At 42.6% G+C, this 72,089-nt stretch overlaps 3 protein-coding genes and 2 long non-coding RNA genes across 5 annotated transcripts; 3 read left to right on the top strand and 2 right to left on the bottom strand.

Moving 5' to 3' along the window:
- Positions 1-3,761: 3,761 nt before the first annotated feature.
- OR5AZ2 (olfactory receptor family 5 subfamily AZ member 2) lies at positions 3,762-4,709 on the top strand. The gene has a single exon (NM_001391286.1). It carries the CDS (start codon positions 3,762-3,764, stop codon positions 4,707-4,709), a length of 948 nt encoding a protein of 315 aa, NP_001378215.1.
- A 21,325-nt stretch (positions 4,710-26,034) lies between these two features.
- OR5AZ3 (olfactory receptor family 5 subfamily AZ member 3) lies at positions 26,035-26,904 on the top strand. The gene is given in 1 exon segment (NM_001391283.1): positions 26,035-26,904. A coding segment is annotated over 1 exon segment (870 nt).
- A 23,181-nt stretch (positions 26,905-50,085) lies between these two features.
- Positions 50,086-53,700, bottom strand: LOC138916410 (uncharacterized). The gene is made up of 2 exons (XR_011423650.1): positions 53,553-53,700; positions 50,086-52,622 (listed from the first exon to the last, which is right to left on the bottom strand). It is a non-coding gene; the product is annotated as an uncharacterized lncRNA (long non-coding RNA).
- Positions 53,701-57,135: 3,435 nt separating this feature from the next.
- OR5BA1 (olfactory receptor family 5 subfamily BA member 1) lies at positions 57,136-58,296 on the top strand. Its single transcript, XM_070228729.1, has one exon. The coding sequence runs from the start codon at positions 57,256-57,258 to the stop codon at positions 58,213-58,215; it is 960 nt and encodes a 319-aa protein (XP_070084830.1). The 5' UTR covers positions 57,136-57,255; the 3' UTR covers positions 58,216-58,296.
- A 1,722-nt stretch (positions 58,297-60,018) lies between these two features.
- LOC138916409 (uncharacterized) lies at positions 60,019-71,858 on the bottom strand. The gene is made up of 3 exons (XR_011423649.1): positions 71,744-71,858; positions 61,068-61,178; positions 60,019-60,268 (listed from the first exon to the last, which is right to left on the bottom strand). It is a non-coding gene; the product is annotated as an uncharacterized lncRNA (long non-coding RNA).
- Between the last annotated feature and the right edge of the window lie 231 nt (positions 71,859-72,089).

Here is a 72,089-nt window from a genome sequence, read left to right as displayed (position 1 = left end):
CTTTCAAAGAGCTTCATAAGCATTTAAATAATTTCTGAAAATTACTGAATAAAAATGTGTACATTTAATAAATCCAATGTTGTTCAGTATTCTAGCAAAGTCAATCAAACATACATTTAGTTAATTCAGTTTAGCTAATCATCCTCAATCCTGATCATCCTCAAATTAAGCAGATACTCTTAAATGTTTCAAACACCTTAAATAGAATACATACTCAGTATGTGTATATTCAAAGATGTATTGAAATTCATATTGAATAATTGTTACACAAACTTATTGTCTTGTAAATAGATCTTACAGAAAATTATCAATATAGGTAATGGTACATTCATCTGAAAAGAATCATCCTAAGACTTCCACAGAAACTGGAATTACATATTTATGGTTGTCAGTGATTTAAGATGAGTGTTATGGATTCAGGAGTTTGGGTCAAAACCTCAAGATTGGAAGAAGGGAAATGGGTGCTCTTCCCCAGAGGGTTCAACCCACCTTGCATGTTACCAGCCGAGCCCTCTCCTACAGTCAGGTTCTGCTGCTATGACAACAAGGCCCTACAGGCCCCAGCTTTCAGCTGGGATTGAGTTTCACAACATAGTGAATCATCCTTCAATTCTTGTTATTAGTGCTGTTGAGTCGATTCCAACTCCTAGCAACCCTCTGCACAGCAAAGCAGAATCCTGCCCAGTCTTTCTGTGCCATTCTCTACTTTCTAACTCTATATCAGACAATTTTCCACTGCTATTCATAGGGTTTTTATAGCCAATTTTTTCAGAATTGTGTGGCCAGGTCCTCCTTCCTAGTCTCTCTGGTCTAGAAGCTCCACTGAAACCATGGGTGACACTGCTGGCATTAGAAATACCAGTGGCATAGCTTTCAGCCTCCCGGCAACATGCGGCCACAACAGTATGACAACCAACAGACAGGTGGTGTTGTTTTCTGACCAGGAAATGACCCTGGGCTGCAGCGGTGAGAGTACTGAATCTTCACCATTAGACTACCAGCTTTCAATCCTACCCTTACCCCATTCTTATCATAATCCTTCTCCAATTTTTATCACCTGATTTGGGTAACCGGAATTCTGCACTCACTCATCTGGGTAGTCACTATCCTCTTGGCAGCCTGATTTGTCCTGAAGCATCTGTATCTTCCTTGTAGCTTTCATTTACCCATTCAACAACTGTTTACTGAGAGCTTACTATGTGCCAGGCACTGGAGATACAGCAATGAACAAAACTGACAAAAATGGCTAGTTTCACGGCTCTTGCATCCTAATATCAAGACAAAGATCATAAACACAATTAATAAGGCATGTGGATATAGCATGTTAGAGAAGAATAAATACTATGAGGAAAAAATTAAATAGAGAAAAGGGTAGTGAGTGCTAGAGTAAGAGAGGGTTTAGTTTTCCTTTTGCTGTTCCTCCCCAAAGTCCCCAGTACATGGCTGTATATCCTAGTTGTAAGTCGTTCTAGTTCTATGTGAGCAGCCACCACAGCATGGCAACTGACAAGCGGTGTGGTTCCATGACCAGGAAACGAACCCCAGGTCACCAAGGCAGTGAGAGCGCCAAACTTTAACCACAAGACCATCAGGGTTGGCTCAGGATTTAGTTTTAAATAGCACGCTTAGGGAAAGCTTCAGGAGAAGGCAACATTTGAGCCTGAACATAAAGGAGGAGAGGGAAGAGCCATGTGGCTAACTGGATGGAGCAGGAGTGTTCTGAACAGAGAGGACAGTTAGCACACAGGTCCTGAATCACACGTGGCGTGTCCTAAGAGGGTCAAGGAGGCAGACTTAGCTAGAGCAGAGTAGACAAGTGTGAGAGGAGGAGAAAAAGAGGACAGAGAGGGAAAGGGAGTTACAGAGAAGTGACCAACCTCACAGAGGGAGGCTTCGAGGGCCATGGTGGGTTCTGACTTTCTCTTGTGTGTTAACAGAATCATCCGACTGCTCTTCATGAAGGGAAGCAGGACACCAGTTAAGAAGAATTGCAATAATCCAAGCAAGATATGATGGTATTGTGGAACACTGGAATTGGCCACCCCAAGATATATCTCTTTGGCATGAGGATTATTTTGGGCTGGTTACTTTAAAAATTGCAGACAGGAAAGAAACTCTGAAAAGTAGAATTTACTTACCCTTTGTAAAAGATACTTACATTTGTAAAGGAAATCTCTGTCTGTAAAGGTGTCTCCCTGTCTGTACCAGGAAGAAGGGGGGATGACCTTATCTCTAGAAACTCTTATCAATGCAGGCAAGGACTTAAATCTGCATAATAACCTTACTCTTGTTTACTGTACTTTTCTCGTAATCTCCCATAACTGACTCCCCTGGACCCCCAACATCCTCCTTTGTCTTTAGCACAAAGATGATATTTAAGGTGGTGGCTTCAGCCATTTTGGTGAGTTGCTCAGTTTGCCTGAGCCTCTCCCATGTACACGTGTTATAAATCTTTTTTAATTTTCTCCTGTTATTCTGTCTCATGTGAATTTGATTTGTTTTCCTCCCAGAAGGACCCAGAGCAGGTAGAGGAAATGTCTTCCTCCCCTACAGTGTCTTGCAAAGAAAGGGTAGGAAGTTGGCGTATATTTTGAAGGTAGAGCCAATACGACTTGCTGAGGGATTCTATCAGGGGTGGGAGAAAAAAGGGTCAAAAATGGCTAAAAGGTTTAGGCCAAAACAACTGAAAGGATCAAGTTATCATTACCTGATGAGGAAGATTTTCTTGTCTAACTGATAATTAATATTCATTCATTGACAGCAGGCATGGTAATAGGTAGCCAGCCCTGGTGGTCTGGTGGTTAAGATTTTGTGCTCTCACCACTGTGGCCTGGGTTCATTTCCCAGTCAGGGAATCACACCACCTGTCATCAGCTGTCATACTGTGGCAGCTGCATGTTGCTGTGATGCTGAAAGCTACACCATGGGTATTTCAAATGCCAGCAGGATCACCCGTGTGAACAGGTTTCAGCAGAGCTTCCAGACTAAGACAGACCAGGAAGAAGGACCTGGCCACCCACTTGCAAAAATACTGGCCATGAAAACCCTGTGAATAGCAGCAGAGCATTGTCTGATATAACATAGGAAGGTGAGAGGATGGTGCACAAAGATCGGTCAGGGTTTTTTGCTCTGCTGTACACAGGGGCACCAGAAGCTAGAATCAACTTGACAGCACTAATGACAAACTGTGATAGATATCAGAGAACAGATTATTTGAGATATTGAGCAACTCTCCTCCTACCAGGAGTAAGAAAACCCAATAGGAAAGATGCATGGACATTTTTTATCATTAAATAGTGCCATTGATTCAACTACAGGAACATCTATGAAATTCAAGGGAGAGAGGAAGGGGACAGACCTCTAAGCTGGGTTTGGAGAGACCAAAGGACATTCCAAGACGAAAATACAGACTATGGAAAGGCAAAGACATTTGCAACAACGTGATGTGTTTGCAGAAATAAATTGTTCAGAATTGCTGAGGGTAAAGTGAGAGCAGGGTAGCCTGGAGGTGTTTCATAGAGGACATCTGGCGGGCTAAAGAACTTAGACATTATCTTGGGGAGACAGGGGTAAACTTTAACACTTTAGCGTGAGTGTGACATGATGGGATTGATGTGGGATTTGGAGAGCAGTCTGCCACTCAGAGACAGATGCAGGTTTTCAGCTTTAGAAGATGAGAAAGGCTAGCTCTTTGATGAGAATGTTAACGTTCTTGTTTCTCCTCCTCTTGTTCACTGTCATGTGGGAAACACACCAGTGAGATGGAATTGGGGCAGAATCACACCACAGTGACGAGATTCATCCTGCTGGGCCTCACAGACCAGGCAGACGAAAAACAACTCCTCTTTGCCATCTTCTTGCTGATCTACTCCATGACTCTGGTGGGCAACCTAGGCATGATAGACGTGATCCGTGCCAGCTCCACACTGCACACCCCCATGTACTTCCTCCTGAGTGTGCTTTCCTTCCTTGACATCTGTAATTCCTCTGTGTTTACTCCCAGGTTGCTGATCAGCTTCCTCACCACTGACCAGTCCATCTCCTTTGCAGGCTGTGTGGCCCAGATGGCCCTCATGATCCTCCACGGCACAGGGGAGTGTCTGCTCCTGGCCATCATGGCATATGACCGATTTGTGGCCATCTGCCACCCTCTCCTCTACCACACCATCATGTCCAAGCGCTTGTGTGTCCAGCTAGTGGTTGTCACCTATGCTATGGGGGTGTTTATTTCAGCTCTGCAGACAGGGAATGCCTTCATCTTGCCCTATTGTGGTCCCAATGTCATTGATCACTACTTCTGTGACATCCCCCCCGTGCTCCAACTGGCCTGCTCAGACACCACGGTGGCCAATATCATCCTGCTCTTCTTTTCTGCCTTGGTCACTGTCCCCACAATCTCAGTGATCTTGGTCTCTTATGCCTACATCCTGGTCACAATCTATAAGATGAGGTCCTTGGAGGCCCAGCGCAAGGCCTTCTCCACCTGTGCCTCCCACCTCACTGCCCTCTCCCTCTTCTATGGGTCTGTGTTCCTTGTATATTTCCAACCCAACCCTGAAAGTGCTTCAGCCTATAACAAGATCTTGTCTGTGTTCTACACCATTGTGATTCCCATGCTGAACCCCCTGGTCTACAGCCTAAGGAATAAAGATGTCAAGGCTGCTGTTCAAATTAGGGTTCTTAACCTGAGCAGAAAAAGAATTTGTTAGAAAGGTGTCTGGCAGCCAATAAAATACAAGACTAGAGAACCAGCCAGGACAGGAACCAAGAGAGGCAAGCCACAGCTAAGAGCCTGCCACAACAATGGTCTGTACAGGCTGCCACCATAGGGGGCATCACCTGTGGGCATTTTCCATTGCTATGGCTGGCGCTGCTGCCCCTGAGCATTCACCACTGCTCAGCTTTTGGACAAAGCCACCTACATTAGCCACCACACCACTCTCTATTGTATCCAACCACGTATCATCTCTAACAGATCCTAAACCTTTTCATCATTCCCTGAAGTTCAAGTCCCAGGCAGGAGCATCCACCTGTTTGGTAGCACAAATATTCTACGTCCGTTAGCATACTACATCCAGCATGGATAACCTACAAACACTGATATCCTACATCCACACTTCTTTCAGAGCCCTGGGAGGTGGAAATGGGACCTCCTTTCACTTCAGAAATGGGAGCTAGATTCTACCTTCCTTCTATCTTGAGAATTCCAAGATATAGAAAGGACCATTGAGCCAACAGACACATGAAAAGATGTTCAGTATCACTAAGTATTAGGGAAATGCAAATCAAAACTACAACGAGATATCACCTCACACCCATCAGCATGGCTATTATTAAAAAGGCAAGAAATAACGAGTGTTGGAGAGGATGTGGAGAAAAAGGAACATCATACACTGCTGGTGGGAATGCAAACTGGCGCAGCCCCTATGGAAAACAGTACAGAGATGTCGCAGAAAATTAAAAATAGAAATACCATATGATCCAGCTATTCCATTTCTGGGTATTTATCCAAAGAATATGAAAACACTAATTCAAAAATACATATAAACCTGTATATTCATCACAGCTTTATTCACAATAGCCAAGTCTTGGAAGCAACCTAAGTGCCAGTCACTGGGTGAAATGATAAAGATGTGGCATATATATACAATGGAATCCTACTGAGCCATAAAAAAGATGAAATCATACCATTTGCAACAACATGGATGGACCATGAGGGTATTATGCTAAGCAAAATAAGTCAGAGAAAAACAAATACTGTATGATTTCACTCATATGTGAAAGATAAACAAACAAAAAAATACATAGATAAGGAGTACAGATGGGTGGTTACCAGAGGGGAAGGGTGTGGGAGAGGGTAAAAGGGGTGAAGGGGCACATACATATGGTGACAGATGGAAACTAGACTTTTGGTGGTGAACACAATGCAGTCTACATAGAAGGCAAAATATAATGATGTACACGTGAAATTTACATAATGTCATAAACCAATGTAACCTCAATAAAATAATAAAAGAAAGAGTTATTGAATACCAAACAGTGAAAATGATACATTTCAACCAGAGCAACCTTCCCTGAAAGGTTCCATAGGGAATGTTGCCCTTCTGAATACATGATTTTGCAGAAACGGTCCATATGGTGTTTGAGTATAGGAGAGAAATAGTAGCCACTTGACTGTAGGAGAGAATGGAGCCCCAGTACAGAGACCTCCACTGTAATCAGCTGGGGACCAGAATGTGCTCTACAGCAATAGTGAGCTATCATTTCTATAAAAATGGCCAATTTAAACAAAATTAAAAGCTGACAGACCATACAATTTTTTTGAGTCAAAATCAAATTACCTTTATGTCTTTAGACAAAATGCTCCCTTATTGTAACAGAAATCATCCTTACTAATTTAAGAGGGGAAAAAGGAGGTGGAACTTATTATGAAGCCCAGATGTCAATTACGTTCTATATCTTTTTTTTTAATATTTTTTTTTATTTTAAGATTTTATTTTTTTTCCTTTTTCTCCCCAAAGCCCCCCAGTACATAGTTATATATTCTTAGTTGTGGGTCCTTCTAGTTGTGGCGTGTGGGACACTGCCTCAGCGTGGCTTGATGAGCAGTGCCATGTCCGTGCCCAGGATTCGAACCAACAAAACACTGGGCCGCCTGCAGCGGAGCACGCGAGCTTAACCACTCGGCCACGGGGCCAGCCCCTCTTTTTTTTTTTTTTTTTTTTAAGATTTTGTTTTTTTTCCTATATCTTTTTGAGATTCAAATAAAATTGGCTTGAGCCCTGTTCCATGTGTAGTAGAATCCCCACATCCCTACCAAATTGTCTGGGGAATCTGAGGTACAGGGTGTGGGGCTAAATGGCTTCTCTTTTACCTGATCACTTCTAGCTTTGAGTTCCTAAATCCACTGAATTACTCCAGCTTACAAATTGCCAGGGGAGGGGAGAAAGCACAGGGCTAGGAATGTGGGTTGTATAAATGGGGAAGAGAGAAAAATAAAACCTATCATAGGTCCTGTTGGGGAGGAAAAAAGAAAAAGTTTAGGCAGACTGGGTTGAGCCATCACAACTGGTCTTGAGCCCAGTGAAGAAGAGAAGAAGACAATTGCATCTCTACCAGGTAAAACCTCCGTGTTCACCTGGAACTCCACAGATGTCAGAGTAATAACACTTTCTCAGAAAATTAAATAATCCATGGTGAACCTGTTGATCAACACTTAATGATGATATCAGAATCACTCCTGGTTTTGTTTATGGTTTGGGGGTAATTTATCTTAACATACTGTATTGTCAGTATTCGCCAGAGAAACAGAAGCAATGGGATATAGAGAGAGAGATAATACATGAGGAGATTCACTATAGGAATTGGCCCATGCATTTATGGAGGCCAACAAGCCCCACAATCTGCCATCTGCAAGCTAGAGAACCAGCAAAGTCAGTGATGTAATTCAGCCTGAATCCAAAGGTCTGAAAACTGGAGGGCCAATCGTGTAAATCTTGGCCGGGATCTGAAGGCCTGAGAACCAGAAGCACTGATGTCCAAGGGCAGGAGACGATGGATGCCTCAGCCAAAGCAAAATGAGCAAATTTACCCTTCCTCTGCCTTTTTTGTCCTATTCAGGCCCTCAGTAGATTGGATGGTGCCTGCCCACACTGGTGAAGATGATCTCCTTTACTCAGTCTACTGATTCAAACACTAATATCTCTGGAAACCTCTCGTAGGCTCACCCACAAATAAGGTTTTACTAGCTATCTGGGCATCCTTTAGCTCAGTCTAACTGACACATAAAATTCACCAATACACACTAAGAATATAGCAGGCTCCAGCCAGTGCCCTACCACCATCACTACCCCCACACCCTATTCTAGACTCAGAAGTTTAGGGACTGCAATCTTTTCATGAAAATAAGCCATATGCAAAACAGAAAGCTTTCCTTTGAAAAATAATTTCCTTTAGGACCAACAAGACACAGAGAACCGGGGAACAGAGAAAGGAATGCCAACTCCTCCTTCATCGCCCTGGTAAACTCAGTCTCTGCTTCCTAACTTCACCAATTCCTGAGCACGTGTTGCCCCAGAACCCCAGGCAACCTAGTCACAGACTAAGAAGTAAATAAGCCTCCCACAAATTGACTAGTGAGTGACCTAAGAGGAATGGAGGGAAGACAAGGCAGATGAGTGAGTGCAGAAGCAGCTGACGACATGGCAAAGTTTGCCCAAAGAGACAAGGCATTCAGCTCTGTTGGCCACCCCACAGCACTGCCCTCTTCAGATGGAGCCCAGTCCTTTCCTTCTGTCTCCCTTCATCTAAAACCACATGGCACAGAATCTGATAGAAGTCCTTGGGATGTTGGTTGGAAATTAACTCAAAGTGTTACCTCTCTCAAGAGCACTTGAATTAAATTTTTATTTACGCTATATCTTAAGACCACTCAGATCCCACCCAATGCCTGAAGATCTGGAACTTTCTATTGAGTGAAAGTGAAGCCGAAGGTAAGGTAGAGGGGCAGATCCAGGCACAGGCGGGGTCCACAACTTTGTGGTCCTTGTCAGGCCACCAAAGCACTGGGCTACAACAGACCGCCATCCTAGTGAACAGTCAATGTTGAATGAACGAATGTTGTTACCAGTGACAGGCTCCATCATCTGAGAAAAGTTAGTTAGCCTTGCTGGGCCTCAATTCTGTCCTATGTGGAATAAAGATGTGGTCCTTAAAATCTCCTGTTTACAAATGGAAAGGAGGGTAAATCACTTTGAATCTCCTGGATGTGAGCCTTGTTTTCAAGAGTCTCAAACTCATTTAAATTAATCCTAAAGGTCCTCGGCGGAGGGACATTGTAATGAAGCGGGGAGTCAGCCCTTGGCATTGGGATCTTTAGTGGAAAACTCAAGCTCTCCAGCAGCTGACAGCTTCACTCACCAAGCAGGATGTCTTTTCAGGCATCATTTCAACAGACAGTTTGGGCCAGATGGAAGAAGCAAAATGTAGGTCAAATCGGGGCCTTCCCTTGGAAAAAGAATACAAGACAGTCTACACACATTTCTAGCTAGAGCTGGTCAAAGGCAAGAGTATCACAGGGAGGGGCAGATGGGCAGATACCCTCCAGAATAGGGTCCTGGATCCTGCTTGGGAGTAATCCTGCCTTCTGCACAGGTCAGGATACCAAACACTGTTTCCCCTCTCCACAGTGTCACAGGCCCAGTTTCATCCCTACCCTCTCCAGGACCTCACAGACACTGGCCACCAGCCCCAAGAAGCTGAGTTAGACAGCAAGCAAGCCTGGCTCACAGGCATTATGTGGATAGGCTGTGGACAGATGGATTTGCTCAATGGAGGGTACCAGTTGATCTCAGAGCCCCGTTCTTCTACTCTAAGATGTTTATAAAGATGATCTTTGTCATCATTCTGAGAAACTGGAGTTTCAAGGCCAGCCCTCCAGAGTCATTATCACCTGGAAAACTCTATGCCCACAAATCTGTGAAGTGCTGCCTGATGAACAACGTGTCTGAAGTAGCCCTTCAGGGTCTGAGGAGTGTGGCTTCCCTTGGGTGTTATTATTGCATTCAACAGTGCAGCTTGTTGTTCTATTCATTTGTGCTTTTAAGGTCAAAACTGCAATTCTTTATATAAATGACCCAATCACTCAATTTACAAAGTACCAGTAAACGAGTGATGTGAGCAAGACTAGAGGGCTCTCAAATTGTGCCCTAGGAAGACCAAAGCAGGAAGCAAGACCAGAGAAGAACTCTAGGATCTGTGGGCAGGATGAGATCCTTCCAATTTTCTTAGGGGTTCCCAAATGACATCTCTGCCTTCATGACTCTCCCTCTTCTGACTTCCCCAGTCACAAGAGTTCTGCTCAGACATTCTGCCCACATGTGGGTCCCTGCCCTGGCAGCCCCGGCAGCCCCAGCAGTGAAGTCCCCATGGGGACCGGCTCCTTGGAGAAGCCATCTCCCAGCGCCTCTTTCTGGCAACCAGAGTTTTCAATCTGTGTGACCATTACAACCCATGATTAAATACATCTCACCTACTAGCTAAATGCTCTCAATCTACCAGAGATCAGTGTCTCCAGCTCCCAGATTGCCCATCCGCCATGGGGCTGACAACTGCTCACACATGTGGAGAAAGCAAAAGAAGCCATTTCAGGGATGCAGTCGAGCTGCTTTCTCATTCTTTCTCACTGCTTTCTCATTCTTTCTCACTGCTCAAGCTGTTTCTGCATTTCAAGAAGCCTGACAGTGTCTTCATTTTACAAGAGGCACAGGCTGGAAGGATCTGGCTAGCATTTTTCCTAAAAGCCCTTATTTCTCCACTTTAACTTCTTCAACCCAATATGGGCTTCATGGTAAACTCTACAATTTCTCCTTTGTGTTTCTTCCTGAGGGCCCATCCTCTGTGTTCCATAAAGCTCAGATTATAGGGTCCCAGCATGATTAAAACCCCAGAGGGCCGGCCCTGTGGCTGGGTGGTTAGGTTCGTGCACTCCGCTGCGGTGGCCCAGGGTTTCGCCGGTTTGAATCCTGGGCACAGACATGGCACTGCTCATCAGGCCATGCTGAGGCGGCGTCCCACATGCCACAACTAGAAGGACCCACAACTAAAAATACACAACTATGTACTGGGGGGCTTTAGGAGAAAAAGGAAAAATAAAATCTTAAAAAAAAAAATACCTTGGGAGAGTAATAAAGCTGCAATATTTTGTTATTTGGGGGGATTTTCTAACGTGTCCATGTCAAACATGTGTGTGTTGGCTTGTTTCCAGAGAAAGCTTCAGGAAAGTACCAGGTACAACTGGCCTTTCTGCCGATACAAAGGGAGTGTTAGACATGGTGCTCACCTTAGATGTGATCCTCTGAGGGACCCCAAAGACTGGAAGTAGTGGGCTCTTTGCCCTTTACTCTCTGATGAGGTAGGACTGGAACGTTGGCCAAATCTTCACTTGAAATCCTGCCTTAACATTAGCTAACATTTATCAAACACCTACTAGATCTCAGACACTTTATTTTCATCTCCCAAAAAATCCTCCTAACTACCCCCATGAAGCACAAACTACTAATAGTCCCTTTTTTAAGATAAGGAACTGAGTCACAGAAGAGTCAAGTAACTTGCCTGAGATTACATAATTAACAAGCGGCAGAACCAGGATTGAAACCCAGACTCTGGAGTGCACAGGCTAACCACCATGCTATATTGTCTCCACTATTTAGGAAGTATTTCACGGACCCCTGAGATAGTCTCCAAGGATGGCCACCATTAAATCCTTCCTTTTCTGAATGCACATGCCACTCTTCCCATCAAGGTGGTAAGGGAGGGAGTCTGTTTCCCCTTCCTGCGAATCTAGACTGGTCTTGTGACTAGGGTTGCCAGATTTAGCAGATAAAAACACAGGATGCCCAGTTAAAATTGAATTTCAGATAAACAATGGATAATTTTTAGCATAAGTATGTCCCAATAGTACACGTGATGTACTTATACCAAAAACTATTCATTGTTTATCTGAAATTCAAATTTAACTGGGCACCACGAGTTTTATCTGGCAACTCTACTTGTGACTTGCTTTGACCAATAGCATACAACAGAAGTGACAATGTGCCAGTTCCAGGCCTAGCCTTGAACAGGACTGTTGGCTTCCACTTCCTCCGTCTTGGAACCATCATGAGACCACCATACTGGGAGGAAGCACAGCCTGCCATGTGGAAAGACCGCATAGAAAAGCACTAAGCACCAGCTATCGAGTAAAGCCGTGTTTGCCTTCCAGGACAGCCCAATTGTGAGCTGCATGCAGCTGACTGAATGACCCTTGTCTACACCATGTAGAGGAGAAGAAAAATTTACCTCCAGCTCTGCCCAAACTCCTAACCTACAGAATTGTGAGAAACAACAAATGGTTGTAGTTTTAACACACTTCATGTTAGGGAGTTTTCTTATATAGCAACGGATAACTGAAATAACCCCTAATGGATCGTCCCTGAATTATTCTGAATTTAGTCCCCAAACCTTGTGGGCTCCTCTGTGGTGACCCCATCAAGCCTGGTTTCTGTGCCTGTGCAGTCCTATCCAGTCTCACTATTATTTTTCCTTAGTGAGGCAGTACATCCTTGAGGTTCAGAGCATGGGCTTTGGATCCAGTCAGACCTAGGACTGGATTCCAGATATGTCACACAAAGCTGTATGACCTTGCTCTCTTTCTCTGAAAAATGAGTATGTCAATATTAATGACCTCATAAGGTGGTTTGTGAGGATTAGAAGAGATTTAATGTCTGTAAAGCTCTCAGAACAGCGCCACGTTCTTAATTAGCATTCAGCACATATTAGCTATAGTTATTAGTCGTCCTTATACTGACTAATTTCTCTAACCTATATCAGTCTATTATTTTATCTCCCTTGTTATTTCTACCCAGCAGAGAAAGTGTAGTAAGCCACAAACCATATACCAATGAGGGTGGCAGGGTCTACCATCAAAGAACCATAGTTCTCCATGAGGAGAGACTCCCAGGCCTGGAGAAACATGGTGAGGTGTGTGGCCTTTCTAAGTCCCTCATTATTCCATGCTAGTCCCTCATTTCCTTTTCCCCAGGCCTAGTAGTCACTGAGAAATCACATGCCCCTATATGCAGCCAAGACTTATTAGGTAATGAAGCTACCTCCTGGACCACCCAACCATGCCCCCAAATTTCCTTATTTTTCTTTCTCCATGAACCAGAAATGCCGGGGCAGAAAGATGTAGAGTCATGAGAACATACGAGGAAACAGAAGTTACATGGGTTATGGAATCAGACAGGACTGACTTCTAAATCTGGTTTTGCAACACATAGTCTGGTGTAATTTATAAACAAGAAAATTGTGTGAAGATTATATGTCTTTATGGCAAAAAGCCTAGCATATAGCATGGCTCAGAGTAGATGCTCATTTGATACCAGTTTCCCCACCTCCTCTATTATGATCCATCTGGGCGTTGGCTGCTGGTATCAGTGATGCAGTCACGCAGAATGATATCATTTTGCCCTTCTGTGGCCCCAGCATCATTAATCACTACTTCTGCGACCTCTGACCCTCTGCCCAAGCTCCAACTCACCTGTGCTGACATTGCCAAGGCTGAGGCCATCCTCTCCCTTTATTCTAATTACCTTCTTGCCCATGACTGTCATCCTGGTCACCTTTTGAAGGATGAATTCCCTGAAAGCCCAAAGCAAAGCTTTCTCCATCTATGCCTTTCATCCGCCAATCATCTCCCTCTTCTGTGGCACCATCATGTTCATATATGCTCAGCCAAGCACTCACAGTGTCAAGGTGATGGGCTAAACTCTGCAGTCCTATAGGAGGGCAGAGCTAGGACAAGTTATCAGATCCTGGAGAGCAGACTGATGACTCTAAACCAAGGATGAGCCAAGGGCCAAAGACTAGAAGAAGAAGGATAAGCTTTCGAAACCCAGGTCAAGATAAGGAAAGCATTATATTTTGACTTCTCTATAGACTGCACCATGTTCACCGCCAAAAGTCTAGTTTCCATCCATCACCATACATATAATGATGTATACCTAAAACGTACACAGTGTTATAAACAAACGTAACCTCAATAAAATTTTAAAATGTAAATAAATAAGAAAAGCAGCATCACAAAGAAGTCAGGGTCAGACATGAAGCTAGACCACAGGTGGTGCCCTTAGGGGCAAGACAAATATTGGATTCTTGCCCTTGAGGCCATTGGAAGTCAAAACTGGCTCATGAAGAGCCAGACTCAGAGTAAAGGGGTATTTCCGGATCCCTTCAGACTCCTGCTTATACGCAAGCTTGTTTGGAGTTAAGCTTCTATGAAGACTCCTCCTCTCTTATCCTGGTACCTGACATTGACCTCTCTTTGACATTTCTTTTGCCCCAGATAAGAGCCAATGGCCAAACACAGCACTTTGGACGCTGCTGTGAAGTAATCTCTTTTCCACCACCTGTTTCCTCACCAGTGCTTGTTTTTTCATGAGCTCTCTACTACCGAACAGCATACAGACACAAGCACATTTGTCGCTGGGACAGTTCTGAATTATTCCTACAGAGTTACATTCCTGCAGACTCTGCTCACCATTGTATCTGGCTGTGTATCTTGCCTCTCCAAACAAACTGTAGGCTGGAGGCGGGAACCAAACCTCATTCATTTCATTCCCCACTGAACCTAGCACAGTGCTGGGTACTTAATCAGAGGTTAAGCCATATTTATTTTTACATATTTCACCTCTTCCTCTTAGGATTTTAGCCAGCACATGATAAAAAGAACATCAGTTGTCATTACTCTACAAGTCTCAGGACTTTAATCAAACACTACTGCTCCCTGAAGAAGGTGTTTTCCCAGTTATGATAATTAGCAACTAATATTATTCAACATATATTATGTGCTGGGCATTCTGGGAAGCATGTTGTATACACTATTTCATTTAACTCTCGTAACAATTCTATGAGTAGGTTATGCCTATTCTGCATATGAGGAAACTGAAAGTCCAAGGTCATCTACAGTGCATAACTGATAGAGCCAGGTCCAGCTCATTCCAAAGCCTATGCTCTACTCTAGTGCCTAAAACCACTTGGGTTTTTGCACAAAATTATGCAACGAGTTTATATTTCTACTATTTCCCAAAAATCTGAAGAGCTGTTCCCATAATTTCCACCAGGGCCCACCTTTCTATTAATCCCATAGAGTCTTGAACCCAACCAGGAGTTTTCAGTTTCTTCAGAGCACCTGAAGAGCAGCTTGGAACAGGAAAAATAAAATGGGATAGACGGGGCAGAAAGAATTAGGAAATGAAAAGCTCCTGGTGCCCCTGCCTTGGCACCTCCCCCCTCCCCGATCTTGCCACAAGAGAAAGACCCCAATTCCCTAAGCCAATTACCTCTTCCTCTATCCCTTCCTGCATTGCATGTTAATGCTAACATGGAGTTTTCTTTGTGAGTCACAACAAATAATTAAGCCACTTTTTCTTCTAAGGCAAGTCCAGGCTGGTTTCGAGAATGGACAAGCAGTGATTCATTGATTGAATCAAAAATTGGGGACTTGGAAAAGAAGTGATGTTGCTTAAAGTAGCCAACTTTATTTATTTATTTTTTTTTTTGAGGAAGACTAGCCCTGAGCTAACTACTGCCAAACCTCCTCTTTTAGCTGAGGAAGTCTGGCCCTGAGCTAACATCCATACCCACCTTCCTCTACTTTATACATGGGACGCCTACCACAGCATGGCTTTTGCCAAGCAGTGCCCATGTCCACACCCTAAATCCAAACCAGTGAACGCCTGGCAGAGAAGTGGAACGTGTGAAGTTAACCGCGCGCCACTGGGCCAGCCCCTAAAGTAGCCAACTTTAGCATCTCTCCCTAAAGTCAAAGAAGGGTCGATTGTCCCAGAACCTCAATTTTTCCTTGTGAAAAAGGAAGTATTTAGAAAAGATGGCCTATGTAAGATGTCTTCCAGTCCTGACATTCACATGAAATCTGAACCCTCTTGGCAGCACCATTGAGCTTATATACTGATAGAAGATAGACTGATGAGGCAAACTCCATTAGAGTTACAATACAGGCAATATAACTCCGCTTTTCTTTTTGATGATCATCATTAGAGAAATAAAAATGGCCAAAACAAAAAGCAAAATGTCCTTAAAAAAAACAGGAAGCAAAATGCCCTCAAATAACCCTGGGTATAGAATAGATTGTCAACTGATAACTCTTCAAAAGACTACCAGAAAACCTGTTCATCAACCCAAGCTAAGTTTACTAGACCTACTGTAGTAGCGCAATAAGAGAAAATACAGAATCTCAGTACTGTCTAAAAAGGAGGAAACCAGTGGAAGATATTTACAGGGTTTGGGAGTCTGGACTCAAGTAGTTTTAGGTGGATCTTTCAAGCCAGGGAGCAGATCAGGATTGGACAAAGTTTGGGTCATTATGGTTTGGGATTGGCAGATGCAGAGAGAGAAGGGCCTGAAAATAAATCTTGATAAATAACCTATTGCTTGTTGAGAAAATTGTTTGCCCAGGTGAATAATCTATTGTCTTGATAGGAAAGCTGTTTGCCTAAAGGAGCAAACTATTTGTTCCGATAAATTGGCTTGCAGGAATTTCATGAAGCAAACAGTGAAGTTATTTATTGATTTAGAGTCATATCTTCCTAGGCCTGAATTTCCTGGAACAATTAGTTAAGTCATGTTGCCACAGGAAGTCTCAGTTCTCGGTCCCAATAGTTAAGCTATGTGGCTATAGATGCTTGCCATTGTCAAGTTCAACTTATTATTTTAAAGTACCACTATGAGATGCTATTCTGTTCCCATGTAAACAGAACTTCACCTCACTTCCTCCCTCTGATGACGTTATGTTACCGCCCAAGGGGGGTTGTCTGCTCACCACAAGACATGCCAATAGTCAGGAGGCAAGGTGGTAGGAGAGAAAGGACTTTATTACAGCTTGCTAGCAAGAGGGAAGATGGCCAACTCATGTCAGAAAGAACTATCTCACAGAACAAAGACTACAGGCCAGTTATATACAGAGCTGGTCTCCAGGTGTCGGAGGTGGCTGGTTTCTGGGGGGCGGGGGCGGGGGGCAGATATCTGGTCCCAGTTCCTGGTAGTCTTTCGTTTTATGGATATGCATCAGAGAATGGAGCAATGGCTTATACCCAGATCTTTCAGTTGTCACTGATGACGGCTATCACCATAGGCTCTCTGCCCGGGGGTCATCACATTCCTAGAGAATTCAAAAGAAGAAATTTATCACCTTAAAGCAGCTGGGAGGGGTCACAAAGTCTACAGAGCATATCTGGACTAGTTAGTCAGAGGTCAATTCAAGTAACAGTATGGTTTCTTTTCTACAATATGGCTTCTCTTATGTCAACCTTGTGTTGAGGGGGTATCAATTATACTTGGGTTCTGATGCTGTGCATTTCTCCCACCCTGCCACAGAGTGGGCAGAGACAGTTAACAGGAAAATAATTTCAGCTGGAGAGGAGCTCATTGCCATGTGTAAATAGTCTATCTGTCCCCCGGATGGTTAATGAATCATCAGCTTTCATCCAAAAGGATCCAGGTCATCCAGTGGAACTGGGAACAGCAGTCCAGTACTACGGCAGTGGTGGGTAATTTTAGGAAATATTTTCTATTTAGAAAGACCAGGTCTCCAGCCCCAGATTTCACTGTATATAATTTTTGGCCAAGCACCTTCCCTCTCTAGGCCTCTTTTCCCACTCCCAAACGTTTTAAACTAGATGTTCCACAAGAATCCTTTCAACTCCAGCTTTCTGGGTTTCTTTCACTTGGCCCTATTAACATATAGCCACCTTTGATCAAAAAGAGATGTGAAGACAATAAAGGACATCCATTTGGCTGCTTATGTAGCCTTTATGTAGGTTTCACTGTCAGGATATTCTTCAAAAGCATATCATCCAAGACCATGGACATATAATACTCAGAATAAAACCATCACAATACCATATACAAGCAAGTACTGAAGGCTCACAGCAGATTCTTGTCTTTCCCATTTACTAGCAAGTAAGAGGAAAGCACAGGGGCTGGCCCAGTGGTGCAGCAGTGGAGTTCGCACTTTCCACTTTCGCAGCCCGGGGTTTGCTGGTTCAGATCCCAGGTGCAGACCTCTGCACCACTTGTCAAGCCATGCTATGGCAGGCATCCCACATATAAAGTAGAGGAAGATGGACACAGACGTTAGCTCAGGGCCAGTCTTCCTCAGCAAAAAGAGGAAGATTGGCAGCAGATGTTAACTCAGGGCTAATCTTCCTAAAAAAGAAAGAAAGCATAGATTTTTGGTTCTGCATCTCTCTAGGTCCTGGAGGATCCTGCCAGCTGATTTAACTGGTATATAAGAATATCAATATTTCAGTTCTGACTGAGCTTTTCCTGAAAGATTTGCTGGTCAGTGTACCTGAGGAGAGAGAAAGAGACTGCTGCTGAATAACAGCGGGTTTATTGACTGCTGTGCTCGCTTACTAACAACTTAGTTTGGCAGAATTTTTAAGTTTGGAAGAATTTGGTTCCAGACTTTCTTTCATTGCAACACATCACCTGTGAATCAGGTTTGCAAGAAGAGGATCATATAGAACCTGCCACTAGCAACAAGAACCTTCTCATATTAAAAAGCAAAATTGAATGGCCTTGGGCCAATTAGCTAGAGGCAGGCTCAGTAAGTGAAGAAGCAGCAGGAGCCGCCCCTCAGAGGAGACAGGAAGGAACCCTATCTGAGAGGCATGGACGATCTGAGTTATAATAGATGAGATAGTGCTGGGGCCATATCCAAGAAAAGATGTTTGCCCTTAAAGAATGTATCGGCAGCTAAGGCTGTTATATTAACAAACACCACGCAAATCTCATTGTTTTACAAGAGCAAAAAGTTTATTTCTCACTCATGTTCACATCCCATCGTGAGTCAGTGGTGAGTCTGCTCCTTTTCAGTCCAAGACTCAGGCTGATATAAGAGAAAGCCCTGTATCTTGGACATGAGGTGACACAGCAGGGGGGAATGAGGGGAGGTAGGGGACCATGGGATGGCTTCTAAGTTTTCTATGCTCAGAAGGGCACAAACCACTTCCATTCGTACTCTCAGGGCCAAACCCAGTCGTGTGGCCAAGCTTAATTTAAATGAGAAAAGAGAATAGATAAGAATTCTTATCTGAGAGTCCATGGAGGAGCATTGACTCTTAGGCATCATAATAAAATCTACCCCAAAGAGGCTGAAGGGGGCTACTGCATGTTCATAAGTAGAGAATTGACACAATGAAGGGGGCAGTTGTGAGAAGGACGTGTCAGACAACTTGTGCAGGTTGGAACGCAGTGGGGAAGGTCAGAGGACACAGCCTTGTTTCGCTTCCGTCAGTGAGATTCCTCAGGTCTCTCCCAAGTGAATAAACCCCCTCTCACCTGCAGGAAACCTGGGCAATCCAGTCTCTCATCTGCTGAGGCCCTCCCCCTGATCAGTAGTCTAGGGACTGCATTTCTTTTACACAAACAAGTCATCTGCCTCACAAGGCCCTTTACTTTGCACAGTGATTTCCCCCAAGACTATGGGACTCCGGGGTGTCAGGCTCCCCAAGGAAAGAGCCAATTTCTTCCTTCCTGGCCTGGGGAAAGCAGTCTCTCTACACTCTGTTCTCGCTGGACTTGGTCCTCAGTCCCATGCCTTGGGATGTCTGTTAGAGAGTTATTTATAACAGTGAAAATTTAGAAAAACCTCATTGTCAACCAATGGGGACCAATTAAGTAGATAAAGGCACACACACACACAACAAAATAATATGCAGCCATTAAATACAATGATGTAGGCTGCTATTTATTGATTGATGTGGGAAAATGTCCATGACATCTTGCTGAGTAAGAAAGTAAATGACAGCTTGTATAGTATGCTTCTCTTTATGGAAAATTACAGAACGCTCACCAACTCCCATTTTCCGTGGTGGTAGGATTTCAGATGACATTTTACTTTCTTAGAGGTTCTTTTCTGTGTTGCTTAAATATTTTACAACTAGGATGTGTTATTTTTTCAAAGACAATAAAGCTATTTTGAAGGGGGGAAAGAATTACATTTTTTTGAAGCAGAGAGATGTGTTTTCAATATTGTTAAGTGAATAAAGCAGTTATGGTATAATCCCACTAGTGTGTGTGTGTGTGTGTGTGTGTGTATATATGTATATATATAAGAATACCATCGAGCATCTTTCTCAGGAACATTCTGAGGATTAAAGGAAATAACAATTGAGGAAGCCATGTCTAGACCCTTAAAGACCACACATTTGCTGATAACATTAGCACTTTCAGCCACTTCTTAGGAGACCTGAGGAGTATGTTGACATGTACTCTTGAGTGCATCTTGGCCTTGAGAGCCTTTTAAGTCTCAATAACCTGAAAAGAAGAACCACAAGGGACGAACACTGTAAATAAAGAGGGTCTGTCCTGGCATTTGATGGAGACTCCCTGCTCCTCAGGGGACCCCAGACAACCCTCACCAAGGTCTCTCCAGCATCCCTTAAAGACAACCTCGGGTTCCAGGTCCGCTCCTGGGAAAATTAGTCACAAATTCCCACTGGCACGTTTCTGAACTCTAGGAGTCAGGATGAAAAGAGCCAGGTGAATCTTAACACAGGAGCCTTCCCAGCAATAAGGAATCTCAAAGTTTTGTTAGACTATCTGAGAAGGTCTCCTTTTTTTTTTTTTTTTTTTTTTTTTTTAAAGATTGGCACCTGAGCTAACATCTGTGGCCAATCTTTTTCTTCTTCTCCCCAAAGCCCCCCAGTACACAGTTGTATATTCTAGCTGTGGGTCCTTCTAGTTGTGGCATGTGGGATGCCGCCTCAGCATGGCCTGATGAGCAGTGCCATGTTGGCGCCCAGGATCCGAACCAGTGAAACCCTAGGCCACTGAAGCGGAGCGCGTGAACTTAACCACTTGGCAACAGGGCTGCTCCGCAGAAGTTCTCTTGAGAAAGCTGCTGGGAGGCAATCAAGGTAAAGGAGAGAGAAACACACAGGAGGTCTCCAAGAACAACGCTCATGGATGGATGGTCTCTGCTCAACCACAGGTAAGTGGGTTAAGGTGTGGAATCCTCTTACCAGTAAAGGCTTAGACTCCTTTATCTTCCCTTTGTCAGGGAAGTGGGAGAATCCCCCTCCCCCTTTTCCTTAAGGTTCTTATGGCTGGTCAAATAATTAAAAAGGCAGGTTAGCAGGAGAAAATCGAACAAAGCTTAATAGCATGTACACATGGGAGAAACTCAGGAGAAACTGAGTAACTCAGCCAACTGGCCGAGGCTGCCTGTTTAAGTATCTTCAGCTAGAGACAAGGAGGACATTTTGGATAGTGATTTGGGCCTTCAAAGTGCAGGAAGGCAACTCACACGGAAATAGGAAAGCCAACGTTTGGTAAGTAGAACTTTGATAAGAGTGGATTTAGCAAGTATCCTCCCAGTCTACTGGATACCCAGAGTTATCTGCGGTGATGGCCTGTCCTGGGAACAGGCCTTTACTTTAAATTTCTTTTAGGCAGTTAGGGGAAAATGTGGACTGTTCTTCCTGAGTCTGAGTCTTTATTGTCTTCAGCTCAAAATAATCTGCATACCAGAGTGGCGCATCTTGGGGCAGCCTGTCCTGAACCCCATCAGCTTCCTCATAAACCATGCTCAAACTTTTCACATCTGATCATCAGCCCCAGCACCTAGGTGAATGGGAAAAAAATCAGAGCTCTGAAGCAGTGTCCAGTAGATTTGAAGTTAATTTCCTTAGGGTTCTACCCTGGGGCCTCTTGTCCAGCCAGCTTTATTTTGTATGCCAGAGACCTTGGAGTTCACCCTGATAACTGCTCTCCTCTTCACACTGGCATCTTCAGTCCATCGCCAAACCCTGACATTTACAGTCAGACATCTCTAAATCCATTTACCTCTATCTGTCTCCACTACCCCGTCTCATAAATCCCTTCTGGATGACTTCAATATCCTCCCAACAAATCTCCCCCATCCATTGACCCTCCTCCAATCATTTCTCCACAACTGCATTCAGAGTGATCTTATCAAAAAGCAAATATGACTACTTCATCCTCCTGGCAAAAATTCTTTAATGGCATCCTACAGAAAACAAATTGCTTAACATGGTGTAGAGTACTGGATAATCATGTAGGCTCTAGATCCTGACCACCTGAATTCACCACCAGCTCTACCACTTACTGAGTCTTTGGGCAAGTTCCTTAACTTCTTTGTGCCTCAGTTTCCTCTTATGTAAAATGGTCTCAGTAGCACATCTCATAAGGTTGTTGAGAGGATCAAATGCAATTAAAGGTGTTTTGAACTATGCCTGACACACAGCAAGCACTCAGTAAATGTTACGAACACTGCCTGCCTGCCTCTCTCAATTTACACCACTCTCTCTCTTTGTCGTCTACCCACACTGGCCTTTACTCAGCTCCTCTTCCTCACTAGGCTTTCTCAGACCTCAGGGCCTTTGTATAGGCTGTTCCACTCTTCTCTTCTATTGAAATCTCTTCTTAGGGAAAATCTTCCTTGACCTCCCTGAGTCAAAGATTTAGGCTCATAGCATTGAGTATCTCCAATTCAGAGCTATTTTTCCCATTGCAGCTTTTCAATAATTTGTATGATCATTTCATTAATGCTTGTCTACCCCTCTAAACTCTAAATTCCACAAGAATGAGCACCATATCTGTTTTCTCCTTACCGTTGTATCCTCACTTCCTACACTGCCTGGCACACAGTAGATGCACAATAAACATATTCTGAATGGCTGAATACATCCAATGATTCTCAAACTTCCATCTTCTACACGGAACTCTCTCCTAAGCTTCAAAACAACATACCCATCTGTCTCCCGGACCTGTGTATTTTGCTCTCCCAAGCTCACTCTACTGAAAATGGAACTCACCACATCTTTCCTCAAACCTGTTACCTGTTAGAGAGAATGACACCACTATTCACCCTGTTACCCAAACCAGGCACCTGGATGTCATCCCTGACCCTCCTCCAGCCTACACATCCAATTAATGAGAAAGTACAGAAAAATCCATCTCCTAAATATTTCCCTAATCTTTCCAGTTCTTAAACTCTCTGAGGGCAAAGATCTTGTCTACCTCAGTCACTATTGTGTCTCCAGTATTAATAATGGGACTTCACTATTCGTGAGTCGATAAAATAACAGTACCCTAGCCAAAACTGCTATGGTCAATTGCCTAATGTAGTTCCCGCCTCCTCTCTAACTTCTCTTGACTACAACTTAGTCTGACCCTGTCACCATCCGCCTTAAAATTCTTCAACAGCTCGCCACTTATAGGACTCTGCTGTCAAGGCCATCCTCCAGAAGGTGGGCAGCGTGCCTTCTGGTTAACAATGATGAGTAGTGGTTAATAAAGGTTAATTTCTTAAAAGCCACAAAGAAATAGTGCCTGGGCTACCCTGGTGGTCTGAAAACTCTAGTTTTTTTAACCATTCATTAAAACTCTTTCTACAAAAATGGCAATTATTTATGAAAACAGCTGAGACTACAAATTACTGATCACTGTACTTTACACCCAAATATCAAGAAATAAAACTTATTGCCTAAAATGGCAAATTCCCTTCCTGTGCCCAGGAAAGAGCAGAGCTGTCAGAGAGAGCAGGAACCCATCTGTGGCTTTGTAAGATATCCATGGGAATAGGAGATGTTCCGAAATTCTCAGGGAATCTCCCATCTTGAGATGGCCTCCCCCTTCATAAGCCTCCCCTCTTCCGAACTTCATAAGCCTCCTCTCTTCTGTCATGTCAGGACACTTCAACACTCTGCCCAAATGCATTCTCATTGCCATGGCAGCCCCTTACCAACGTCTCAGCAGGGGCAATGGAGGAAGCTCTCCTCTTGTTCTCTCAACCAGGAATCATTAGTGGGAATCTAGGATCTTCCAAGCTTCCATCACACCCAGTGTTATTACCAAATCCCCCTTAACTCAACCATATCAGTTTGCTAGAGACCTGGAGCTCATCTTGTGGAATTATTGATGAGACAGACCAAGCAAACTTCCCCTACTAGGTTCATTCTTGTTTTCTCTCTGCTGAGGTCTTTAAGAACCAAAATGAAGAGCATCCCTCTTCTCCATGCAAATTCTGAACGAATTAAGAAAGAAGAGGTAGAAGCAAAGCAGATAGAACGCAAAATACCACCTGCATCACTGATAAAACTGGGTACGGCAGAGCATTGTTTACGGTTGTAGGTAAATCATCTTCTTAAATTGAACCCAAGAAATAGAAGATTTAATGACCTAGTTTTAAGATCTAGATTAGGGAGGAGCACAGCAGAGCCTGTGCTTCCAACAGGCAAGGAAGAGGGCGGAGCGTAACTACACACATGCAATGCTTTATCCCAAACTCACTGATCACAGAAGCCATCCCTCCTCCAGGAGAAGAGGGGACAGGAGTGTTACTCAATGGATGTCCCTTCATAGGGAAGGAAACATCACAAGTAGAGAAGAAGCGTCCCCACTGGTACTCTCCATAGGTAAAATCTGCGTGTATTATTCACATTTTAAGAGACCCAGAGTTGTCAATAGACGCTGACAGCGCAAAGCCATATTACTGGCTTTGATTAGAGACCACCTATTTCTAGCACCCTGGCATGCCCTAAGAGGCCCTGAATTATTCCTCCTTTGTTCCAAACATCATTCAGATGATACAGAATTCCAAACATTTAACAACCAGTATGCCATGGGCACCAACCAATCAGAACAGGCACCCAAACAATCAGAACCAACACTCAACCAACCAAAACAGACATCCAACCTATCAGAGCAGACCCTGGCCAGTATCCCACAAAAGAGCTTCCACTCAGAATAGCAGCCTTGGTTGTTTGAAAACCTAGATAGATGGATCCCAAGAGGAAAACTGGGGGGAGCATGACAACAGTGAAGAGAATTTGTAGAAACATGACAGCCCCCTCTAGGGAGCTTAAGGTGGTAGGTGTGTGTACTCTCTGCCCTGTGCTCCTTGATTAGAGATCTCACCTCCAATTCTGCCTTAAAAACTGTGCCCTGCTTATTCTGGACCGCAATGCCACAAACCTGGCATGTCCTACTGCTCTTAGTTGTTTCTAGCTAAAACACAAGACCTTTGCTCCTTGGCCATGGTTTTGTTGAGCTGGAGTTTTCATATTTACTGTAGCTGCCTGTTCTCCCTGACAAAATTTTTTGTAGTTATTAGTGAATAACTAGTAACTAATGTAGTTACTAGTGAACCCAGACTTTGTTTTAATTTATTTTTTAAATTTTCTCTCCCTGAATTATTAGCTCTGTCAATAGAGAGAGATCAGGAAAGCCCAATCTCCTGACAAATCAGGAGGCCTCCATGAAAGCACAGCAGCCTCAACAGCCAGGAGTAACCCCAGCTGGGTGGATTAGTGTCCTCAGGCTGCTGTAACAAAGTTCAACAAACTGGGTGGCTTTAAATAAGAGAAACTTATTCCCTCATGGTTATGGAGGCTAGAAGCCCCAAATCAAGGTATTGGCAGGGCCACGCTCTCTATAAGTCCTCTTGGGGAAGATCCTTCCTTGCTTCTTCTAGATCTGGAAGCCCCAGACGTTCCTTGGTTTGTGGCAGCATGACTCCCATCTCTGCCTCTGTCTTCACATGGCTGCCTTCCCTCTGAGTCTATATCTTCATATGGCATCTCCTCCCTGTGTCTTCATCCTCTCTTCTTATAGGGACTCCAGTCATATTGGATGAAGGGCCCACCCTAGTAGAGTATGACTGCCTCTTAACTTGATTACTTCTGCAAAGATGGTTTCTGAATAAGGTCTCATGCACAGCTGTCAGAGGTTAGGACTTCAATACATCTTTTGGGGAGATACAGTTCGACTCACAACACTGGGAGAAATGACTGCTGTACTGAGTCACCTTAGATTCTGATGACATTAGGCCTGATTCCCTGTGTCCCTGGCCTCAGGCACCAGCACTGTTGGATCCTTTGTGCCAAATTGATCTTTTCATTTATTTGCTCTCCGAGCCAACACACCAGGCCTCCAACACCCACTAATGATGCCAGTTCCCCACAACACAGGAAATTTGGAGACAGAAAATGATTATAGCTATAAAATAAGCATATGATAATTAGAATGGACTGAGTTCTAATCCCACTTTCCTTATGTACTAACTCTCTTACTTTGGGCAAGTTGATAATCTCTCTCAATACAAAGAGGGACGATATTTAAATGGCAAGATATGTATGAAGTTTCAATAGCTGTTTAAGAAATGAGTTAACCCACGACTCACAGTAGGTATTCAACAAATGCCAGTGTCCCCTCCCCAGTCCCCCCAGCACTGCCCATTCTGGGGCTATTAAAAGGGCTTCAGGCACTGAGCCTGGGTCTGCCTCGAGGACACAAGCATGTCTTACTTGGTCTCTTTGCAGTGACGTGTGCAGCTTGGTGGAGAACTGCACCCAAGTCACCCGGTTCCTCCTGCTGGGACTCACAGAGCCGGAAGGGCCCAAGGGCACCTTCTTTGTCCTCTTCCTGTTCATCTATGCAGTCACCCTCATGGGAAACCTGGGCACGATCATCCTGATCCACACAGACCCACAGCTCCACACGCCCATGTACTTCTTCCTGAGCGTCCTTGCCTCCGTAGACTCCTCTTTCTCCACGACAAACACCCCCCAGTTGCTAGAGAGCTTCCTCACCTCAGGCCAGTCCATCTCCTTCACAGGCTGTGTGGTCCAGATGGCCCTCATGACTCTCCATGGTACTGCTGAGTCTCTACTCCTGGCCGTAATGGCCTACGACCGATTCACTGCCATCTGCCACCCTCTCCTCTACCACACCATTATGTGTCAACATCTGTATGTCCAGCTGATAGTGGCCACCTATATAGCTTCTGTTGCCAATTCAGCTTTGCTAACTGAGTACATCTTTAAGATGCCCTACTGTGGCCCCAATGTCATTAATCACTATTTCTGTGACGTCCCTCCTGTGCTCCAACTTGCCTGCGTGGACACTTCTGCGGTTGAGGCCATCATCTTCTCATCTTCTGCCCTGATTATCCTCTTTACCATCACCATTATCCTGATGTCCTATGCCTACATCTTGGTGACTATCTGCAGGATACGTTCCAGGGAGGCTCAGAGCAAAGCGCTCTCCACCTGTGCCTCCCACCTCACCATCATCTGCCTCTTCTATGGCACCATCACCTTCATGTATGCTCAGCCAAGCTCCCGCACTTCCATGGAGCAGAACAAGGTCGTGTCTGTCTTCTACACTGTGGTCGTCCCCATGCTGAACCCTCTGATTTACAGCCTAAGGAATAAAGATGTGAAGGCTGCTTTAAAGAGGAGATACCTTGGCAAGCTGTCTTCCCAACCAAGCGTGGAGCACTCTATCCGAAGCCATAGCATGGTAGCCACAACATAAAACATGGATGATATTAGCACTTGAATAGAGCAAAATATGTGCCAGCACTATTTTAAATGCTTTACACTATCAACTCATTTAAGCTTCACAACAACCATATGAAATGGGTACTATTATTATCCCTCAGGAATATGAGGCACAGAGAGGCTGTATAACTGGCCCAAGGTCACATAGCTAATAAGAGATAGAGCCCGAATCTGAATCCAGGCAGTCTGGCTCCAGAGACCATATTCTCAACCAAGACACTATATTGCCTCTTTCCGATGACCGCATCTCACAAGCAGACAATGGGCACTGTTTTTCTTGAGTTCCATACATCATAAGGAAGGACTAGATCAGGGAATTATAAAGCGGTATGAGAGGGTCCATGGGCTTTGGAGCCAGCACACCTGGGTTCACGCTGCCTCTGAATGATTCCCCCTCTTGGCATCTACGTGATCAAGTCAAGGTACACAACCCCCTGGCTTGGTTTTCCTGAGTGAAAACAGGGCAGTCACACCCATCTCAACTGGCTATTGTAAGGTTCCCGGGAGAGTAAAGGGGCTCACACAGGGTCTGGCACAATTATTCACAGGCTATTGGTTTTTCCTCTTCTATGGGGAAACTTCTCTGTAGAACTAAATATTCTTATACGTCAATGTTTTTTAAGAGTGAGACTGTATCATGTAGCTATGATGTTAAATAGCATTTAACTGAATCACAAGAAAGTTCTTCCTTTTCCTGTTCTCTTTTTTTAGCTCTTCTGATTAGTCAAGGTTGAAGTCTGTACTTGGTACTAGTTTAACTTTCAACCTTCACTAATCCAGTCTCCCTCTTTAACAGAGAGAACAAGCCTCAGCACTTGCCAGTAACTGGCTACCATTTAATAACGTTATATTGCTTTTATTTTTGTTTCTTATTATGTCACTTTTTATTATGATTCTGATTAAAAGTGTTTTTTAATAAACAATTGTTTAGAACAGTCCAATTTTTCCAAAAATCACAATGCAGGTGATACACAAGGCAAAATATCACAAAGGAGGTAAATGACTTTAGAAACACTGGTATAGATAATTCATATTTTTTAAAACATTTTCACATTTGTTCTTTTATTTGATCTTCACCAAACACTGTAAGATAGGTAAGCCAGGTGTTATTACAGATAAACCAAAGTAATAATAATAACAATAATAAATCTGAGAGGTTGAACTGACTAGCTCTAAGTCTCACTGGACAGCCATAAAATAGCTTACAGCAGAGAACTCAGGGGTGCTGTATCTTGATGGAACCCCCTGAACACATTTCTCAATTTCATTTAAGAAAGTTCTCGATCTTCTTGGCTATAGGAGTTGTCCTCCATTGGCTTTCCCATTTAGCTTCTTCTGATAACAGCTCGCTTGACATTCTATTATAATGTCCCTCCTCCGCCTCAAACCCCTGGAAAACACACACCGGGCTGAATCCCTCCTCTTCCAGGAAGCCTCGTGAATCTGCTAGGCATCGTCTTCCACTGCCAGCAACAGAGAACGGACTACGACAGTTTGAACTAATGTCTCTTATGATGAATTCTGCCTGGAGAAGTCAGAGAAGTTTCCCAGAAGAGGTTACATTTAAGCTGGGACTAGAATGATAACAAAGAGATCTTTCAGGCTGACAAAGGGATCAGGGAGAAGTCACCCCCGTGCGTCCTGAATGGTGGTGCAATCACATGAAAAAAAAAGGCTAGAAATAGTTCAGACTTGTATGGAGGTTACATGAAGGCAATGGAGATCCAGGCACCTTCTGTCTTTCTGCTCCAGCATCTTTAGTGCATAACTTCTGTTATGGGCTAAATTGTGTGTGACTGTATTTGGAGACAGGGCCCTTACGGAGATGATTAAATTAAAACGAGGCTGCTAGGGTGAGCCCTAATACAATCTGACCAATGCCTTTGTAAGAGGAATTTGGATACACAAAGAGATACCGGGGATGTGCTGATACAGAGAAAAGAGCAGGTGAGGACAGAGGAAGAAGGTGGTCATCATCAAAGGAGAGAGGCCTCAGAAGAAACCAAACCTGCCAGCACATTGATTTTGGACTTCAAGCCTGTTTAAGACACTCAATCTGTGTTATTTTGTCACGGCAGCCCAAGCAGACTAATAAAGCTTCTATATTCAAGGCTGCCTCTTAGCCCAATATGGCTGCTAAAGCTCTAGCCATCAGTTCAATGTTTGAAGAACAAAACCGGAGGAATGGGGAAAAGTTGCCAACTGTCCAACCCCTTTTTTGTAGCCTTTCCTATAACAGCCAGTCACAGCCATTTGCCTCTCATTGGCCAGAACTTAGTCACATGGGAGTCATATGTCAGCAAGGGAGGCTGGAAAATATGGTCATTAGCAGGGCATGTTGCCACCTTGACTATCTTGGGATTCCACATTTAAGGAGGAAGGGGAGAATGAATACTGAATAGGCATCTGGCAGTCTTGGCCACACCTCCCTTACTGCCTACTGCCTAGAGCAGAGGATGGAAGAGAACTGATGGCTCACCCCCAGCCCTGGTACACCCAGACAGCAGGTTGTTTGTGGACAGCATGGTAAGTTTACATTTTTTAGCCAACATAAAAAAATTGATGGATTACATTGTAAAACTCCATATTCCCAGTTTCTCTGGGAAGAAAAATTGAAATAGATCACTCCACCAGCCTTATTCCCAGCACAGCCATAATCATCTGGTGCTGAGTCAAAGATGCCCTTTTAAACAGGACACAGATTCTCCAATTCTTCCCACCCCCATTTTTCCCCACCACTCTTTTTAGAGTGTCTGTGGCCCTTTTATCATGCTCTGAGTTTCTCCTATTAGTAGAGAAAATTTATTGTATTCTCATCTTTAGCAAAAGTGAGAAAGGAAACGTGGACCTACATGTTTCAAGACAAATAGCCAGTGCCTAGAACAATGCCTGGCACACAGAGGATGCTCAATCAGTACTCTTTGAATGAATGAAGATCATACTTACTTTTTGGATGTGAAGAATATCACTATAGGTGTAAAATGAGCTCTCGCAAAAAAAGAAAAAAAGCGTGTCTGTGAAGAAAGAATAAACCTACCTTCTTCATTTATTTAACGTGTCTGAGTAGCCCTTGAGGCATTTGAGTTTGCAACCCTTGGCCCATGAGGAGAATTCTTGACTCCTTAGTAGTATCTTACAAGCCTGTCCCAACCTAACTTTTCAGGGAGCTCCCGACAGTTCCCACCAAACACCTAGCCTGTGGCCGCACCCAATGACCTGGCCTGGCCTGAACAGGTCATGTATTTGCACACAGCTCTTGCTTTGCTCCCCAGTGCCTGGAACATGCTTCCCCATCCCTTTGTCAGCCTGACAAATCTCTTTGTCATCATCGTAGTCCCAGCCTAAATGTAACCTCTTCTGGGGATTTCTCTGACTCCTACAGATAGAATTCATCATTCCTTCTCTGTGCTCTGGTTTGCCTTTGTTGTGGAAAAAAATTTAAAACTATCAGAATCCAAAGATTGAGTGCTGAGTGAAAAAAAAGAAAAATTTACCTTCAAGCAGGAAGCCCAATCCAGCACAGTCTGGGAAAACTTCGGATCTGAAGATGTGGGAGGAGAAATGGGGTAGTTTTCTAAAGCCAGAAGACCATGAACTGTCCCTTTCCCATGTTAGGAAAGCAAAGTCCCTCAGTATTACCGACTGGCTGCTGACATTTGGGGTTTTTGTTTTGTTTTTGTTTTTTTTTGAGGAAGATTAGCCCTGAGCTAACATCAGTGGCCAATCCTCCTCTTTTTGCTGAGGAAGATTGGCCCTAGGGCCGGCCCCATGGCCAAGTGGTTATGCTTGTGTGCCCCGCTGTGGGGGCCCAGGGTTTCGCTGATTCGGATCCTGGGCATGCATGTGGCATCACTCATCAGGCCATGCTTAGGCAGCGTCCCACATGCCACAACTAGAGGCACCCACAACTAAAATATACAACTATGTACTAGGGGGATTTGGGGAGAAAAAACAGAAGAAAAATAAAAAAGATTGGCCCTGAGCTAACATCTGTGCCCATCTTCCTCTGTTTTATATGTGGGACGCCTGCCACAGTATGGCTTAATGAGCGGTGCCTAGGTCCACGCCTGCGATCCAAACTGGCGAACCCTGGGCCACTGAAGCGGAGTGCAGGTGATGAGGATTTTTAGGCTGCTTAATTTTAAAACGGTTTATGATGAGGACTTTTAGGCTGGTTACTTTTAATACTACAGGTGAGAAGCAGGCTCCAAGGAGTGGAATTTGCTTGCTTGTCCCTTTGTTGGGAAAGATTTACATTTCTAAGGGAAACTTCTATCTGTAAAGATGCCTCCCTCTCTGTGCCAGGAAGAAGGGGGATGGCCTTATCTCTAGAAACTCTTAATGCCAGAGGCAAGAACTTAAGTTGGTTGCTGTCTGGCAATCTCATGTAACTGATTTAGGGTGGTGGCTTCTAACCTTTCTAACCTTTACTTAATCCGATTTGATTCTTGTCTAAAAGTCATGGGATCACCCAATGACCAGACCCCACCTGCACGGATACCATTTTAACTTTTTTCATGTTCTTTCCTTTGTCTTCGTAAAGAGATGACTCACATACCTATGCCTTAAATTTAGCCCTTACCCTCAACTCGGGGCAGCAGCAGGAGCTCTGACTGCCCGTGGGTCCTGTCCCCATGCCAGCAGGGGCAGCAGCGGCAGCAGCAGGAGCTCTGACTGCCCATGGGTCCTGTCCCCATGCTATTCTATACTATTCTCTAAATAAAAGAGCACTACTGCCAGATCTTGAGAGTCCAAGAAATCTTTCTTTCGACTCCTCAGCTCACCAACCCCGCATCACAGGGACTTAACCACTATGCCACCAGGCCAGCCTCCAGACATTTAGGTTTTTAATTGGAGAAGATCTGCCTTGGCTGCAGGTGGTCATCTGGGAACACGTGGTACCTGGTCCAGGTCTGGTTGTGGTGTCCAGCTGCCTCTGCACGTGCATGAGCTTCCTGAATCAGGAGGAATCACCCAGGTAGCAGTGTACTCATCGGCAGGCTAGGAGAACAAGTCAAGGCTGGTTCCTTACCTTCACACCAGCACTCGCACACTGCACTAGAAATGTCGGTTTGTCTTTCTTCTCCATTAGACATGAGTGCCTGGAATATATTGTCTTTTTTTAACCTTATGTCCCAGTCACCCAGCCCCTGGCCCAGAGAGAATGTTCAATTATTGCTTGTTGTTAGAGTCAAATGAGATAATGCAGCAAGGTGCCTAGCATAGTATCCGACACATAGTAGATGCTCAGCAAATTACAGGTCATGTCAGAGGGACACATGAGGCCGAATGATGGGCAGAATCTTTCTCCAAGAACTGGGAGAGATGCCTCTAGCTAAAGCTCAATATAACCCCTGCCGAGTTACAGGGCTGCATCTTCCCTGTAAGGAGTTGCTACCCTTCTCCTCCAAATCAGCAAGCTGCACAGTGAGCCATCTCCCACGGAGACAGCAACGTGGAAACACCCAGCAGTTCTCCTTGAGATGGGCTCTACCCAACTGTGTGGGAGGAGTGGGAACAGGGGGCAGTTCAGAGTCTCATTTTGCCCTAGGTTTTATTGTTGCCTTCATTTTGTGGAGACGGTCACCATGCAGGTGGGGAACTGTTGGGTCAGCCTGTGGCTCTTTCCTCAGCTCTGGGCAACCTCGTCATCACTCAGAACTCTGGCTCTCTGCTCCTTTAAAGCCTCTGCTATCACAAGTCCTCTTTAAAGTCATTTATAATAATTTTAAGTGTGCAGGCATTGTGTTCCCAGCTAGACTGTGAACTCCCTGAGGGTGGGGAGTGTGCCTAACAGAGCTGGGGGTTTGGAATCAGGGCTCAATGAAATCTGGTTGGAAAGCTACAGAATAGACCTGTCCAAACCCCAACAGCTCTGCTCCCCAGCTGCAGACCCTGGAGACCGGGGTTCCTGCAAGAAATTCAGAGGTAAGTTCACAGTTTTATGCCCTCTGAGAAACCCTATCAGCTCTGCCAGCTTCTTCCTCAGGGGCTGACCTCTGCTCCACAATTCTGGTAGAGTCAGGTCTGACAAGGAGCTTCTGGAGCTCTAGGGCAGCTGCAGAGGGAGTTGGAAACGGGAAAAAAAATAGATAGACAAGGTAAGGGGAAGAGAGTGGGCAACTAGCCATGGCCCTTCTGGACCAATCCCCTCTATAGACCTCTCTCCTAGAGGGCTTGTCTCCAGCAGGCAGAGGTCTCCACCCAGGGCATGGGGCCTGTGAGTCACACCTGCAAAGGAGAGCTCCTTCTGTCTCCACCAAGATGAGTTCAGGCAGGTTCAGGACTGCAGGGGAAGGGCCATGAGTCACCGATGATCAAGGAAAGAGCCGGGGAATGGGAGAGGGTGGAGCAGACACCTCTGCTGTGTCAGTGTCCACAGGCTCTCTCCTGACCTATGTCCAAGGCCCTTCCTAAGCTCAGGCCAGGGTCTCTCAACCTTGACACTGTTAACACTTGGGACTGGAGAATTCTTTGTTTTGGGGAGGTGGGGGAACTGTCTTGTGCATTATAGAATGTTTAGCAGCATTCCTGGCCTTACCTAAGATGCCAGTAACATCACCTCTCTCCCGGTTGCGACAACTAAAGATGTCTCCAGACATTGCCAAATGTCCCCTGGCGGGAGGGAGGAATCTACCTAGTTGAGAGCACAGGGCTTGGAGGGCTTGCTGGCTCTGCATCTCTTCTTTATGCAGAACGTAGGGTGGGATCTCAACCTTCCTAATCTCCTCTCCTGCAGCTGCCTCTTCCTAGCAATTCCTGAAGATTATCCCTCAAGCCCTAATCCCATTTACTGCTTCTTCTTTCAGGGAAGTGGGTGAAAAAGAGTAATGACCTTGCAGAATTAATCAAGTTTCCAGAGTTTAGAGCAGGAAAGAAGAGGCAGGAAGGGACCCGGGACTCCCCATCCTGCAGTAACCGAAAGTCCTGATGGACTGAGGCAGCACTCGCTGCCCAACAGAAACATAAAGCAAAACACAAATACAGACCACAAGTGTCATCTACATTTTCTAGTAGTTAGTTACATTTTTAAAAAACTGAAAGAAATGGGTGAAATTAATTTCAATAACATATTTTATTTAACCTAATATATCAAAAATATATTCACTTCAACACAATCAATATTTAAAAATTAATAATAAGATATTTTACATTCTTTTTGTACCAAGTCTTCAACATACAAAGTGTATCATCCGCTTACAACACATCTCACTTTGGACCAGCCACATTGCAAGCGCTCAATAGCCACATGTGTCTGGAGGCTACCATATTGGACAGTGCAGAACTAAGAGTGAAGTTCATCCCTGCCCTTCTCCCAGCACCCTCTTGGGCTTCCAGAGGCCAAGATCTTAGCTACACAGTGAGGCAATCTAGTCTCCAAGTGGGTATTTGTAACTCACAGAACAAGATACACATTTCAAGTGGCCCCTGCCCCATCCAAAATAATGCTCCCTCCTGGGCAGATAACAAAGCCTGCAGGTTGTCTCCCTGGTCCTTTTTAGAGACTTGGACCTCAACCATTCCACTCCACACTCCTTGTCAGGAAGAAAGTTATAAATCCTCAGGGTGTAAATTAGCCTAACCCCACCCTATATACAGACTTTCTCCCAGGAGTCAGGTACCTCCACCCAGCCCTTAACACACCCTGCTAGTTCCCCAAAAGCTCAATTTACTCACGGCTTGCCTAAGCCAGACATCAGATCCACAGGCCCTATGGACCCTGCCTTGTGTGCCATTATCAATTCATTAACCTTTCACCTAGATCTGCTTCCTAGTAGACAGATAATGTGCTCAGTTGAGCTGAGCACCGCTCTTCCACTGATAAATTCCCAAGCCCTGTGGACAAATAAAAATTCCTGGTTAAGGCACCAGACCAAGATCAGGGCCCTTGATGGAGATTTATGGCCTCTCATTATGGGTGGGATCCTTCCCATTCTATTTTGCCAGGACGTGCTTCCTGAAATCAGCTCATCCTGGCTCAAAGACCTTGCAGGGGCTTAGATGGAAAAAGACAGAAAAATGCTGAGGTTGAGAAAGCTAAGGGGAAGAAATTCCAAAATTTTCCAAATTTTTTCTCACTGGATATGTTCCCAGATAATCATTCAGCAGCCTAAAAAAATATATCTGTTGGATGCTGGCACCGTGGCCAAGTGGTTACAGTTCCCCGGCTCTGCTTCAGCAGTGTGGGTTTGTGGGTTAGGATCCCAGGTGTGGACCTACTCCACTCATGGGCCATCCTGTGGAGGCATCCCACATGCAAAGTAGAGAAACATTGGCATGGATGTTAGCTCAGGGCTGGTCTTCCTCAAGCAAAAAAAGAGGAAGATTGGCAATGGATGTTAGCTCAGGGCAAAACTTCCTCGTCAAAAAAAAAAAAAGGATCTCTTTATCTCTAGTACATGAGACCTGGCATATAGCGGGATCTCAACAAATACACCTATGATTTGTTGCAAGTAGGAAACACAGCCCAGACTCTGGAGGGAAAGGGGTCTCTGAGAGGTCTCTGTGTTTGAAGCTCAGAAAAGAATGACCCCTCATCTGCACGGTTTTCCAATGTCCTAACCCTTTATCCACAGAGGCCTGGGTGGACGGCCAGATTTATGGCTCCCAGAGTCAGTTCCAGCACTCTGCCTGCACCAAGACTGCAGTCCAGACTTCCCTCCCTTTGTAGCCATTAAAGCCCCAGGCCCCAACTATATGAGAACTTTACCCAGTCCCCTGCCCATTGGGCCATTGTTCAAGTTCCACTCACTTTTCTGGCTTTTAGGAGCCTCTTGAGTTCTGGCTATTGGGGATTGTGTTTCCTTAGATTTGAGCTCAATCATATCTTTCAAATTATTTTGTTATTAATTTTTTTTTCTGCATTTCTATGTTTGAGTGGGAAGGAGCTCCACTCTCTGCTGTTGAAGTAACTACATTAGGCCCAAGATGGAGTCACTCATGCTAAGCCCCATGTCAGCAAAGTAAAATTTAACTAAGTTTCCGTGCTTTGCTCTCCCAGAAAAGGAAGGTCTAGGTCAACCAATGAAGGCTTGCCTGACAAGTTACCTGACCTGGCTCCACGATTACCCTATGTTCCATATAAGGAAATTAATCCTGCTTTAACCAATCAGAAAATGCTCAGTATAACTGACTTGTTCCTGCTCACTTTGGTCTATAAAAATCTCTCTCCTTGTCCAGGTCTTCAGAGCTCCTTTCTGTCTGCTGGATTGGATGCTGCCTGATTCATGACTCCCCGAATGAAAGCCTACCAGATCACAAAATTGTCTGTGGAAAATTTTCTTTTAACACTGCTAAGTCTCCCACACTGATGGGAAGGGCTGGGTTGATTACTAATGCAAATTGGATCATCTGAATTCCCTGCTCCAAACGCTGTATCGACTCGGCATTTCCATCAGGTTTGAGTTCCAAGAGCCTAGCATGGCATGCAAGGCCCCTCATGATGTGACCTGTGTTGTTTCCTGAGCTGCCTCTCAGGCAACCCCATCCTCACACCCTTCACTTTAACATCACTAAAACGTTTGCTGTGGCCCCAAGTCAGCCATGGTCTCTCACACTTCCTCCATTTACATATACTACCTATCTGCCTGGGACATTCTTCCCCCCTCACTTCCACTCAACCTTTATAATTCACCCAAGACGTCATTTTCCACAACACGCTTTCCCTGACGTCTACTCTGCAAGACTGAGTCGATCCCCCACTTCCACATTTGTGCTCTCTTCGTCTGCCCACATCACTTCTCACAGTATATTGTAATTATCTATCGTCACAGAATTTTTTCATTTTCTCAGGGAACACCCACCTCGTCCACCAGGCTAGGTCCCCAGCAACCATTCTGTACTACAAGATCCTGCTGAGAGGCAATTTTTCCATGAAGGGGACAAACCAAGACTTCAGGGATCCTCACTTGCCCGGATTCTTCCAAGGCCCTGGGAAGGACATAGCTATGTGTTCACAGGGGCAGATGTTTGTCGTAAAATCCTTAAAAGAAGGTATTTTAGCCACAATTGGTTAAAACCACTGTATCTTCCCACCTAGATTCCCCCCCCACCCCATCACGCTTTCCTTCCAGCAGCTTTAGAGTGGCTGCAGACAATGTGAGGTCCATCTAAGGGGTGGTTGAGGTGGAAATACACTGTGGTTGGGTTGACTGCATATATTTATATGATTTGTAAATAGTTTCATATTTAGTTAAGTTACTGGTAGTCATCCCAGTGGAGAATGCTTCCAGGAGCACTGCTGTCACCCACTGCGTCAACTCACCCAGCATCGTGCATGAAAGTGCAGAGCCAGAATTCACATCTCTGTACTCATGTGGCCTACAGCATCTGGATGCGCTTGGGTTTGCAATGTACAGAGCCAGAAGATACCCTATGGAAACCTCTTCCAACCTTCAGAGTTAACTAACAAAAATATCATGGAATTTTTTTATTTCGTAATGTTTTGGTATTTGTTAGCTTTAGAACATTTCTAATTTGTTGGGATTTATTTCATTCCAAGTGATCATTTTTTTTCCTTCTCCCCAAAGCCCCCCAGTACGTAGTTGTATATTCTAGTTGTAAGTCCTTCTGGTTGTGCTGTGTGGGCTGCCACCTCATCATGGCCTGATGAGTGGTGCCATGTCCTCACCCAGGATCCTAACCAGTGAAACCCTGGGCCGCCGAAGCAGAGTGCGTGAACTTAACCACTAGGCCATGGGGCCGGTCCCCCCAAGTAATTTTTTGTATGTGATCTTTTTCTCAATGAGCACCCCCACAAATCATATAATCTTCAAGCCCCACAAAACTTGGATTTGTCCCTAAACATATCCCCTGCCACAACTAAGCCAAGTTGGACCCCACATTGCCTCACTCAAAAATTCAGAATTGGGATTTCTATGTCACTGGAACTGTAGCATGTAAACACAGGAGCCACGGGGTAACCATGTTGCTGTCGATGATTGAAGTACTGGAGAAAGCCAGTAGGCAGAGCAGCCAGAGGCAGAGTTCTGCCTACTTTCCAGACTCCAGTTCCTGCCTTCTCTCTTTCTGTGCAATCTGTTTTAATTATCTATTGCTGCATGACAAATTATCCCAAAGTTAACAGCTTTAAACAACAAACATTCATTATCTCACAGTTTCTGCAGGTCAGGAATTCCAGAGCCGCTGGGCTGAGTGGTTCTGCTCGTGGTTTCTCATGAGGTTACATTCAAGATGTCAGCCAGAACCCTGGGCACTATAGGTGGGAATGTAAACTGGTACAGCTATCATGGAAAGCAGTATGGAGGTTCCACAAAAAATTAAAAATAGAATTATCAGAAGATCCAGCAATCTCACTTGTGGTATATAACCAAAGGAAACAAAATCAGGACCTCAAAGAGTTATCTGCACTCCCATGTTCACTGCAGCATTATTTACAATAGCTAGGATATGGAAACAATCAAAATGCTGTCAGCAGATGAACAGAAAAAGAAAATGTGGTATATACAATGGAATATTATTCAGCCTTGAAAAAGAAGGGAATCCTGCCATTTGCAACAACATGGATGAAACTGGAGGACATGTTGCTAAGTGAAATAAGCCAGACAGAGAAAGACAAATACTGCATAGTCTCACTTATACTTGTAATCTAAAAAGTCAAACTCATAAAAGCAGAGAGTAGAATTACTCTCCACCAAGGGCTGGGGGAGGGGGAAATGAGAGATGTTGATCAAGGGGCACAAAGCTTCCATTATGGAAGATGACTGACTAAGTTCTTGGGATCTAATGTACAACACTGTGATTATAGTTAACAATCCTGTGCTGTATACTTGAAATATGCTAAGAGGATAAATCTTAAGTGTTCTCACACACACACAAAATATATATATATATACGTATATATGTATATATATGGTAACGATGTGAGGTGATGATGATGTTAATTAGCTTGATTGTGGGGATTATTTCACAGTGTATAAGCATATCAAATCATCAAAGTATACACCATAACTATATAAAATTTTTTATTGCAATTGTACCTCAATGAAGCTCGGGGGAAAAGATGTCAGGGAGAGCTGCAGTCATCTCAAGGCTTGACTGGGGCTGGAAGAGCTGTTTTCAAAGTGGCTCATTCACTGGTTGTTTACAGGAGGCCCCAGTTCCCTGTCAAGTAGACTTGCATAGGTCCTCCTGAGTGTTCTTACAACATGGCAGCTAGATTCCCCCAGACCCAATGATCCAAGAGAGTGAGCAGGGAGGAAGCCACATGCCTTTTCTGATTGCTATGGGTTGACTTGTGTCCTCCTCAAAATTCATGTGTTGAAGTCCTAACCCTCAGTACCTCAGAATGTGACCTTATTTGGAGACAAGTCTTTACAGAGGGAATCATGTTAAAATGAGGTCATTAGGGCGGGGCTTAATCCAATGCAACTGATGTCCTTGTGAAAAGGAGAACTTTGGAGACAAAGACAGATGTGCACGCAGGGAAAACGCTGTGTGACAATGAAGGTAGAGATCAGAGCGAACACCAAAAGACTGCCAGCAAACCACCAGAAGCTGAGCAAGAGGCGTGGAATGGGTTCTCTCGCAGGCCTCGGAAGAAACAATCCTGCTTTGATCTCAGACTTCTAGCCTCCAGAACTATGAGACAATAAATGTCTGTTTTTTAAGTCACCCAGTTCGTGGCGCTTTGTTACAGCAGCTCTAGAAAACTAATGCAATGGCCAAGTCTCAGAAGTCGTACATTATCACTTCATCCACACTCCATTTGTTAGGAGTACGTCACTCAGTCCAGCCCATGCTCTGGGGGAGGGAATTAAGCTGCACTTCTTGAAAGGAGGACTATCAGAGAATTTTTGGACATGTTTCAAAACCACCACCACGTCCATGAGGTACTTCTGTAAGCTATGATAAATTACCCCCTTTTGTTTAAACTGACTCAAATTGGATTCCTCAGTTATGCATTCACATGTCTTTATTAAGAATTTATTTATGTGTCATTCCTCTCTAATGAGTTCTTGAGGATAAATTTTGTTACTCGGCCTCCCAGGAACCTAATCTAAGGTTGGGAATATTTGTTCCAAAAATTGATTAATCCATTAATTATGTCAAAAATATAACACATGACTCTTCTATAGCAGTTAGGACTTCACATGGCACTTTCCCAATAAACACGTATATCAGAAACCTACAGTAGAGATCAAATAAGAGAATGGCTGTGACATTTCCAAAAGCATGAGATGTTATTATTTTCTCTAGAGGCGATTCATTCAGTAGATAACTAACTGATATTTGTCTTTTGTACCCTTATATAAGGACGTAAAGCTTTTTCATATAACTTCATACATTCATGCATTCAACAAATATATATGGTCCACTAGGTACTTCATGCTGGACTAAGTGCTGGAGATGGTGTGATGAATAAGAAAGTCATTGCCCTCAAGGAATATACAGTCTGGTATTAAAATCATTGTCAGACCATGTGTCCCAACTATCTCTGGGTGGCTCTGCCTGTAACCATCAGCCTCTCCAACCTGGGCCTTACTTACTGAGCATCCCCCTTTTCTGGGCTCTGGATGCAACATTGAGGCCAAGATCTCCTGCCTTTGAGAAGTGGCTGTTCTAGAAGGAACCAGATGGTCAGAGAAACACAGTTGTCTGAAGCTTAATTTTAATGTTCTGCGAATACTTTTTCCCCTTGCGTGCTGCAGAAGATCTGGGCCAAAGACTGTGAGTGGGTGAAGAGGAATAGAGAAATGAAAAACTAAAAATGACAAACAAGGGAAGCAATGATACATTTTCACTTGAGAAATAACTGAGAAGAGATCACAGGGATTGATGTGGGTGTATGCAAATGATATGTAAATGTGACATCCTTGTCAGCTCAAATTTTACAGTCCTTTTATTTTACATACTTGAGTGTTGGTCACTGGGAGTATTCTGGGATCTGCGGTTTGGAATTTTTGACAGTTAATCTCACCCGTCCTCACCATCTATTTGATCAGGTGATCAGGAGTGAACGTTTTTCTTTTCTGGCCCTTAGTATCTCCTTTTCCATGACAGAGTTGTATACACAATCTTTAAGGTTTCTTCCATCTTTTACATATGTTCTTAGGACAGAGAGTCATAGTTTCCTTTGCCCTCAGTATTTCCAAGGAAACTATCCCAAGATTTGAATGCTCTTAGAAAGCCTAAATTATGCTGAATATATGAAGGAAAGAAAAGAGAGGATAGGAAAAGAAAATTGTTGGAAAGAAAGAACCATAGAGGGAAGGATAGAAAAAGGAAGGAAAAAAAAGAGATGAACCTAGCAAAATGTTGTAGGAAACTCCCCACACTCCATAGGAGCCACAGAAATGCAGAGCTGTAGGTCACCTGTTCCTTCCCAGCAGGAGCACATGCCACAATGTTAGGTTTATATTAGGTACTCAGATTTTTTAATTGTTGAACTGAGCCAAATTGAATTCCATTCCATCAAATAAAGTCCCAGTACTAGAGGTGTCTGGGCAGAGTTTTGATGCCCACATGGATAGGATGTTGAAAAGGAGACTCACACATCAGCCAATGCCTTTTGAAGTGACCCCTGATGTCCCTTCCCACTCTGTGATTCTACATTTCTATGTCAATTTAATCAGATTAGGTTGAACTGAATTCCCTGAACCTCAAATTTTAGGCCTAGACACACCTGAATCTGTATTTGCAAATCCTGTTGTAGCCTGCTCTGCCCCAGCTCCAACCACTTCCTCCCATGTCCAATCCCCAATCATCCTTTTGTGCCTAATCATGAAGGAAAGTAACAACCTATGAGATTCTCTGGTCCTGTTCCCTTCCTGAGATGCTATTGGTCAATTTTCAATTCACTTTTCTGTGCCTTTCATTTCCCCAAAAGTCATTCCCTTCTGTTATTCAACCAGTAAATATTTATTGAGCACCACTGTGTATCCTGCTATATGTTTGGAGCTATATGGAATACAGACCATGCAAACCCTTTGGTCCCTGCCCTCCAAAATGCCCATAGTTTCGCTAGAGAGGCAAAACTGTCACAAATTTAGTAATTTTCAAAATGTGCTTAAGGCAGTTTATAACCAAGGATGAAGTGGCATGTCCAAGGTGAAAATACTGTAGGATTTCAGATGAAAGGAATATTCCTTTCAGTTAGGGTGGTCGGGAAGAGGGGAAGTTTAAACTGGACATTCAAGCATGGGAAAGACAAATCTTGATTGGGGAAGAAAGAAAACCATCATAAGCTTGAAGAACAACAAGAAGATGGGAATTAGAGAGGGCATTACATGCAAAGGTCAGACTGGATGGACCTCTGGGGCAGTCCATGCTGAGAGACATGGGAGATAAAGGTGAACAGTTTAGCACAGAATAAGAGGCAGCTATAACCATGTTTCTGAAACCTGTCATCTTCAGCATCTTCTGTCCTTGAGGCTATAATCCAGCCACATTAACACTGGAGGCTATTTATGACTTAAGGATAAAGTGTTTTGTAGCCATCAACCCTCAAAGGCTCATTCCAGCTACTTTCCCCACGAGCACCATCCTAGGAATGCAGTAAATGCTGGGAGTAGCAAGCATTATTTACAGGAAGGTCAGCAATCAGACAGCTGGAAGAGAAGATGGAGTGGGATGTGGAGGCACGAGTGAGAAAGGTAGATATGGGTGAAAGGTTGAGGTGACAGACTGTAAGAAAGGTGGAGGGGTTGGCCCCGTGGCCAAGTGGTTAACTTCGCGCGCTCCGCTGCAGGCGGCCCAGTGTTTCGTTGGTTCGAATCCTGGGCGTGGACATGGCATTGCTCATCAAACCACGCTGAGGCGGCGTCCCACATGCCACAACTAGAAGGACCCACAACGAGGAATATACAACTATGTACTGGGGGGCTTTGGGGAGAAAAAAAGGAAAAAAATAAAATCTTTAAAAAAAAAAAAAAAAGAAAGAAAGGTGGAGAAGAGGAGGCGTACCTGAGATACGATCGTTAGGAAGCAGAGACATGTTTGGACAAAATTACTTACAACTTGCTGCCTGCGGCACTGCATCGTTTCAGCACCCTTGTGACTGGACAGCATTTCCTCCAGGCTTGCTCTTCCTATTGGTCACTCAGAGTCTGTATGCGATATCCTGTTCCAATTCTACCTGAGACTCACCTTTTTCTTCTTCATTCCAGTCACCACTTACCAATCACAGCCATTCACCAATCTTCAGCGAGCTGCTCACTGGATTTCTGACACTTTCTTAGAGATGCCTGCGTTTAGCACCCCAAGGAAAATCTATTCTACTAGGATAGAGTCAAATAGTTTACTCTTTTTGTCTTTGTTTCCAGGAAGACAAAGCTATATTTGGCAATTAGTTAATCTAAATTGCAATCCATAGTCAATATAAGCTATTATTAACTGGAAGCTTACTATGCACCACACACTACACAAATCTACACACTGTGTGGGCTGTATCTCATTTGGTTCTCTCAACATTCCTTGATAGGAATTTTCAACCCCATTTCACAGATGAGGAACTTGGGAGTTATAGCCATTATGTAATTCATCTTAGGCTACACCTCTAGTAAATATCAGAACTAGGATTTAAACCTGGTTTAAGTGATTTCCAAGGCCATGTTAGAGTGGACAACAGGATTTTAGGTAAAACACAAGTTAACAAATTTACTTTATGAGTTATATATTTATTTTAATATGCACTAAAAATACAATTGACATTAAATCCATGGATTTTAGGAATTTCTTTTCTTAAGGTAGGGCTGGGTTCAGTTCGTTTTTAAGTGAGTTTTAACAGTAAGCAAATATTACAAGTCGCATGTAATTTTAGCAAAAACTATGATTGACTTTTAGAGAACACTGGTTAGACTTTCTCTATTATTGAGTGACATTTCTGAAAACTTATCCGATCCCCAATCCGGGAAATTTCACTTAGCATATAATTTCCTTATAAAATGCATATTCAACAAAGGCACACTGAGATGCAAATACTGGGAGCTGACCTAAATTCACTTACGAGGAGAGTGAGTCACTGCAAACACCAGCAGGACAGTGCAGGTGGTTTGAATTCATATCTCAGCAAAATTGCAAGTTTTATCTCTGATGAATCTTCAGGATTATGAAACTACACATGTTAATTTGGTGAGTTCCTAAATTTGGTGAGTCTGCATTCAGCTCCTACCAGGTACCTGCTTCCTTTGGACATCTAAGACAAAAGACTTACCTAAGACAAAGGAACCATGCACGGCTCTTTGCACATGGTAGGTATAAAATTGATACTATTAAGTGAATTAATAAATAGATGAATGCCTATACATATGCATGAATGAGTGAACAGTAGGTATTTACCTGAAAGTAGGATTTGAATATGTAATGAAGAGAGAGGATATTCAAGATGGGATAAGAGAAAATTTCCATTTTTTTTCTTCATAGAGAAAGCAGTTTAAATATAGACACCAAATCCATCCAGGTCACGTTTTTTGTCCCTCCACTAATATAAGCGCATTAAGTAGTCATTCCTGTCTCCCCTAACAATCTAAGCCCAGTGTTGCAGACCCAACAACCATTCCTCTTCCTTCTGCCTTGCCTGCCTCAAACTCCAGAGGCTTAATAAGCCAGTACTCTCTTTCCCAGTCACCTTTGTGGTTAGAGGTGATAATGTGATCTACTTCTGGCCAATGAGCTTCCAGGAGAAATTAGCTACCTGACTTCTGAGTAAGATATTTGTTCACTGATTAAAACAAGTCTACCATGGGGCCAGCCCGGTGGTGCAGTGATTAAGTTTGCACGTTCTGCTTCAGTGACCTGTGGTTCGCTGGTTCGGATCCCGGGTATGGACCTACACACCGCTTATCAAGCCATGCTGTGGCAGGTGTCCCACATATAAAATAGAGGTAGATGGGCACGGATGTTAGCTCAGGGCTAATGTTCCTCAGCAAAAAGAGGAGGACTGACAGCAGATGTTGCCTCGGGCCTAATCGTCCTGAAAATAAATAAATAAATAAAACAAGTCTACCATCAAATTTATTATTAAAGAATAAATGTCTTTATCACTTAAGGCACCTTGTTTGAGTTTTCTGTTACCTTTAGCTAGGCAAATGTAATATAGCAATCTAATAATTACACTTAATTCAGCAGATTTTGTTTTTAAGCCCCTACTAAGAACTAGGCCCTCTTCTCTTCTCACTTTCCACTAAGTTTGCCCTCCCTCACAGGTCCTTACTCTTTCTGCTATCTTTACCCCTTGGGAAATATTGGTCTCCCCTCTATTTTACATTCTGTGGGACTGTAAGAAAACATCTGCTTGATTAACTCTACTTCAAAATAGAGAAAGGAAGCAATTAGAGTTTATGCATGCGTTGCAAACATTGTCTCATGTGAACCTTTACAATTACGCTTTGGAGTGGGTACTTTCCCCCAGTTTGCAAAGGGAAACCCTCAGGTTAAGTGATTTAATTAAGATCATACAATTTGTAAAAGTGATGAAGCCAGATTGTCTTAACCTGTTTAATTGCAAAAGCCATGCTCTTTCTACTTCATTCTCTCCCACCTGCTCTCACTTCCATGTAAATTGGTTCCTTTGGGCTTGTGCTGTTTGAACAGTCTACACAATCCAGGTATGCACCTCCATTTCTATATCTGCATGTGTATCATTTACAGTCAGCACTTGGTCATCAGTGTCCGTGGGGAGAGAGCAGTTGCACAGACATTCCAAACATAACTCATATTTGTCTCAGAAACCCACAAGGTAATTTATTTCTATAGCAGATTTTCCTTCTAATCATGTTTTCCTCAGGCTAACACTGAGATAAATTCGAGCTTTCTAAATACTCACCCGGTGATGGCAGGGTGAGAAAGCCCAAGCAGAGAAGGGCAACCACCTGGTAGGGTTGGAGATGACAGTTGAAAAGTAATGCCTGTGTGGATAGTGGAAAGTTGGCCACAACTATCGTGTCCCCAGTCTCTGTATTAGACTACGAGGGCTGCCATAACAAAATGCCACAGATGGAGTGGCTTAAACAATAGAAATTTATTTTCAGCTGTTCTGGGAGGTATATGTCTAGGATCTAGGTGTCAGCAGGGCTGGTTTCTGGTGAAGCCTCTCTTCCTAGCTTGAAGACAGCCACCTTCCTGCTGTGTCCTCACATGGCCCCTTCTCTCTCTGCACAAGGAGAGAGAGAGAGAGAGCTCTCTGGTGTCTCTTCCTCTTCTTATAAGAACACTATTCCTATCAGATTAGGTGTCCACCTTTGTGACTTCTTTTTTTCTTTTTTTTTTTTCTGCTGAGGAAGATTCACCCTGAGCTAACATCTGTGCCAGTCTTCCTCTATTTTTTAGTCTGTGGGCCACCAGCATAGCACGGCTGCTAACAGAGTGGTGTAGGTCCATGTCCAGGAACTGAACCTGGGCCACCAAAGCAGAGCATGCTGAACTTAACCACTAGGCCACTAGGGCTGGCCCCTTTGTGACTTCTTTTAACCTTAATTAATTACCTCTCTAAAGACACTATCTCCAAAAAGAGTCACATTGGGGGTTCAGACTTCAATATATGATTTGCAAGGGGGTGGGGGGGGCACACTTCAGTCGATACAGACCCTGAACTCTGAAATTAACACAAGTCAGAAGAAGACAAAGAAGATGATCAAGGAAATGAAGAAACAAGTAGCAGCTATAATTTACTGAGCATCTACTATATGCAGCAGGAGGTGCTTTTACAAATAATATGTTATTTAACTCTCATAGCAAGCCTGGAAGTCAGATACTGTTACCCTTCTCTTTCCTCTTTTTTTATTACAGTAAAATATACATACCATAAAATGTATCATTTCAACCATTTTTAAGTGTACAAATCAGTGGCATTAAGTACATTCAGAATGCTGTGCAACCATCACCACCTGTCCATTTCTAGAACTTTTTCATCATCCCAAGCAGAAACTCTGTATTTTTTAAATAATAACTCTCATTCCTCCCTCTCCCAAGCCCACGGTAACTTCTATCCTACTTTCTCTACCTATGAATTTGCCTATTCTAGGTATTGCATATAAGTAGAATCATACAATATTTGTCTTTTTGTGTCTAGCTTATTTCACTTGGCATAAAGTTTTCAAGGTTCATTCATATTGTAGCATGTACCAGAATTTCATTCCTTTTTCTGGCTGAATAATATTATATGCTATGTATATACCACATTTTGTTTATCCACTTATCTGTTGGTGGACATTTGTGTTGTTTCCATCTTTTGGTTATTGTGAATAAGACTACAAGGAACATTGGTGTACAAGTATCTAAGTCCATGTGTTATAGGATGAATTAGGTCCCCCTCAAAACTCTTATGTTGAACTTCTAACCTCCAGTACCTCAGAATGTTACCGTATTTGGAGATAGGGTCATTAAAGCAGTAATTAAGGTAAAATGAGGTCATATGGGTGGGTCCTAATCCAATATGACTGGTCTCCTTATAAGAAAAGAAGATTAGGATACAGACACACACAGAAGAAAGACCACATGAAGTCACAGAGAGAAGATGGCCATCTACAAGCCAAGGAGACAGACTTCAGAAGAAACCGACCCCATCAACACCTTGATCTTGGACTCCTAGCCTCCAGAACTGTGAGAAAATAAATGTCTGTTGCTTAAGCCACACAGTCTGTAGTAATTTGTTATGGCAGCCCTAGCAAACTAATAGACCCTTCTTTCAATTCATTAGGATATGTACCTAGAAGTTCAATTGTTAGGTCATATGGTAATTCTATGTTTAACTTTTTAAGGAACCACCATAGTGTTTTCCATAGCTGGTGAACCACTTTACATTCTCACTAGCAATGCACCAAGGTTCCAAATTCTGCACACCCTCACCAACACTTGTTATTTTCTGGGGTCTTTTTTAACAGTCATCCTAACAGGTGCGAAGATCCTTTCTTCTTAAAAGGTCAAATAAGTTATTACTCCTCACTCAGACTCAGGATGCAGATGCCTGCTTCTGGCTCTGCATCTGTAGTCTCTGTCACTCTTCTCTCTCTTTGAAAAAAGGGAAAGGCTCCTGCCTTCTGTAAGCTACATCTGTGCCCATCTGGAGTCTGTTAGAGGTTGTGGAAAGATCACTTAATGACCCATCTACTCCTTCCAAAGTAAAGGAGAGCAATTTCATTTTGAGGTAATTAACCTAGAAAGACCCTCACATGCAAGCACGAGGACACATAGCCAAGGATATTCATGGTACACTGGAAGTCTGGAAACAACTTATATGTTCACCAACGAGAAACAGGTAAATTAACTGTTGTATACTAACACCTTGGAACACTATAAGGTAAAATTGCAGTCAAAGTGAATGAGCTATACCTACATTATCATCCTGGAGAGTTCTCTAAAATATGATATTGAGGGCAAAACAGGGCAAAATTGCAAAATCCTGGTGTACAGGATGACACCAGACAGCCCGGGATTGAATCATAGTTCTGCCACCTTCAAGTTTATAACCTCAGGGAACTTACTTAACTTCTGTGCCTCAGTTTTCTCATCTGTAAAATGAGAATAATAATAGTACCTAATGTTGGCATTGAGTGACTAAATGGAATTAATACACGTAAACGCTTAAAACAGTGCTTGGGCATTATTCACAATAGCTGAGATGTGGAAGCAACCCAAGTGACCACCAACAGATGAATGGATAAAGAAGATGTGGTATATACATACAATGGAATACTAATCAGCTATTAAAACAAGACAAAATTGTGCCATTTGCGACAACATGGATGGACCCTGAGGGCATTATGCTAAGAGAAATAAGTCAGACAGAGAAGAGAAATACCACATGATTTCAGACCCAGGAAGACAAGTACTGTATGATCTCACTCATATGTGGAAGTCAAACAAACTAACACATAGATAAGGAGAATAGATTAGCGGTTACCAGAGGAGAAGGGAGTCGGGGGGAGGGCAAAGGGGGTAAAGGGGCACATATGTACGGTGACAGATAAAAACTGGACTTAGGTGGTGAACACACGAAGTCTATACAGAAACTGAAATATAGTGATGCACACCTGAAGTTTACACAATGTTGTAAGCCAATATGACCGCAATAAAATAACTTTATTAAAAACAGACTTAAAAAAACTGTGCTGAGCACAAATAAAAATCCAATAAATAGGAGTTACTATTACTATTTATGGATTCCTATATGTAGTAAAATATAGAAATACAGACTTGCTAAGAAAAATTATCCAAAACTTGGAAACAATGGAAAAAGGTGAGTGGTATGTCCTTTCAATGTCAATATTAAGGCATTGTTTAACAGGCCAGCCCAAGGATTTACTTAGGAAAATGGACCTGATTTGACTCACTGTTTACCATTGATTAAAAGTTCCAGACTTAATGAACTTTCATGTTAACTTACAGACTTTTGTCTAGTAGAAATGTAAATAATATCTGTCTTATAGAGAAAATAGCCCCAAAGTTGACAGTCTATTGCCATCCAGCACAAGAACCACTTGGGTATTTAGCCCAGCAGTCTTCCTCTGACTTTCTTTTAAGTTAATTAAGTTTCTTTCATTCACTCTTTACATTTATAGCTTATAAATACCCATTCATTCAAATGCTCTTTGAACCAGCCTTAACATCTTATGGTTTTCGTCATTGATAAATTGAATAAACTCTTTAATATGTGTTTCTTTTATATTTACATGAGAATCACAGTTCTAAATTCCCGGCTCCCCTCCACCCCGCCACCCCCACCCCCACCCCCACCTCCCCCCCCACCCCCCAACCCCCCTACCTCCCCCCCCACCCCCCACCCCCCCACCTCGCCACCCCCAGGAAGATCAGCCCTGAGCTAACAGCTGCCAATCCTCCTCTTTTTGCTGAGAAAGACTGGCCCTGAGCTAACATCTGTGCCCATCTTCCTCCACTTTATATGTGGGACACCTGCCACAGCATGGCTTGCCAAGCGGTGCCACGTCCCCACCTGGCATCCCAACCAGCAAACCCTGGGCCGCCGAAACAGAATATTCGCCCTTAACCGCTGTGCCACCGGGCCGGCCCCTAATCTTTTTGAAAATTATGCTTTCATAGACTAAAGGATACAAATCAAATTTATGATAATGGTTGTCTCTAGGGAGGGAGAGGCATGGGACTGGGATAAAATACATGAGGATTTCAATGACCTTTAAAGTGTTATTTTTCTGATTGAAAAAAAGATCTGAAGCATATATAGCAAAAACATTTACATTTATTAAGTCAAAGTGGTGGATGTTTATTATATTAATCTCTAAATTTTCAATTTTAAAAAATTTCCAAAAAGTGAAGCCAGAAAGTACTGAGGCATCTTTTTAGGGCAAGATAGAAAGTTCTATGCACTTATTAATCCCAAATTACCGACCAAACACCTTTTAAGAGGATGAAGGCATTGTGTAAAGATTTGTAGACTGGGACCCATGAGACATGGGTTGAAGTTTTGGGTCTAGAACTAATCAGCTGCATGACCCTGGGTAAGCAATTTCCTTTCTTTGAACATCAGTTTTGTTTCCTGTAAGATAACTGAAAAATTACGGTGCGGACCACTCTACTTATGAATTTTATACTGTAAACTAAGTGAAAGGAATTGCAAAAAGTTTTTACATTTCTGTGATGCTTTAATGTTTTCAAAAATTATTATTAATATGCACTCACAGATTTATTGCAGCACTATTCACAATAGCCAAGATATGGAATAAACCTAAGTGCTTATCACCGGATGAATGGATAAAGAAGATATAAGATGTCTATATACAATGGAATGTTGTTGAGCCATGAGAAAGAAGGACATCCTGCATTTGCAACAACATAGGTGGACCCTGGGGACATTATGCTAAGTGACAGAGAGAGTCAGACAGAGAAAGACAAATACTCTTTGAGATCACTTATATGTGGAATCTAAAAAAGCCAAACTTGTAAAACAGTGGTTGCCAGGGGGTGGGGAATTGGGGGATAGGAGAGGTGTTGATTAAAGCTACAAACTTGCATCAAGTAGTAAATAAGTCCTAGAGATCTAATGCACAGGATACTGAAGGATAGTGAATATAGGCAACAATATTGTATTATAACATTCAAACTTGCTAAGAGGCTAGATCCTAATTACTCCAACCAGTAAAAAGAACTGATAATATGTGACATCATAAAGGTGCTAATTATTGCTACAATGGCAATCATACTACAATATAAAATTGTTCAAATCAACATGTTTTACACTTTAAATTTACACATTACATGTCAAATATATTTCAATAAAAAAATAAAACTATTATTAAGGGGTTCAAATATGTACAAAACAGCATGATAAATTAACTCCCATGACCCTATCATTCAGCTTCAACAATTACCAACTTATAGCAGTTCTTGCTTCATCTCAACCATCACCACTACTCTCACCCTGATTTTTTTTACCTTTTTATTTTGATGTAATTAGATATATTTCATATTTATAAAGTATTTTAATATAATTTTTAAATTTGCAGGAATAGTATAGGAACTCTATATACTCTTTATCCAGAATCACCAATTCTTTTCATTTTATCCCATTTTATATATATGTATATAATATATACACAGAATATTCATATATATACAAATTCTTTTCCAAACCATTTATCACTAAACACTTCAGTGAGTAGTTCCTAAGAATAGGTCATTCTCTTACACAGCCAGTACGGCTACCAAAACTGGGACATTTCCCAGCGATAGAGTACTATTATTTAACCCTCAGTTCACATTCAGATCTTGTCAATTGTCTCCAAAGATCCTTCATATTTTTCCCCATGCACCCACCTAGATTATTTTAAAGCAAATCCTAATGTCCTATCATTTCCTAGTACTTTTTTTTAAGTGTCCAAATATATCCTCTTTTTAATGTTGATCCCTCTACTTTGCTGGTGCCTGAGCATGCTCCTGGTCTTCCCACTGGGTGAGCCAGTCCTGACTCAGAAGCACTGCTGCACCATCACATCTCAGTTGAGAGCCCACTGGGTTAGATGCTTGTAATTCCCTTTAGCTCAAACAATCTGTGATTCACAGAAACATAACCACCACCTGATCCAGTAGCCTCAGCTGAGCCCCACATGATGCAGTCTCAGGACGGCAGTGTCAGCTGACAAATGGATAGGGAGGAAGCTACCCCCACCCTACCTGCCCACAAAGCACAGTCAGAGACAGGAAAAGGAGGGAAAGAGCCACAACTGGGAGATGATCAGTTTGCATTTTTGCTTCTGGTTAACAATTCCCTTGGCTTCTCCATATGCCCATTGGCATTTGCTGCGCTTAGAAGTTCATTTCATTTCTGAAAATATAATTTTTTAAGTTGCTAATATAAATAAACTACTTATTCCATTAACAAGGTCCCCAGTTTCTCCTCAGATGATTCCCTGGAGGCCGAAGCCAGGAGAGCTTCCTAGAGAGGGTCAGGCGGCAGAACCCCTGCCCCATGTGCCCCCAACTCCCCTTGGTGCTCTACTGCTGCTGAGACACAGAAAGCACAAGAAAAGGAACCTAGCCTCACCCCTACCTAGCGCTCGACCCACACTCCGTGGAACTCGGTGTCACCAACTTGTTTGACCAGTATTAGGGCCCAGGCCCTCAATGTCCAGCAGAGATGGACCCTTGGGTCATTCAGTCAGAATAGCTGGGCAAACTGTCCCCCAGGTTCCTGCAAACTCCGGAGGGGCAAGATGGCTTTTCTTCATCCAGACTTCAGAATCCAGGGAGGAGACAGGAATTCTGCTGGCAAGAATGGAACCATAAGTGCCAATTCCTCAAGGAGACCCTCACCTCCCTCTGCCTCAAGACCAAAGCAAGTGACTATAATCAACAGGGGATAATTTCTTCTTCCCTGAGGCCTGAACAGGACCGCAGGAGAGGACACAGGGGTAGGTGTGTTTCTAGGACCTCCCCAGAGCTCTGAGCCTCCAAAGCCACCTGCAATCAAGAGGAGATGGAGCTAGCTTTATAAACTCTGATGGGACTGGGATGCACCCACAGCTTCAGTCCCGAGCACCACATTCTGTTTGCTTGAGCTGTGTGCCTTATCACCAGGTCTGGATGTGTGGCCACCCCAGAAACAGATATAAGGAGGAGAACCTGAAAGACATAGACTGGAGTGCAAATGAGTCCCAGAATCATCCCAAGTGGCTGGGCTAAGAGGATCTTGCGTCCCCACTGGAGGTGTGCGAGGCCGGAGAGCACCGTCTGCTAAGGTTGGTATTTGTCTATTGGAAATTCTACTGAGTTCTACCAGAGCTGATTCACAAATCTGAATTTACCTGTTCTCTTCTCCTTCTTTTCCCCTCAAATCCGCACTCACTCCATCCCCTAGTCTGTCAGCCTTTAAGCATTTCCTGAGATCCCACTGCATTCAGGGGTCCCAAGCAATCTCTTCCTATCCATTATGTGTACATAATCTCACTTGTGGTGGGATGGAAGTTAGTGTATATCAAGTGCCTACCCTGTTTCCAGAAGTGTGCAAAGGACATTGACACATATTGTTTTTCAGTCCCCACAGAGGACTCAAAGAGGCTCAAAGAGATTGAGTAACTCTACCAGGTTTCCTGACTCTTTTCAATGCACCTTTTGCCTAGTAAATATTTACTAAGGAGATTAATTTCCACATCCAGGCTGTTGCACTTCCCCATCTCCTCTACCTAGCCTCACCTTCCTCGTTCTTCATGGCCCAGCCTGTGCCTCCTCTTGCTGAAGCCTTCCCAGATGACTCCAGTGCGTTCCTACTGCCGAGCAGGTACCACTCAACTTCACTCTTGTTTCATGGGGGTAAGTTTGTCTCTGAACAAAATTTCAGACCCTAAATGGCCAAAGACATGTCTCACGATATTTTGAACAGTAGTTGTTTAAACACTTTAAACAACTGTAATTGTTTAAGTACTTTGAATAACCTCAATTGTTCAAATACTTTTGGATAACAGTAGCTGTTCAAGTATTTGCTGTTCACTTGATACAAAACAAGGCTCTGCTTTCAGAAGTTAAAATGTGATAAGGAAGCAAAACAATCCAATGGAGGGAAAGAAAGACTGGAAACAATGACAAAGCCCTGTTAAACAATTCTAAATACATCTGTGTGAGTAAAATTCAACTGCCAGATTACAACAGCATACAAAATGAGAATTCAGTTGGGTAAGGAAGGCTGACTAGGAGGGCTGAGGGATGGCTTTGCGGGATTTAAGGAGGAAATCTGGAGGTCCTTTGCAAACTGAGAGGCTCAGAGTACATCTGTAAGTCTGTAAGTCAATGTCACCACAATCAAGAATTATTGAATGTCGTGCCTCTGAAGGAACTGACTGGCCATTTGGGAGTTGGGATGGAAGTAGTAGAGGATTAGGACGGAATGCAGTCTGGACAATGGGAAGCTGGTGAGAGAGGGAGAGTTGGGAGGAGGACAAGAAACCTCATTTATTGGAGAGCAGGATCCAGGAGCTCAGGCTGAGTGGAGAAACTGGAGTCAGGGCACAAAGTTGACTTTGCTAGTTAAACTTTACGACTGAATCATGTGATAGGATTCTGTCCTGACCACTAGGACCCTGACTTTTGGGGTTGCGTATTCTGACCTTTACTACAAACAGAAGGTCTGTGAAAGGCATGAGTGTTCCAGTGGATTCTCCTACAGTCCCATAATCTGAAGCCCAGCTCAGAGAAAAAGGAGAGGCAGCAGGGCAGAAGGCAACATCCTGGAGCAGACTAGTTCTGCTAAGGCCACAGTCTTCAAACTAGGATTGTGTGCTCCTGAGGGTGACGTGAAGAGTTTTCAAGGGATTTACAGGCAAAACTATTTTAAAGGGACCCAATTTCCAGTACCTCAATGTGTGTATCTACTCTTTCTTAAAACCAACGGCCTTGAAAATGCTTCTGTGATGGAAGTACTGTACTCCTTTTTCATCTCCCTCTTCTCAATTGCCATTCTCCCATTTTTGAAAAGAAATACATGATTCTGACCCATTCTGAATCTTAGCATGAGGCATTTCACCAGCATACAAAACTTCCAGGATACCACACAAAGAGGTAATTTCATAAATAGGTAGGTGTTGAAAAAGTAAATGACTTTAATGACTGCCTATAAAATTCTTTTTAAGTCAGATGGAAATGTTTCAACAAAATGGAGGGAGGATCTTTTCAAATTGACAAATGATGGAGCATTAAACATAATTTTTGATGAAACATACCATGTGATTCTTGGCATTAACTAAGAAGGAGGTCAATGAATAGAACGGCATTACTAAAACAAAACTGCTTGTATTCCCATCCATTCATCTGTGTTAACAAGGTTGCTCAGAACTTCCTACTTCATGTACAAAATATTTGCCAGGGATCACTGCTATGAGTGGCCAAAGTACTTAAATAGATTCTTGTGAGCTGGGTTGACCCTCCTAAAACTGTCTGTTACCATCAGGTATACAACGTCGTTTTTCTGGACAAATTCACATGGATTCTTTTTGTGTTGCCCAGGACTACACTGGCACAAAGATCCATACCCAGACAGCAAGTGTGGGGAACATGCATTCACTCACTGTCAGATTGTCAGGACCAGGCAAGACCTCAGAGATCTTACAAAGCAGATCTTGACTTTGTCATCGAGGAGTCAGAGGCCCGGAGAGAGGAGAACTGCCCAAAGTAACAGAGCTAATAGGCAACAGAGTCAGAACTAGAAAGCAGGTCTCCATTCGGTCAGTCTAGTGCTCTTTCTGCCATACCTTGTGTCTGGTGCAATGGGTGTGCACGAAAGTGAGGCTGTTCTATGTTCTTCTGCAATGTGGCAACACATTTCCTCTTTGTCCTCTACATAAACTGTTTGGATGAAGAGGTTGGTGAGGTTTTCCTACGACTGATTTTCAAGATGTAGCCCAGATGCTCAAAGAGGAGGGAGATAAGGGGCAGAAGAGAGAGGGAAGTGTGGAGAGAAAGGAAAGGACTCTGGGCATTTCCAGTCCTCCTATGGATAAACATCTTGGAGGACAGTCAAGCAAGCACTCGAACACCATTTCCAAGCTGATGGTCTCTTAGTGACATTCAATTCAATTGATTCTCAGAGGACAATACGGTTATGAAACAGAGGAGAGGATGCCCTGAAGGATACTTAAATACAAGACAGAATAAATACTGATATATGCTACAACATGGATGAGGCTGAAAGCATTAAGTGAAAGAAGCCAGACACAAAAGGCCATATATTATATGAATCCATTTATATGAAATGTCCAGAACAGGGAAATCCATAGAGACGGAAAGTAGATTAATGGTTGCCAGGGGCTGGGGGAAGGGGAGAATGGGGAGTGACTACTAATGGGTATGGGGTTTTCTTTTTTGGGTGATGAAACTGTGCTGCAATTAAATAGTGGGAATGGTTGCACAACCTTGTGAGCATACTAATAACCACAGAATTGTACACTTTAAAATGGTGAATTTTATGGTATGTAAATTCAATCTTGATTTTTAAAAAGACATAATGAAATAGTTGTCAAATAGAGTCATGAGCATATTTATAGATACAGGTGCAAGAGATTGGGGAAGAGGTTTCACATTGATCACCTACAGTGTCCCAGACATGCAGATATTTTACATTCATTTGTTTTATTTAAGCCACTGAGCAACCTTGAGAAGTAGGCATATTTTCTTCATTTCACAGATGAGAAAACTAAGGCTCATAGATATAGCTTACCAAGGATACATAACTTGTTGTACCATAGTCAGAATTAAGACTCGGATCTGGGGCTGACCCCGGGGCCAAATGGTTAAGTCCACACGCTGCGCTTTGGTGGTCCAGGGTTTTGCCGGTTCGGATCCTGGGCGGGGACATGGCACTGCTCATCAGGCCATGCTGAGGCAGCGTCCCACATAGCACAACCAGAAGGACCTACAACTAGAATATACAACTATGTACTGGGGGGTTTTGGGGAGAAGAAGAAGAAGAAAAAAAAGATTGGCACCTGAGCTAACATCTGCCACCAATCCTCCTCTTTTTGCTGAGGAAGACTGGCCCTGAGCTAACATCCATGCCCATCTTTCTCTATTTTATGTGGGATGCCTGCCACAGCATGGCTTGCTCAGCAGTGCCATGTCCGCACCTGGGATCCGAACCAGCAAACCCCAGACTGCGGAAGGGAAACGTGCAAATTTAACCACTGCACCACTGGGCTGGCCCCTCAGGTGCCAATCTTTAAAAAAAAAAGAGACTAGGATCTGCCTGGCTTCACAGCCCATGTCCTACCACTATGGCACGATACTTCCCATTAGCTTCTTCTAGAAGAAGCCTTATACTTGTTTGGTGTTCTCCCTCACCACACCTCGCACGGTGGTGGGCATGCTCAAGTAATACTGTTTGAGTGATTTTCAATTGTCTCCTCTGCAGATGACACCTGGAGAACTAGCCCTTGCCAGTAGCAACCACACCCCAGTTACCCAGTTCATCTTGTTGGGATTCTCCAATTATGCAGACCTCCAGGAGCTTCTTTTTGGAGTCTTCCTGCTCATCTATACCGTGACAGTGGTGGGCAATCTGGGAATGATGGTACTCATCTTCACGGACTCCCGTCTCCATAGCCCCATGTATTTCTTCCTCAGTGTCCTCTCTTTTCTTGATATCTGTTACTCTTCTGTGGTTACACCCAAGCTGTTAATCAACTTTCTGGCATCTGACAAGTCCATCTCTTTTGAGGGCTGTGTGGTCCAGCTGACTTTCTTTGTGGTTCATGTGACAGCTGAGAGCTTCCTGCTGGCCTCCATGGCCTATGATCGCTTCATGGCCATCTGCCGAACCCTCCATTACGGTTCTGTCATGACCAAAGGGATGTGTCTCCAGCTTGTGGCTGCTTCCTCTGCATTTGGTGGCATTAACTCCTCTATCCAGACTGGGAATGTCTTCGCCTTGCCTTTCTGTGGGCCCAACCAGGTAACACACTACTTCTGTGACATCCCACCCCTTCTCCACCTGGTTTGTGGCAGCAAAGCCGCAGCAGGAGTGGTCCTCTATCTCTTCTCTGCTCTGGTTACCCTTCTGCCTGCTGCAGTCATCCTCACCTCCTACAGCTTGGTCTTGGTGGCCATTGGGAGGATGCGCTCAGCAGCTGGGAGGGAGAAGGCCCTCTCCACATGTGCCTCCCACTTCCTGGCCATTACCATTTTCTATGGTACCGTGGCTTTCACCTATGTCCAGCCTCATGGACCCACTGATGATACCAGTGGCCAAGTAGTGTCTGTCTTCTACACCGTCATAATTCCCATGCTCAACCCCTTCATCTATAGCCTCCGCAACAAGGAGGTGAAGGGCGCCCTGCAGAGGAAGCTCCAGGTCAACATCTTTCCCTGCTGAGCCCTGCAAGCTTGTTTGTTGGAATGAGAAAGGCATAGCATCTTCCAAACCACATTATGAATTGACCTGACTAAGAACAGCCCTGGTTTCAGAGGAAGTGGTAGATATAGGGAATAAACAGCAAATATCATCCTTTGTACAGAGCACTGCAGTTTTTAAAGCATCTTCTTATCCATTATCACATTGAACTCTTGTCACTATATTCTATCGCAGCCATTCTTATGATGATCTAATTTTACAAATGAAGGGTACCTGACTCAGCAAAAATTAGTTAATTATCTAAAGTCATACAGTTAGTGAGAGAGTGAGCATTCAACATCAGGACTTCCACACCAAACCCAGGGATCTTTCAATTACACCACAGCCACAAGTTATTGGCAGCTCATCATAACTTCCAAAAATATCAGACCAGGGGCAGTACAATCATTCCTGTTTTGCCACTGATTTAGTGAAGTGGGGGTGGGCTACAAGTGGCTCAGTTCTTTCTTCCCGTTCCAAAAAGAAAGATGACCAGGTGAAAGTGTCTTTACTTTTTATTGCTACTGCATTTTGCTGAGCTTTCCCGTCAAATAAAACCTCAGATTCAAGAGAGACTTTTCCTCATACATCTGTTTTCTTCTAGCCAGATGTTTGTACACGTCTCATAATTCTCAAGAGGGTGTGTGTGCGTGTGATTTGGGCAGTTATAGCACTATATAAGATACTGTGCTTAATGAGATTGATTCAAAAAGAATTTATATTTGGCCTGAGCATCTTTAAAAATTCATGTAATACAGTGAGTATATGTGTTTTAGAGAATCACACAAATGAAGAAGCTGAACTTGACCTCATTCAGGGTTGCACACTGGAGAGGAAGACATGCTGTTAAACTAATGCAAAGTCCTAACCTGGACTCAGTCAGCGTCACTCTGAGATTTTTGAATCACTAAAAAGGGTTTTTTCAGATCTATCTTAAGGAAACAAGTCTAAATATAGAAAACCTTACTATACAAACAGGTTTATCACAGCATCATTTTTGAAAACAAAAAATTGGAAACAACCTAAATGTTCAAAGGAGGAATAGGATTAAATGGTTTATTCCCTAGAAGGGTTATGATGTAACCAATAAAACCTATATTTCTGTGATTGCAACAATGTAACAAAAATGATGGCAAAAATACTGGGAAGAACATAAAAATGTGACCATCGTATTAGAGTGATAGCACAATGGGAAAAATGTTTTTCTATTTTTCTCAAAAGTTTTCCAAAACTTTTTTAATGATCATGTTTAGTTTTGATACTTTATTCTAAAAATCAGTAATTGAATGAGGTCCCCCAAGTGGCCATGGGACTAGGTCTAGCCAAAGGAAGGTGATCAGAGGAAGATTTCATGTCTTTTTTTTTTTTAAAGATTTTATTTTTCCTTTTTCTCCCAAAGCCCTCCAGTACATAGTTGTGTATTTTTAGTTGTAGGTCCCTCTAGTTGTGGCATGTGGGATGCTGCCTCAGCATGGCTTGATGAGCGGTGCCATGTCTGCACCCAGGATCCGAACTGGCGAAACCCTGGGCCCCTGAAGCAGAGCGCATGAACTTAACCTCTCACCATGGGGCCGGCCCCGGGAGATTTCATTTCAAGGCATAGACTTTAAGAAGTGGGTGGGTGTTAGGCTCTCCTGACTCTCTATTTCCTCTGCTGATACGTGGAAGCAGGGTACTCCATGGTCCTAGGGCACAGTAGAGCCATGAGGAAGGAGCCCGGTTTCCTAAAAAGACGGAGAAAAGCCGCCTCCTAACTGGGAAGACAAGACTAAGAAATAAACGCTATTTTGTTAAGCCCCGGAAATTTGGGATTTGTTTATTGAAGCTGTTAGAGTTACCTTAACTAGAACAATGAACTTTCTTTAGGGTTTTGGTTTGGGGTTTTTTGGTATTTTTTACCAGCTGATACAGCCCTCTGCTTTCTCCCAGGCTGCCTATCTGAATGCTCCCATCATCTCTCCATCGATCACTGCATCATTTGGAGATGCAGCCCCCAGTGGCCTGTCCCCAACAGCAATACTGGTCCAAGCGATATCTAAAAGTAAGCAAAGTCAATGTCATTTTGACAGTGGCAAGTCTTTCCCTCTAAAGGTCAATATCTTGTGAGGTGTATGCGGTAGTCCTCCTTTTACGGATGAAGAAAATAATATCCAAGTTAAGCAACTCATCCAAGTTCTCAGAGCTAAAAAGAAGACATGCAGGACTTGGTTTTCCAATAAACATTTGAAAAGCTCATTGGCAATTAGAGAAATGAAAACTAAAATCCCAAGAGGCACTTTACACCCTCCAAAATAGCAAAAATTAAAAATCAGACAATCTAAATGCTAGTGATGGCTGTGTGTAAAATTGGACTAACCATTTTTGACAACAATTTGGCATCAAATTAAAAATTTGAACATGCATATACACTCTGATCCAGCAGTTCTATGAGTAGGCATATAATCTAGAGAAATTCTTGCACATTTGCTTTATGAAACATATACCGGAAATACTTACAGCAGCATTGTCATCGCAAAAAAAGTGGAAGCAACACAAATGTTTGTCAACAGTAGGAATGGATCGATAAAATTGAGCACATTCATACTATAGAAACTAAACAGCAGCAAAAATAAATGAACTACAGATCTGCTCATCAGCACGAATGTGTCTCTAAAACATAAGGTTAAGTAAGGAAGGAAGTAACAGAAGAATGCACACAATATTATTCCACTCTTATAAAGTTTACAAACAGGCAAAACCAAACAATTTTAATATTTAGAAAAGCATTCACAGATGGTAAAGCTATTTAAAATAAGGCAAGGAGTGGTTGATGCAAAATTTGGGATAATGCTTACCTCTTGTGGGGGAGAAAGAGATGAAATTAGGGAGAGGCATGCAGGAGCCTTCTTAGAGCATGCTACTCAATGCGTGATCTCCGGATCACCAACCTCTGTGTCACCTGGGAGCTGGTAAGAAATCCAGAATCTCAGACTCTTCCCGAAACCTACTGAATCACAATCTGCATTTTAACATGATCCCCAGTTGGGTTATAAGCACATTAAAGATACTTGGAAAGTTCTATTTGTAAGGTAAATGGTGCAGACATAGGTGTTTATTTTAGCAATATTCTTTAAATAATATAGGTTTTATTCACTTTTGCATGTATATTTTGCAATTTAATAACATTTTCAAATACATGGTTTTAATAAAGTTTTTAAATGTTTTCAAATATATCTAGAGACAAAGATGAAGACCACAGAGATGACAAAGAACCAAAACCAAACCTAGATATTTACACTCACAATCCAGTGCTATTTCCACAATACCATGCCTTTGCCCCAAGGCAGTAGATGAACTGACTCCAAGAAATTTATCCATTTCTAATTCGTGCTCCAGCTGGGTAGGCCAAAGGCCACCATAAAAATAGATAAACTATTGGAAGCTCCAGTGGCTTGATCATTTTTATTTAGATATTCTAGCATCGGGAGTGGGTAGGAAAGTTATTTTCCTGTCCAGAAAATCCCTTCCTCTCCTGGAAACGCTTTCCTGGAAAATGTTTTGGAAAGTAGAATGCCTAAAATTTGAACTTTATAGTTACATGTTTTATTTATTTGGAAATAAAAGAGGAAGGGATGGGATAAAATTCGGAGACATAGAAAGAATTATAAAGTCTCAAATATGATATAAATGCTTAATTTGGTTTTATATCTGAATGTTATATACTGTATACATGAATATTTATACAAATACTGACAATCAAATTTAAGTTTCTGGTGTAACTTGGCAACTCAAAAATCTTTATTCATTCAATTTATTTAAAATGATATTTTGAAAAGAGAAAATTAATTTCAGTGTTGGATATAAAGATCTGCTATTGGTAATTATGTAAATAATAGAGGAGATTGTGTAAGTGTGAAACTCTTTTCAACGCTCTTTAAAAATTTGTAAAGAGAAAATTTAAACAGTGATCATCTTTCTCCCTTGATAAAGGAGCCTGCAACAAGCTATATCACTGTCAACAGCTTGGTGGACTGTGAACTTCCCTCTGTGAAGTGTTAGCTGATGCTGATTCACAACCTATTTAGAACAAGTGCTTATCTGAGGCCCCAAACTCGCCTGTACAAGAAGTGTGACTTTTTTTTTCTCAGTAAGTTCTCTTTTGAACTCCTCATCTGCCAGATGGCAAAAACATTCCCTCTGGGGCCAGCCCCGTGGCCAAGTGGTTAAGTTCGCCACTCTGCTCCAGCAGCCCAGGACTTCGCCAGTTTGGATCCTGGCACCACTCGTTAGGCCATGTTGAGGCGGTGTCCCACATACCAAAACTAGAAGGACCTACAACTAAAATATACAACTATATACTGGGGGGATTTGGGGAGAAAAGGCAGGAAAAAAAAGTCTATCAATTCAAGACAATCTCAGTGAATTTAACAGTCACTCCCAACACCCACACACACAAACCTGCTCCTTCCCTTTCTAAGGGCTTAGAGAGTACCCAGGAATAAGGATGGGAAGATAGAGATACTGCCTGACCCTTTGTCATGCTCTGTCCATGCTGGCATTTACTGCAACATCCTATTCCCATCTGGTCTCCAATTGCCAGACCATGAAATCATCGCCATGATCCCATGTCCCAAAAGGAAAGCCTCTCAGCTACTCCTAGAGTGTTGGACACATGCACCCACTCTTCCATGCCCTCTGGGTCTGCGGGAAGGTTGCCTCAGGCTCTCTCTGCCTAGGCCTGCCACACAGCCATTTCTTCTCGATTGCCCCTACACCTCACGAGGTGTGGAAGCTCTAGAGATCGGGCCACAGAATTCCTTCCTAGGGATTCACCAGCCTCTAAACTCACTTCTGCTCTGACTTTCTCCACCTTGCAAGCCTAGGGAATTTTTACCTAGTCTTTGAAAGAAAATCATTGGAAAAACTGGCTTTGACTGATCACATATTTATACGTTTGTGGTTAAGGCATGAGTTTATGCCCTGGGTTGTTGATGGTTCCAGCTTTTGAAGTTCAAAAGCTTTTTATCACAGAAGTTTTATCTCTGCCTTGAGTTTCCAAAACATATTTCAAACCTCAAAGGCCAGGGATTGACTTTTTTTTGGTATTTGCATTATGTTGCAACAACCCTTCCCCAAGGCATGGCTGCCAAGAACTCTAGTTTGAAGGGGGAAGGATCATTGGGTAAAAAAAATTATCAGGAAGAAAAAAACAGTGTATCAAAATAAGGTGCTGTTACACCTAATTATAAAGATCCATACATTTGCTCCACCACTCCATTTTACCTTTTAGCCACAAACTTTGGCAACATGGTTACAGCATTTTGCACATGTGTTTTAAATTTTGTTGTTTTCCATTATAATTGAACACAGTTGTCAGACTCACTTCAATTCAATAAGCATCAAATTTACTGGTTTTGGCATACCAAATGATACCTTCCTTCGTCTCAGTTATAAAATCATTAACATCAGCACTTTATTTTTTCATTTTTCTCTAAACTTTTATAAATAAGGGCAAATATGCAATAAAATGTTCAAGTAATTACACACACATTGCCATATTTAGATGGCAACAGGGCCAAAATGAAACTATTCGCTGGCAGACAGCAGTACCATGAGGTAGCTTAAAATAGTTATTTGTCTACTGGAATAGAAAAGTCAAATTTGGTATATGAAGGAAGTTTAGAGGTGTGGAGGTATAGTATGAAAGGACCAGTTATGCAAAAGTTTACAATTACCTGAATTTTGATTAATTTTTTGTTCACCCTCACCTGTCTTCACACCTCCTAGTATAAAAAATTATAACAATTTTATTTGTGACAGGTTTATTGAGATTTATAATTCACATACCCTACAATTCATCTAAGTATGGGAAAAAAACACACCTCTCCTGTTCTTGTGTCTTTCTCCTTTACTCTCACACTACTACCACACTCACAAAACTTTCAACACCAGATGTGGGAGAGTGTTTTCCCACACCAAGCAATTCTCGACAATACCAGCTGGGTGTCCTATAATTCAATTCAATTCTGATACCAACCAAGTTAGCACAGACCCCACAGGTAAGGGCTCAGTCCCACGAGACTGCCTCCCACTTCAGATGCCAATTACAAGTAGTAATTCCACTGGTCATCCACAACCTCTGCCCAACTTGGCTACAAATCAGAGGTTCCCATGACCCCACTCCTACCCTTGGATTTGATTATTTGCTAGAACAGCTCACAGAACTGGGGAAAACACGTACTTACATTGACTAGTTTATTACAAAATAAAGGATGTGATGTGACAAAGGATACAAATGAACAGCCAGATGAAGAGATGCACAGGGCAAGGTCTGGCAGGGTCCCAACTGCAGGAGCTTCTGTCCCCGTCAAGCTGGGGTGCACACCCTTCCAGCATGTAGATGTGTTCACCAACGCAGAAGCTCTCCAAACTCCACACTATTGAGACTTTTGTGGAGGCTTTCTCACGTGGGCAAAATAGGTTATTAATTGCATTTCCAGCTCCTCTCCCCTCTCTGGAGAATGGGCAATGAGGCTGAAAACTCCAAGCTTCTGAGTACGGCTTGGTCTTTCTGATGAACATCCCCCATCCAGTAGCCCACCAAGAGTAACCTCATTAGAACAAAAGACAGTCCTATAACCCAGGAAATTCCAAGAGATTTAGCAGCTCTGTGTGATGAACAAGGGTCAAAGGTCAAATATCAGAACAAAAGATGCTCCTAGCATTCTCATCACTTGGGAAATTATAAGGGTCTCAAGTTCCTGTTCCAGGAACCAGAGGAAGCGACCAATATATATTTTCTATTATTTCACATCACACATTTAAAGTATACAATTCAGTCATTTTTAGTATATTCAGAGTTGTGCAACCATCACCACAATTAATTTTAGAACATTTTCATCACCCCCAAAAGAAATGCTGTGCCATTTAGCCATCATCCTCCAATCCCTCTACACTCTTCAGCCCTTGGCAATCATGAGTCTTTCTGTCTCAATAGATTTGCCTGGACATTTCATGTAAATGGAATCACAAGATACATGGTCTTTTATGACTGGCTTCTTTCACTTAGCATAATGTTTTCAAGGTTCATCAGTACTTCATCCCTTTTTATGGCTGAATAATGTTCCATTGTATGGATTCCACTGTATCGTAATGGCTATTTACTTATCCATTCATCAGTTGATAGATATTTGGATTTTTTCCACCTTTTAGCTGTTATGAGTAATGCTGCTATGAACATTCATGTGCAAGTTTTTGTATGAACATATATTTTCAGTTCTCTTAGGAGTGGAAATGCTGGGTCATACAGAAACTCTATGTTTACCCTTATGAAGAATTGCCAGACTGTTTTCCAAAGTGACTGCATCATTTTACATTTCCACCAGTAGTATATGAGGATTCCAGTTTCCTCACATCCTCATCAACCCTTGTTATTATCTGTCTTTTATTGTTTTTTTCCCCCCTGAGGAAGATTAGCCCTGAGCTAATATCTGTTGCCAATCTTCCTTTGTTTTTGCTTGAGGAAGATCAGCCTTGAGCTAACATCTGTGCCAATCTTCCTCTACTTTATATGTGGGTCTCTGCCACAGCATGGCTGACGAGTGGTGTAAGACCCCACCTGGGACCCAAACCTATGAACCCAGACCACTGAAGCAGAGCGCACTGAACTTCACCATTACACCACGAGGCCAGCCGCTATCTTTTATTGTTATAAACATCCAAGTGGATGTGAAGTGGCATCTAATTGTGGTTTTGATTTACATTTTCCTGATGACTAAAAATGTCAAGCATCTTCTTATGTGTTTACTGGATATTTGTACCTCTTCTTTGGCGGAAATGTATATTCAGATTGAGTGCCCATTATTAATTGGGTTATTTTTGTTTTTATTATTGAGTTATAAGTGTTCTTTATATATTCTAGATACAAGTCCTTTAACAGATAATATGATTTGCAAATAATTCTCCCATTCAATAAGTTGTCTTTTCATTCTTTTGATAATGTTCTTTGATGCACAAAAGTTTTTAATTTTGATGAAGTCCAATTTATCTATTGATATGGACTGACTTGTGTCTCCCCACCTACCCCAACCCACAAAATTCATATGTTGAAGTCCTAATCCCTAATATGATAGTATTGGGAGATGAAGACTTTGGGAGATAATTAGATCTAGATGAGGTCATGAGGGAAGGACCCTCATGATAGGATTAGTGTCCTAATAAGAAACATCAGAGAGCTTGCTCTCTCTTTCTCTTTACCATGTGAAGACACAGTGAGAAGGTGGCCATCTGTAAGCCAGAAAGAGGGCCCTCACCAGAACTTGACCATGCTGCACTCTGATCTCAGACTTCCAGCTTCCAGAACAAGGAGAAATAGATTTTCTAGTGTTTAAGACACACAGTCTATAGTATTTTGTTATGGCAGCCTGAGCTGACTAAGAAATTTATTTTTCCAGGGCTGGCCCAGTGGCACAGCAGTTAAGTGTGCATGTTCTGCTTCGGCGATCTGGGGTTCGCTGGTTTGGATCCTGGGTGCAGACATGGCATCACTTGGCATGCCATGCTGTGGTAGGCGTCCCACATGTAAAGTAGAGGAAGATGGGCATGGATGTTAGCTCAGGGCCACTCTTCCTCAGCAAAAAGAGGAGGATTGGCCGCAGTTAGCTCAGGGCTAATCTTCCTCAAAAAAAAAAAAAAGAAAAGAAATTTATTTTTCCTTTTTTTGCTCGTTTTTGGTGTCATATCTAAGAATCCATTGCCAAATCCAAGGTGATGAAGATTTACCCCTATGTTTTCTTCTAACAGTTTTATGGCTTTAGCTCTTACATTTAGGCCTTTGATCCTAGCCCTAATTTTGAATTTTTTTTTCCTGAGGAAGACTAGCTCTGAGCTAACATCTGTTGCCAATTTTCCTCTACTTTATATGTGGGTTGTCACCACAACATGGCTGACAAGTGGTGTAGGTCTGTGCCTGGGATCCAAACCTAAGGACTCCAGCTGCCAAAGTAGAACACACCAAACTTAACCACTATGCCACAGGGCTGGCCCCAGAGTTCATTTTTGTATATGGTGTGAGGTAGGGATCCAACTTCATTCTTTTGCATGTGGATATTCAATTGTCTCAGCACCATTTGTTGAAGAGACTATTCTCTCTCTATTAACTGATCTTGGCACTCTTGTCAAAAATCAATTGACCATAAATGTATGGGTTGATTTTTGACTCTCAATTTTATTCCATTGATATATATGCCTATTTTTATACCACTTCTCACACTTTTTTGATTACTATAGTTTTGTATTAAGTTTTGAAATTGGGAAGCATTAGTCATCCAACTTTTATTCTTTTGCAAAATTGTTTTGGCTATTCTAGGTCCCTTTGATATCCATATGAATTTTTTTTTTCTTTTTCTTTTTCTTTTTTTTTTAGGAAGATTAGCCCTGAGCTAACATCTGTTGCCAATCCTCCTCTTTTTGCCGAGGAAGACTGGCCCTCAGCTAACATCCATGCCCATCTTCCTCTACTTTATATATGGGATGCCTACGACCACACACTTGCCAAGTGGTGCCATGTCTGCACTCGGGATCCAAAGTGGCAAACCCCAGGATGCCAAAGTGGAATGTGAGCACTTAACCACTGCACCACCAGGCCGGCTCCTCCATATGAATTTTAGGATCAGATTCTCCATTTCTGCCAGGAAGCCAGCTTGTTGGATTTTGATAGAGACTTTGTTGGATACATAAATCAGTTTGGAGTATCATTGTTTTAAAAACAGTAAACCTTCCTACTCGTGAACACAGGATGTCCTTTAATTTATTTAGATTTTCTTTTATTTCTTTCAACAATGCATTACAGTTTTCAGAGATTAAATTCTGCACTTGTTTATTAAATTTATTCCAAAGTACTTTGCTCTTTTTGATGCTATCATAAATGGAATTGTTTTCTTAACTTCATTTTTGGAATGGTCATTGCAAGTGTATAGAAATACAACTGATTTTTTTTCATCCCAATTGCAACAACATGGATGGACCTTGAGGGTATGATGTTAAGCAAAATAAGCCAGACAGAGAAAGACAAATACTGCACGATTTCACTCATATGCGGAAGATAACAAATACATGGATAAAGAGAACAGATTAGTGGTTACCAGAGGGGCAGGGCATTGGAGGGGTGGATTAAAGGGATAAAGGGGCACATATGTATGGTGATGGATAAAAATTAGACTACTGGGGGTGAGGATGATGAAGTGTATTCAGGAATTGATAAACAATAATGTACACGTGAAATTACACAATGTTATAAACCATTATAATCCCCCAAAAAATTACTTGGGAAAAAAAAGAAACGCAACTGATTTTTTAACTTTATTACATTGAGATATAATTTACATATCATATGATTCACTTATTTAAAGTGCATGAGTCAACAGTAAAAATACAATTGATTTCTACATATTCTGTATCTTGAAAACTTACTGAACTCCTTTATTCATTCTAACAGTTTTTAGTGGATTCCTTAGAAATACAAGATCATGTTGCCTGTAAATAGAGATAGCTTTATTTCCTCCTTTCTAGTCCAGATTCCTTGTTTCCCCGACTCTAATTGACCTGGATAGAAACTCCTGTACAAGAAAAGTCATGAGAGCAGACATCATTCTTTCGCCTTGTCTTAGGTGATTTAGTCTTTCAGCATTAAGTATTATGTTAACTGTGGTTTTTCCATAGATGCCATTTATCAGATTGAGGAAATTCCCTTGTATTCCTAATTTGTTGAGCATTTTTATCATAAAAGAGTGTCGTATTTTCTCAAATGTTCTTTTCTGTACATACTTATTTCTATTATGTCAGTAATAATGTCCCCTCTCTCATTCTTGATTTTAGCAATTTGAGTCTTCTTTTTTCTTGGTCAGTCTAGTTAAAAGTTTTGTCAATTGTGTTGATCATTTCAAAAGACCAACTTCTGGTTTTGTTAATTTTTCTCTATAGCTTTTCTATTCTCTGTTTAATTTCCACTCTAATCTTTCTTTTGTTTGCTTTAGGTTTGGTTTGCTCTTCTTTTTCCTTAAATACTTAAGGTAGAAGATTAGGTTATCGATTTGAGATCATTCTTTTTTTATAATATAGGTATTTATAGCTGTAAATTTCCCTCTAAGTACTGCTTTAGCTGTATCCCATAAATTTTGTTATATTGTGTCTTCATTTTCATTCATCTCAATGTATTTTCTGATTTCTCTTGTGATTATTTCTTTGACTCATTGGTCATTAAGGAGTGTGTTAATTCCACATATTCATGAATTTCCCAAATTTATTTCAGTTATTGATTTCATTGTGGTTGAAGAACACTGAATAATTTTGATTCTTTTACATTTGTTGAGGTTTGTTTTATGCTCTAGCGTATTGTCTATCCTGGAGAATGTTCCATGTGCACTTGAGAAAAATTTATATTCCACTACTGTTGGGCAGTGTTCTATAGATGTCTGTTAGGATTAGTTGGTTTATATTGTTCAAATCTTCTATTTCCCGTTGATCTTCTGCCTACTTGTTTTACCCATTATTGAAAGTGAGGTATCAGAGTCTCTGATGATTATTATCAAATTGTTTCTATCTCTCCCTTTATTTCCATCAATTTTTGCTTTATGTATTTTGGAGTTCTATTGTTAGGTATATATATATACATACATGTTATGTCTTCCTGATGGATTGGCCTTTTTATCATTATAAAATGCCCCTCTTGATCTCTAGTGACATTTTTTAAAATCTATTTTTGTCTGATATCATTATAGCCACTCCAGATTTCCCTTAAGGTTCTGTTCATTTATCTTCATTCTTTTTCTCTCTGTTCTTTGTTTCCAGTCTTTCTTTCCCTCCATTGGATTGTTTTGCTTCCTTATCACATTTTAACTTCTGAAAGCAGAGCCTTGTTTTGTATCAAGTGAACAGCAAATACTTGAACAGCTACTGTTATCCAAAAGTATTTGAACAATTGAGGTTATCCAAAGTACTTTGGATTTTATAATCTTTATTGACCTATCTTCAGGTTCACTAATTTTTTCTTCTACCTGTTCAAATCTACCCTTGAGCCTCTCTAGTGAGTATTTAAGTTATTGTACTTGTCAACTTCACAAATTCTATTTGATTCTTTTTATAATTTCTATCTCTTTATTGATATTCTCTACATAAGACATTGTCATCATATTCTCTTCTACTTCATTAAGCATGGTTTCCTTTAGTTCTTCAAATATATTTATAATGGCTACTTTGAAGTCTTTGTTGTCTGACATCTGTCCCTCTCACAGGCAGTTTCTGTTCCCTACTTTTAATCCCGTGTATAGGTCACACTTTCCTGTTTCTTTAAATATCACATAACTTTTGTTGACGTTGGACACTTCAGATAATATATTATAGCAACTCTGGATACCAGTCCCCTTCCTCTGCCTCCACAGCTTACTGTTGTTTGCTTGTTTGTTTACTGACTGGCTGGACTATTTAGTGAAGTCTATTTCCTCTACAGTATGAAGGCTCTGATGTTGCTCCTCAGAGGGTGCAGTATTGTGCATGTCCACAGTCACACTAGGATGACAGTGAGTTTTAGTAGGGCTCTCTTCTACTGTCTCTTTCCTTGATCACTCCCAGATCTTAGGCTCCACTAATTGCCAGCTTATTGTCCTACTGTTTGTGACAAGGCTCTGGGACATATACTGCTCCATAGTCTAATCCAATTAAATTTGTGCTCCTTTGCAGGGGTAGTTTTTGAGGTCACAGTTTGAAGTTTGTTCTGTCCCCAGGAAGGCTCTTTTTAGTTGTCTCCCTGGTTCCCTCTGGTAAACTAGCTGGTCCATGGTTTAGCTTGTAGCACTCATGAAATTACCAGCATCTTCTAAATTGCTTTCTAACAAAAACTCCACTGTTTTTTGAGAGTACACGTAAACTTGAACTTCCCTACATTCTGTTTCAAATAGTGTGTTCCTTAAGGGAGAACTTTAGAGTTCTCCATTTTAGAGCCTGCCTCTTCCCCCGGGCAAAATTCCAGAGCCAGAGTTTGGAGCTGGGGGCAGGGACAGTGGTTTAATTCTCTCTGAGTGACAGCCTGTTTAAGAGGAGGGTGCTGGGTAAGAAAGTACCCTCCGGTCTTCTCAGTTTGCCCCTCCCAGCGTGTTCTCTCTGCCCTATAAGTACCCAAGTGATTTTCACCCATATCAGAAGATAACCTAAATCTACCAATTTTTCAAACAGCTTAACCTTAGGAAATATCAGAGACATGTTCATTTACTAATTCGGGTGTAGTGGGCAAAAGGGGGGGGGGACCTAATGTGCAAATGCACCTCAGGAAATCTAGGATAAGACAGAACACTAGAGTTCTATTTGCATGAGACTCTTCCCCAGCCCAGTTTCTGCAGAATGTTTCAAGTTCTTGAACGGAGGGAACTGTAAGAAACTGAAAGAGTAAAGCCATTCGAGCAGGTGTGGGAGGGTCAGGGTTGGGGAGGTGATCACTAGAGCTGAGGATCCAGAGGTGGCAATAAGGACTTTTACTTACCAAAGAAGGAAAATTTTATTCCAATTCCAAGGCAGGAACAGCATGGGAAAAAGAAAGCAGGAGTCCTAGCAGAGGAGCCAGAGGGGAAATAACAGCAGGCACAGCAGAAAGAACGAGAACAAAGGAGGCAAGCCTCTTGAGAGTTTAGAACACCCACGGCAAACTGGGTTGGAGTTCATAGTCCATAAACTCTGGCATAATGTTTACTCGAGCCTGAAGTCTCTGAGAGGATGTGGTACAGGACTGAAGTTATGCTTCCACTATTAACAAAATAGACCGCCCCTCCTCTCTTCAGGAGAGAAAAGAGGTTGTTTCCATTTATCCTCTCCTCTCAACTCTATTTACC

This window comes from Equus caballus, chromosome 12 (assembly GCF_041296265.1).
Source record: "Equus caballus isolate H_3958 breed thoroughbred chromosome 12, TB-T2T, whole genome shotgun sequence".
Lineage (NCBI taxonomy): Eukaryota > Metazoa > Chordata > Mammalia > Perissodactyla > Equidae > Equus > Equus caballus.
This window is presented reverse-complemented; position numbering and strand designations above follow the sequence as displayed.

Bases quoted from the DNA above. Each gene is read 5' to 3' on its own strand.
- OR5AZ2 (NM_001391286.1), top strand. From the start codon at position 3,762: ATGGAATTGGGGCAGAATCACACCACAGTGACGAGATTCATCCTGCTG.
- OR5BA1 (XM_070228729.1), top strand. From the start codon at position 57,256: ATGACACCTGGAGAACTAGCCCTTGCCAGTAGCAACCACACCCCAGTT.